Consider the following 71597-nt stretch of genomic DNA (forward strand, 5'->3'; position numbering starts at 1 on the left):
TTCTCAGCAGCTGGAGACTTAGAGACATCCCAACTCATCAGCCTCATGCGTTTGGGCATCAAATGTTCCTCTTCATCATTAACAGAAAAAGCAGTAGAATACCTGCGCTTTCTGCAGAGACCTACCTCTGCAGTGGGTGGAGGTCTCGGAGGCAGAGGAACATCGCTAGGACACATGAAAAACGTCACGTCATCATCCAGGGATGAACGATCGTTTTTCAAATCTGGATGCATGATCTTGTCTGTGTCCTTTGCATGGAAGCTGGCATCAGCAGGTGGAGGATTTGAAGAAACTGGTACATCAGAACTCATCAGCCTCATGCGTTTGGGCATCAAATGTTCCTCTTCATCATTAACAGAAAAAGCAGTAGAATATCTGCGCTTTCTGCAGAGACCTACCTCTGCAGTGGGTGGAGGCACTGGGATTTCAGGAGGCAGCAGAATGGTACACTGGTCAGTGTCATTATTATTGACCTGTGATGGTGGATGGCCTTGGAGGGAGCTGAGAGGTAACTCAGACCTCTTGTCTTCAGGACACATAAAGCAAACATACTCCTTCTCAGCAGCTGGAGACTTAGAGACATCCCAACTCATCAGCCTCATGCGTTTGGGCATCAAATGTTCCTCTTCATCCTCCACAGAAAAAGCAGTAGAATATCTGCGCTTTCTGCAGAGACCTACCTCTGCAGTGGGTGGAGGTCTCGGAGGCAGAGGAACATCAGTAGGACACATGAAAAACGTCACGTCATCATCCAGGGATGAACCATCGTTTTTCAAATCTGGATGCATGATCTTGTCTGTGTCCTTCGACTGAAAGCTGGCATCAGCAGGTGGTGGACTTAGGAGCTCACATGCAGGTGCGCTGATAGGTCGGAACATGAAAGCGGGAACTTCATTGTCCAGAGCACAACGGTCTGCACTGGGTGAGTGTGGGAGCTTCTCCTTTGCCTGTGGAGGAGGCAGACTTTGACTTTGTGTTGCAGAGGAACATTCAAGTCATCTGACGTTTTGCTCTGTTACATATTATTATTGTTGTTGTTGGATTTTTCTTTAAAAATTCACACGATTTAATGTTTAGAAACAGACACAGTGAAGGGTAACTTACCACAGCTCGAGCCATTTTAGGCGTCTGTCAAGGCAAAGACGCAGGATTTGGTTTCTCTGTGTAAGATTACAGGACAGTTGTCAGTTTCATTTTCAAGTCAGTTGGATAAATTCATATCAAACTTCTCAAACTGTATCATTAAAGCATTGTTTAGGTGGACAAATATGAAAGATATGAAGATAAAACAGTAACAGCTGGCAATCAAGGGAAAACAACCTTACGAAAAAGGTCTTAATCATTATTGTTTAAAAGTAAATCTTTCAGTCCTTACTTCAGTGATTGTTTGAAGTCTCTGTGCTTGTTGTCAGTCGCAGATTTGTGTAAAATATTTGCAGTTTGTTAATAAAGTTTGCAGGAGCTCCAAAGTTTGTCTGTTCAATACCAAAGTAATGAGGAGACTGAGTGCAGGTTTGGAATCCTCAGTGACAGAAGAATGCAGCAATGTTTGAATTTGAATTTGTTATTGTTTTATTAACAACAACTACCAGGATCATACCATAGCAACACAGTGATGCCCAATCAAATGTCAGGTACAAGGGATAGCCCACATACACATCCAACAGCACAGTAAAGCAATGGGCACCAATGCCACCAGTCAGGCCTTAAAAATACCTGAGTTATATAACAGCACACTGACAGTGTCTCATACAAAAATATAAAATGTATAAATACAGTTAATATCATTTTCATTTAAATTTTATTTAATTCTCTTCATATAGTGCCAAACAGATGTCTCAAGTCGTCACTGTTACAACATAGATAAACATGAACATGAAATCCATTATTTAATTCTCTTCCATTCACTCCAGTTCAATTCAATAGCTATATAGATGGATAGACAGATACTGTATTATATACTATATTGATTCCAAATGGAGAATTAATGTGTTATATCACCAGGATAATGAATTCAAGTAGTACAATCTCCAATAAACAGACAACACAGTTCAAGTTCAAAGTGCAATATGTGCAGGATCCAGGCTTTATATTGTAAGATGCAAAATGTTTATATATACATAATATTGTTGAAAAAATAAAGAAAGTTAAAAATCAAAATAAGTTTATTGTCACTGTGGCTGATGTGATTGCAATATGAACCCGGAAGCAGACAAGGGAGAGATGGAACTGAATCTTAACAAAAAAACAAAAACTTCCTTGGGGGGCTCAACCCGGGGTAGCGGTCATGTCCGGTTAGGGGCTCTGTTGGCTCTCAGGTGACTGTTTCCTCGCGGCTGCGTGCAGCGGGGCTAGGGGAGGGTCTGTGCTGACGGACGTGGGTTACTGACCTGGTAGCCTGGCTGCCCCTGGGTGGGTCCGGGATGGGCGTGAGGTTCTGGGGGCGCTCCGTCTCTGGGCTGGGACCCGGACCGGGCCTCGGGGGCTTGGGTCCTGGTTGGTGTGTTGCCGGGGTTGTGGGCGGGTGGGTGCGTTGAGCCACCTGGGGGGCTCTTCAACTGGTGGGGGAGATTGTCACATCTTGCAGGAGCTTTCCTCTCCTCAGGAGCTGCCTCTGCAGGAGGGGGAGATACAGGAGAGGTGGAGGAAGATCTCAGCCTGGGTGTTTATTGTCTTATGTAGTCTGGAAGATGAGTGGATGGTGGGGTGGGTGCAGTTTTCTCTGTGGTGGGGTTGGGTGGACTGTCCCGGGCTCTGTGGGGCCGGGCGGCGCTGCTGCACTGGGCCCGGTCTGGATGGGCCTGGGCCCCCTTTCCCTGGCGGGTCGCGGAGTATGGGGGTGCCTACTGGGGTCAGCGGGGGAGCTGGCCCCAGGGAGGGGTCACTTGCCCCTCCCTTCCTTCCCTCCCCATCTCCAGCTGCCTCCCTCTTCCCGCTCCACCACAACCACCCACACATGCAGGGCCTTGGAGTAGGGGTATGTCACCAGGGTGCAGAGGAGGCTACCCCCCCCTCTGTCCCCTTCTGGCTGCCTCTGCCTCAATTTTATCCCACAACTTAGACATTCACATTACTCACACTCTCATTACACATACATATAGGATCTTGGGGGTGGGCACGATACACGGAGTCCAAAGTACCATCAGGGTGTACACCCCACCCCTGGCATCGTTGCCCACCTCTCAATTTTAAATACACGTAGACATTGAGGGCTAGCAGGAGGGACCATGCGCTTACCTGCTGCTCTCTGGCAGGTAGCTCCATGCCCTCCTGGGTTTTAAATGCACCTTAGAACACACATGCATCAACATTACAATGAGCGGGTGGAGGGAGGTTCGGAGTCTTCTCTCACCCCCGTTCTCTGCGACCTGCTGGAGCAGGGGGGCTAGGAGGAGGAGTTGGACGTCCGACTGCGGTCTGGAGTGTGGAGCCTTCCTGCTGCTGCGGAGTCGGGGCGGTCTGCCTCCCCCCACCGCAGGGAAAAGGGTAACACCACCTGGGTCTGGGTGCAGTTCCCCCCTCCAGGGGCGGGGGCACCTAGACCCGGTTTGTAGAGTACGCTTGGGGAGTGTGATCGTGTGTACAGCGTCTCTTTATGTCTGTCTCCACGTTGGTTGAGTGTGGAGTAAGTGCATATGAGAGCATGAGGGTGGGAATGGATGTTTGTATCTGTGTGTGCCTGTATTTCTGTGTCTATATGTCAGGTTAGGTGTCAGGCGCCACCTCTCTGGGGACATCTCAGGCCCTCCAAGGTTTGGAGGCCTATCTCCCCCTACCACCACTTCCCCTGCCAGTGGCGGACCCCCTCAGACATCGGTGCGTTGGTGGTTCTTTGTGTCCGGGGATGGGCGTCCAGGTACACACCGGCTCACTCCTTGGCGGCCGCTTATCGGGGCCTGGAGCCTGGGGCTCGCTCGGGCCACTTCGGAGGTGGGGTGCCCCCGGCCTCTCGGCCTGGGGCTCGGTCACTCAGGCGCAGCTGGCTGCCGGCGGAGCTCACGGGCGCGTCACTGCAACTCCCCCTGGCTTCTGCTCCGCGGCTGCTGAGTGAGCCCTCATCTGGGACTCTCCTCAGCTCTTTCCGGGACAGTGGCGCGGCTGCCCCTCTGTTGGTCTTCCTTGGTCTCTTGTGTTCTGGGGGCCTCTGGATGTCTGGAGTTTTGATCTCCTCCACACCTGCTTCACGCCCTGGAGGACGGGGCTGTGGCCCCCCCACACCCTCTAGCAGATCATTACATGAAGGAACCTTTTAAAAAAACAAAAAACAAGCGCGTCCATGCTCACAGGTGTACACACGGGTGATCACACCCACAAACTACACCCTTTTTGGCTCCTACCTCAAAGCACACTGTGTTCTGTTGATCTTATGTGCTGCACAATAATGTTTAACATTTAGTATTTACTGTCATATTCCCATATATCATTGTGATGTTGTTTATTCTATTACTCTTGTTCTCTTCTGCTTGCTTTCTTTTTTCTTTCTCAGCAGGTGATCCAGGTGATTGATAGATGCATTTTTTTCTCTGCCCGTTCTGTTGGTTTTTGTCTTTTGCCCTTCTCCCCCGTCCCTCTTCTCAGCTCTTTCTCTTTCCCTCTTTCTTTCTCCCCTTCTTTCCCCCAGTCAAGTCTGTCCCGTATTCAGTAAGTGAAAATAAAATAAACAATAAAAGGTGAATCAAATGGACCATTACGGCAAGGCTGGGATGGTCAGTTTGGTAAAGTAAATCCATTGGGCATCTTTCTTTGCCTTTAGACAACAATTCTGATGGCAAAAGAGCCAAACGGGACAGGCCAAAAAAAAAAGAAAAAAAAGAAGAAAAAAAAACAAACAAACAAAAAAAACCATTTATTAGGTTGAAAGACACGAACACAAAACAAGGCCCAGCAAACAGGAGCGGAAACTAAAACTAAAACCTATCCTGGGAATAACTCGGTATGACTATGACAACTATGACAAGAAAAACATGAACATGAATCCGAGGAGGTGCATGCGAGAAACTCTGATGAAAAAACATGAACATGAACATGGACCTAAACAGAATCAGGAGATAACCTGAAACCCGGAATAACGTGAACGGAGGAAAACGCACCAACACTGCCCAGAGGAAGACAGCGGACTTAAATACACAGAAGAGAAAGGAGGGAAGTGGAAACACAGCTGACACAAATGAACCTGACACCACAGGGGAAGCAACATGAAACACACTGAACATGGAAACACAACCCTTTCATAATAAAAGACGAAACAAGGAGAGACGTGGACGTGTGATGGGCTGAGTTGCCAAATGGCTGGTAGGCTTTTAGCTAGGCTTTAGCTTCAGCCAAGTGGAAGCTAAATTGGCTAGTCATTCATATGTAAATTAGGTTGTTACCTGAGAATTCTGGAGGGGAGTGGGGGTGTGTGAATGATTGCTGATTTCTAACTGCCAACTGCCTCTTTGTTTGTCTGGGGGGGAGCTGCTAAAAGCGGTGAACTTCCTTTTGTGTTCGTCTTGATGCATTCTCAATCATCCAGGAAAATAAATCTCCAAAAGTCACCAACTTGGAGTGGTTAGTTTCCTGAGCCACAAGGAAACTTGTGTTTCAGTTTGCCATCTTAGGGAGAAGGAGGATCATCACAGTTTTGGTGGTTGTATAAACTAATAATTTGTTTTAATTAAAAAACTTTCCCTCTGTCATTTCCTGAGTGTTTCAAAATAAAAGTCCTCTCTTTCATGTTTTGAATGTGAGGCTGTTCCTGTGATGCCTTCAAACCTGTTTCAGTCTGCAGATTTTTACATTTCAGACCCAAAGTGACTCAAACATTTACTTAAAAGAGGTTTTTGTTCGTCTGGGTTTTCCTGCTCAGCAGCTCTAAACAGGCAAAAGCAGAAACACACAAACAGAAAGAAACAGGAAAATATGTGTTTCTGTGAACAATGCAGCAGCAAAATGAAAGACCAGGACTTATTTTTAATGATTGACCAGTGTTGGGTAAGTTACTTTAAATTAGTAACTTAGTTACATTACTAGTTACTTCTATCAAAAGTAACTCAGTTACTTCAAGTTACTCGTTACTTTCAAAGTAACTAGTTACTAGGGAAAGTAACTTTGGTTTTACTCAGAATTCTCTTGTTAATGTGTTGCTTCCATAACTTTGCCAGTCTTCTAGCTTGCTTACCTGCCACAAGTGCACTGTGCCACCTACCAATAGAAAGGAAAAGATAATGTGCATATTTCCACGAGAGAAATCCCACGCCTGGACCGCCGTTGACCGCCACCATGATTCTAGCCTACGTCACAGCATCATGTGCGCCTTTTACATCCAACACAAAAACTGCAGTCGTGGTGCTGTCGATTGTACTCAGAACTCGGAAATTCTGCCTTCTGAATAGGAAGATGTAGGTAACACCAGACTGCAGATGAGCTGCATACAGAGCTGGACTGGGACAAAAAAATCAGCCTGGGCATTGTGACTAGAGACCGGCCCACCATTATAGCAAAAATCATAAAGCCTTTGAATGAAAACAAACGCTGCTGTGACAGTGATGCTCACTGTCTTGATGGTATATATGTATCAATCTATCAATCGTTTGTTGTAAGATTCAGATAATTATTTTTTAAAAGCGAGACACTTTAAATGAGAATAAGATAGAAAAGTATTTCCTTGTGCCCCCCTCTCCCTGTTAATGCCCTACCTGGCCCCCCTGGCAAAACTTTGCTAGAGCTGCCCCTGCACAGTTACCAGCTGTCAGCTACCTAAAAAAGGATCCTGGTGTTATTTGTCTCTCAGAAACAGTTCACAACTTCCCTTCAACTCATTCATGTCACCTAAAAGGTAAACCTGTTTCTCCATCACAGCTCTGATGATTCAGTAAGGACATCTCCTGGTTTCATCTTCATGTTTCCCTCTCACCACATAACCAAACCGACATCATGACCAGCAGCTTTTTTGCAGCTGTGGCTCCAGCAAACATCAGCTGATACTAGAAATTAATATTAAATAAATTCTAACAACAGCTGATCAAGCTTAAACGTGCTGCTGTTGTTTAACGTGAACTCCGCTGGTTTCCTCTTTCTGATGCAAAGTGGGAGATAAACAAACAAGAGAGACGATCAGCTGATCATTGATCAGTTTTCATGATTGAAGTAGAAACAGGAGAGGGAGGGGGGAGAATGAAAGAAGAAGAGGCAGCTGTGCAGCAAAGACACAGAATAACTCCAGCTTTGTGCCTTTTTCATTGTAGCTGAATTACGGGACTAACTGTTCCTTTTCACCTCAATAAGAAATGCGTAATATTTTCTCTGAATACCAGATGAGACGGTTGGCAATTCTAATAACTTATGAACAAAATAAAGTTCAACATCATTAACTTCATAGCACCACCCAGCTGTATAGAAACTCTGTCATGCTAGCTAGTATGCAGTACGGAAAAAGTCAGAATAACGAAAATAAACTCCACCTAAACTTGGTTTATATCTGACCCAGAGAGACTGCAGGTCATAACTTCTTACCTGAAGTTCAGTTCACACTTGGACCGGCGGCCGCCTCGGGTCTCTTTTCCTTCTGCATCCCCCTTTCCCTCCTCCACCTGCTGGCTTCCACCACTTGCTAATGTTACTGAATCTGTGGAAGCTCCGCGATAGCCACCACACGAAGTAACGAATAACGAGCCCATCTAAATCCCAGTAACGACTAACGCGTTCCTGATTTTAGTATAATAACTAGTTACCGTGCTCGTTACCACAATAATAACGTAGTTACTGTAACACGTTACTTAATAACGCGTTAGTCCCAACACTGTGATTGACAAAAACATTAAATGATCATGTTTATTTTCACATAAATGTTCCATCGGTCCTTCTTTTAGAATAAGTTTAGAAATGAAAAATACTAATAACACACCAGGAAAAAGCCAACAGCACGAGTCCTGAAAGGCTTAAAGAGAAAATAAACGCACAAAGAATGAAACAAAAAGGCACAAAACCTCAAAACAAGAGTGAATTAAATCTGACCGACACACAAAGATGCTAAAAGCCCCAAACATGAACCTGTGAGGTCATTAATACCTGTGTGTGTGCATGTTTACATGTCTTTGTGGGGACCAAAATGCCCGTCCCCACAAGTTTGAAGACATTTTTGAGACTCAGAATGTGGTTTTAGTGTCAGGGACAGTCAGGTCAGGGTTAGGCATTCAGTCTTAATGGTTAGAGTAAAAGGCTGAGGAGAGCATGATGTCAAATAGATGTCCCCACAAGGATATGAAAACACAACCGTGTGTGTGTGTTACTGTGAATTTGTGAGACAAGTGAAGATTTCAGAATCAGTGAGAAATGTTTCACTTCCTGTTGGTGAAGAAGAGCAGACTCCTCTTCAGCCACAGAAATGAAGAAGCTTTTATTTTGTCAGCCTGTGAAGGATATAAAAAAAACAACAACAGCAATAGAATAATATTAAACACAAAGTGAACCCGTCTTCCTTCATTAAATAGGTTCTTTTAGATGTTAAGGAGGAATTGACTTAACCAGGCTGGCGGAGAATGAAGACAACCGGACACCTGCAGCAGATGGGGAATCAGTGAACTTTTATTGAGACAGAGACAACCTCTCAACACAGCTCACATCAGAAAATTCCTCATATTTGCTGTGAGGATGGGTATATATTCTCTAAAACTTACAGGAGGGGGTTGTGAGGAAAGTGCTGCATTAGCAGAAAAACAACTCCATAAAAGGAAAGCGGCCTTGGGTGTTCTAGCCTCTTCGCTTGCAGATATCTTCCACCTGCAGGATGAGGCGATCGCTTCTTATCGCTCTCAAGGCCAAAGTCGTGAGCACATTTTTATTACACAGTTGCACAGTAACTTTAAAGCTGAACAATATTTAAAGCTGAATAATGTTTGATCAGATTATATTTTCTTCAAATCCCCCTTTTGACCCATCTTAAATGGGTCAACACACAAAAATAAGTAACATTCAAAGGAACACAGAGACGTGTCGAAGCCTGGCTCGAAAAACTCCTCGGGTCTTATCATTTGTCTTTATCTGTCATTGCAGATGAGGAGAAAAGAGTCCAGGCACCACCCTGCCCAGGGGTCGGCTGCAAGCAGTCTCGGTTCCCGATGAAAGCAGTAACAGCTGTCCTGCACAGAAGGATACACGAGTCAGTGCAACCAGGGTAGTGACACAAAATTAACAGTTCCTGTAACCCAGCAACCAAAAAGCATAAGTAATGATAAAAATGTGGAGAGTACAGAGTATACTATAATAATGAGAGATATAAACGTGAAAACGTGAAAGAATAAATCAACCGTAAAATAAAGTCAGAACGGTAACTGCTAAGGACATTCAAAAGTGAATATGGTAAAACGTGAGGAAGGGGTGTGGAAAAAAAACAATTTATATCCAGTGGTGGGAGTGCACATTCGCTCAGGCTTAAGTCCGGAGACCCTGAGAACATCGCTTAACCCTCACAACCCGATCAGACACAGTTCAACCAGATATATCCTTCAAGAGGAAGTGGGTGAGGGAAACAATTAATAACAAACCTAATACAAAACACCACAGAGAAACAACCATTCTAGAAGAATTTAAACAAGAGAAAGACGATAATGGTCGTCACCCTCACGATCAGAGTTTTCATCATCCGTTGGCGAGGAGGTCAAGGCCAGATCCTTTAGGGTAAAAATTAAGCCTGAAAGATCCGGTTTTTTTGCTATTCTGAGCATATTTTGGTTTCTCCAGTGCAAAGCCTGACCCCTAGAGTGCTTGGACCAATCGAGGTCCGTTTCTGACACTAAACTGGACCACTTCCACTGATGCCAACCTCCCAGGGTTATATACCACACTGAGGAGGAGAGATGTACTGCAAGGTTAAAAAGATCCCCCCCTTGGTCTTTGGTGACGGGAGTGACTGGGAAGCTAGCGAAATCTATTTCAACTACCCAACTTTTATTGTTGGGGACACAGAGAGTAATCATTCTAGTCGTACTTGGGGTACAGGAGGTAACCGTGTCTCGTTTCTTTCTAAATCGATCGGGCGTGGGCAAAACTGGAGAGGAAGTGGTGGGCAAGACCCTAGGGGCTACATTTGTCAGATTGGGACTGTCAGAAAGGGGCGAAGCTTTTGAACTTGAAGGTGTCAGAAGTGTCGGGGGCCCTTCACAGATCAGGATTATGCCAATGGGAATGAGACCCAGGGCCAGGAAGCAAACAAAGACGCAACATCTTTGCCTGCCTGTCATTTCAGGGGGAAAGGGCCAAGACATGTTTACTTAGCTTGGGTGTCTTCTAATAGAGGATGATGGGGCAGAGAAAGGTGGTCCAGTTCCCCCCACCTCGCCAAGGGCGTGTTCTAGGAGTTAAAGAGCAACAAAAAGTATCAGTGACACAACTTTAAATGAGCTTTCAGCGGTTAAAACTATTGCAATGTAAAATGTAAATCTTAAAAACTCAAGCCAATATAAAAGCAAAGTCATAAAAGATGTTAAAAATAGAAAAATAAAAATGTTTAGTTCAGTATGAAGAACACCCCCTTTTGTAACCAGCCGGCTTGTAGGTTGAGTTTTGGCTCCCTCAAGTGGTTGGTGATGCTGTTGCAGCTCCTTCTGACAGGTCCTTCTGCACCTCTCTCAAGGTTCTTCCTGGTTCGGTGGCAGCAGCGCACTGTGTGTAATGAAACCAGGTGTCACCTTTCCCTTCGAGCCTGACAGCGTGGGAGGTCCGCTCTGTTATGCGGTAAGGGCCTGTCCAGCGAGGCTCAGCCCACTTTCTCTTTGTGACTTTCAGGAGGACGTAGTCCATTCCAGGTGTAGCCGCCTCTTTCAGCTCTTGCTGGTTTCTTTCAGCGACCTGTGAGGAATACTGGGCAACAAAACTGCGGAGCATGTTATAATATGTCCTCGGATCGAGGTCTGAATCAGCTTCATCCGACATTAACAGGCGAGAGGAGGGGCCAGGAAAAGGCCTGCCATGCTCCAACTCAAATGGAGTGTAACCAGAGGTTTGATTTACTGAGCATCTTATGGACATTAATGCAAGAGGCAATGCCTTAACCCAATCTAATTTGGTCTGTGCACAGATTTTAGCCAATTTAGTTTTTAGAGTTTGATTCATCCTTTCCACTTTCCCCTGGGACTGGGGGTGGTAAACCGAGCCAAACTTATGTTTCAAACCTAATGCGGCTTCAACCCTCTGCAGATCGTGGTTCCTGAAATGTGAACCATTGTCCGACCTTATGACCTCGGGAAACCCATGCTGTGGTATATAATGATTAATCAGACACTTCACCACAGTTCTACTGTTTTCACTTGCTGTCGGCCAGGCTTCTGGCCAACCTGAAAATGCATCCACAGCCACCAGCAGGTACCTGTAACTACCTACTCTGTCCACCATGTCTGTGTAATCAATGATTATTTCTTTCCCTGGGCAAAGTGGGATGGGGAAGTACCCTGCTATTGGCTTGAAGGCGGGCTTGATTCCAAATTGGTTGCACTCCTTACAGGTTTTAACCATGTATTTTGTCATGTCTTTTAGATAAGGGTGCCACCAGGCGGCTAAGTTCCTCATCATTTGCGCAGGTCCCACATGCCCCACTCCATGTGCCTCTTCCATTGCTGTCTGTCTGACCCCTGGCGGTAGAATGGGCCTTCCATCTGGGCCACGCCAAACATCTGTGTTTGTGGCCCCTTTTGTTACCCATAATGATTTTTCCTGGGGGCTGGCTTTGTCCTGTAACTCTCTGATTGTGGCTAGGCCTAGTTGTATGGGTGGTCTTTCTGGAGGGGGTGTGGCTTCTGGGTCCATTACCATAATCAGGGAGGGTAAGTAACCAGCTGTCTGCTTAGCTACTAAGTCGGCCTGTTTGTTACCTAATGCCACTAAGTCTAGTCCGGCACTGTGTCCTTTGCATTTTACCACTGCCACCTTAACAGGTAACAACAGTGCTTCCGCTAATTCCCTCATTTCTATCTCATGTTTAATAGGCTTTCCGCTGGCTGTCAAAAAACCAGCTCTTAGCCACTGCTTGAGCTCCACATGCACTGCTCCCACAGCATAAGCTGAATCACTGTATATATTCACTTTCTGTCCCTTTCCCATCCTTAAGGCTTCAATCACCGCTCTCAGTTCAGCTCTCTGTGCAGACTGTTGTCCTGTCAACTGCTCTGCTTTCACTGTTTTCCATCTCATGTCTGTCTGTTCCACTATTGCCCATGCAGCCTTCAACATTCCACTTTCAGTTCTGAAACAACATCCATCTGTGAACCAATCTTTTTCTGCATCCATTAGAGGTTCTGCCTGCAAATCTGGCCTGATTTTCTCCTGTACCTGCACAACCTCTTCACACATATGTGGTTCCCCCGATCCCATGTGATCAGCCATGTTTATGCCTTCATGTGAGTAGGTGATGTGTGGTGCTTCCAAAATGGTACTGAGGCGTCTCTGCCTGAGTGAAGTGAGTGTGAAGGCCTGTGAGGAGACGTAGGCCACCACACTGTGTGATGTCAAAATTTTTAGTGGGTGGTTCATCACTATGTGTGCTGTTTTCTGAATGATTTTTGCAAGTCCAGAAACGTGTTGTGTGCACGGTGGGTGGCGTTTTTCAGTGTTGTCAAGCATTACGCTTACATATGTCAACACTTTTCTCTCTCCCCCTTTTTTCTGGAACAGGATACCATTGATATGGGTTCCAGTTCCAGAAACATCAAGATGAAAAGGCAAAGCATAATCTGGCACAGCAAGGTCAGAGGCGACAGAAAGCTGTTGTTTTAACTTTATAAACGCCTGTTCTGTTTCTGTAGTCCATGAGATGGGAGCAGAGAGGTTTCTCATGCCTTGTTCATTTACCAAAGCGCGCAAAGGGGAAGTAAGGCCAACATAGTCTGGGACATAGGTCCTGCTGTAACCAGTCAGGCCTAAAAATGACAACATGTCTTTTACAGTTAGAGGTTTTGGATGGTGCAAAATGGAGTTCCTGTGTTCTGGGGACAAGGAAATACCGGACTGTGAGACCATGCGGCCTAGAAAAGAAACCTGTTTTCTTGCAATCTGTAGTTTGTTTTTGCTCACTTTAAAACCTGTGTTGGCCAGGTGGTGAAGTACCACTCTGGTGGCCTCCAAACAGATGTCAGCCGTGGGGGCAGACAGCAAAAGGTCATCCACATATTGTATTAACATACAGTCAGATGGTAGTGGGCTGGTTTGTAAAAGTTCTTTCAAACACTGATTAAACAGTCCTGGGGAGAGGGCAAATCCCTGTGGTAAGCGAGTGTAACGCCATTGTCGGCCTCTAAATGTAAATGAGAAAATGTCACGCAGTGACTCACGAAGTGGGAGGCAGAAAAAGGCATTAGCCAAGTCAATGCAGGTGAACCAGGCATGAGATGGTGGGAGGTTGGTCAAGGCAACATAAGGATTAGGCACAGGCAAAGTAGGAGTGCCAAGTAAGGCATTAATCCTTCTCAAATCATGTGCCATTCTGAACTTCCCCGTGCCTTTTTTCTCAACGGGTAGGATGGGCGTGTTCCACTTAGAGCAGGAGGGCTCCAGGACACCGGCAGTGACCAAACCAGAAATTGTTTCTGCAATCCCAGCCTCAGCCTCCGGTCTGTGTGGGTACTGAGGCTGCCACAAAGGGGTAGCAGATGACAGTTGAAAAGAGACTGGCTCCACATCAACTAAACCTACATCTGTGGGTCCATGGGACCACAAACAATCTGGAAGAGAGTCGAGTAAAGGCGCAGCATCACAGTGGTCTGTGTGTTCTCTGCCATGTGACCCGCTGACCACTCTATGTTGCAGTGTTGAGGAATTAAAGCAATCATTTAAAATTTGGTATGTGTTGGTAGATGGAGAAAACAAAACCTGTGGGAGTTTTGTAGGTGTCCAGTCAGTGGCCGCAAGGGAACGTTTAACCATTCCACCCAGCTCCTTAGCCTGGTGTCCAGGATGTAAGGCCAGTGACACATGGGGAGCTGCCTCATCAGACATCATGTACCACTGTAATTGATCTGTTGTAAAAGTAACCGCTGCTGCCACTCCCTCCGGTGCCGCAAAAATGCACGACATGTTCAGAGACCAAGCCCGCCCCTCACACTGCTCTTGGAACATGTGCTGGTACCAGGTGGTGTCATGCCTGTCATAAAACAGTGTAACATGAGGTGGGTCAGGGGGAGGGACATAAGGATGTAGGAGTGAGAGCCACGGCCGCCATTGCTGAAAAGCAGTACAAACTCCTGGTTCAGCAGGTGTTTCAACTTCCAATAATGCCCAGTAGATGTCAGCAGAGTCCGCTAAACAGGAGGAGGGTTGCAGCAGAAACTGACCACCTCCCTCTGGCCCATCAGAACAGGGAAGCACAACCCCAGTAGGGAGAGTCACAGTTAGGCCTTGTGAAGAGCAGAGTATCGTGGCTCCTAATTTAATCAACAAGTCTCTTCCCAGTAAATTCACAGGCGCCTGTTTTGAACAAACATAGGTGTGTAACAAGGTCTGATCTCCAACCGTTGTGGGGAGGGGCACGGTGTAAGGCAGAGTTTTAGGTTCCCCAGATATGCCCACCACTGTAATCACTCTGTCAGTAAGTCTTTCACGAGCAACATCCTTAATGGTGGAGTACGTAGCTCCAGTGTCCACTAAAAAGCTGCTTCTTCTTTTATCTACAGTTATGGACAGCATAGGGTCCGCCGTTGTCCCTTCACCGTCCTGGGCAGTCTGTGGGGTGTCCTATAGCTGGGGACCACCCTCGTAGTACTCCCACCCCATCACAGGCATCTGTGGGGCCGGGGGCACTTCAACTAAAGCACCACGAGGTCCACCTCTGTGGCCAGGATGCTGATAGGGCCCACCACGGGCTCCCCTGCCTCTTCCAGCAGCCGGGTTCAAAGGGCACGCTTTAGCCCAGTGTCCAGGTTGTCCACACCGGAAACAAACATACATCTGGCCTCCCCTACCACCTCCCATCTGACCCCTTCCCCTGAAACCACCTCTGTTTCCTCCAAATGGGGAACCTCTCTGCCCATAAGGGGCCGGGGAGTGATAAGCACCATACTGGGGGGGCTGTGGATCAGTTGGCCATGGGTTCGGATACAAATCAGGGGCAACTGGACCAGGAGGGGGAGCCGCAGCGGCCACAAGCTGCTTTTTAGGCTTGTCACCTTTTCCACCCAGGTCGTTTTTAGCTTTCTGCAGCTGAACCTTCAACAGTTGCAACTGTAAATCTTCGACGCTCTCCGCTTTATCATCAGACTTAATCTGCACTTTGTTAAGATTAAAAATCAAATGTTTCTTCCAGATTGCAAAGTCACAGTCCTGCAAATCAGGATTATCCTCCATTTTCTGGCTTACTGACTCCGGAATGCCCCTCAGCACCGCCCTTCTAAACCACATGCTCTGTGAACAAGTCCTACTGGGGTGATGACCTGTATGGTTCACCCAGTCTTCAACAGCCTGATTTAGATAATGGGTGGGATTTTGCTTTCCCTCCCATTTAAATTTCTGTAAGGTGCCTTGATTTTTGGGTGGGAATTGTTTGCGCAGGGCCGGTCCAATAAACCTCAAGGCCTGCATCAGTGGCACCTCGTTCTCATGCATGGTAGTACCCGCATTTTGTTCCAGGTCCGCTGCCTGAGATCGGGATGTGCACCTAGTTATAATAGCTCTAAAATCTCCCAGTGCGAGGTCCTGTCCAGCTGTGTATTTATCCAAACCAGCCAACCAGGCATTCCCTCCCTCCGTTATGTCAGGGAGTTTGTCCACTAGGGCCTGGACATCTCCGAATGAATAAGGTTGATACACTGGTGTACGTTGCGCTTTAGTCTGGACCAGGGGAAACATGCCTGGAGGCTGAGGCACAGGGCCCTTAGATCTAGTCTGATATCCTAAACTGGGAGAGGTAGAGAGGGGTGTATTGTTAAGGTCACTGAGTTCATCATCAGTATCCTCAGTTTTTCCCCCGCCTGGTGGGGTAGCAGTGTCAGCAAAAACGTGGGCTAAACTCATCTGTGTTTCCGGATCCTGACGGCCCACCAAAGACATGTTAACTGTGACATTTGGTGAAGTGCCAGGCTCAGTTTTTGCAGTAGCGGTCAGATCTCCTTTAACAGCGACAGGAGTATTGGCAAAGGGGTTGGACCGGGAAAGAGGGGCTGACGCAACACGATTATTCACCTGGACCACTGACCTATGTTCATTTAAGCAGCTGCGTAATGCTGCTTCTAGATCAGTTAATTGTTGTTCAGTGGGTTCCTGTCTGTTCATTCGAACCGCAAATGGTGCGCTCGCAAATGGGTCAGTTAGGCCCTCAGATCCGGTTCCAGAACAATGGGACATGGAAGAGGGGGCTCTACTACTAGCTGAGGATGTCGCCGACAGAGAGGAGCTTCCTGGGCAAAAATGCTTGGTATCTATGGGAGTTGGAGCTACGGGCGGTTCTTCTCCAATAGTCATTATTCCACCAGAGATATTAAGTACCGGATATATGCCTGCTGAGGGAGGAGTTGAGGCAGAATAGGGAGGTGGCTGAGACCTATTTTTCTTCATGTGTGGTTTTGCAGTTTCCCATAAACACACCCAGTGATTAAATTTAACTTTGCGGCCTGCGTGCTTATCTGCTTCCTTTCTGTGTCTCACCCCGCTCATCACACCTGCACCTGCTGCTGCTGAGTTGGCTTCTTCCTCTTTCTCTTTTGCCTGCATAGCCTTATTCTGCCAAATTATTCCCCAATTACCACTACTCCCCTCATCCTTTCCCTTTTCTTTCATTAACCTTTCAGCTGTTTTCCTCAATGACTCTTTCTGCTTTTTTGCTTCTTTAGGCTGGTGTGTGGAGTTGATGACTGTCTCAACACATGTTAATTGTTCTCCCAATGTGCTAAGAATAACACCGGGACCCCAACCATCATCATTAGTTTCTCGATCTAATTCTCCATCCATTTTACTGTCAATGGAGGAGTGTTCTTTTATTGATTTTAAAGGAGAATTTGGGCCAGCTGGGTTTCTGCCTCTGTTAGGCACTAACAGCTGGGGCGCTGCTTTAAAGGTGAGTCAGCACTGAAATATCCCTTCAGGTGTTACCAAGCTTCTACCAAACCGGAGTCTGGCGGGTAACCTTGCCTAGAGCTTCCTGATAGGGGTGCTAGTTGGTTGTCACCTTGTTCACACGTCTCATTCACACTTCATACATTACCTGCAGTCACTCATTACCCTCCTTATGTATGTAATAAATGTGTAAAAAAAATTCTATGTGTGGTGTATTATTTTAACCAAAAGAGGAACCTAGTTCCTTTAATTGTGTAATCTGTGAACAACGGAGAACCAACTGTCCTGCCCAGTGTTCCACAGCAAGCATTCAGCGTGTATTTATGTGTGTCCAATATCAAACAGAACATCAAAACATTTAAAACACTAAAATCATCGGGGTTTTAAGAAGAGATCCGTTTTCTCCTATTGATCAAAGGGACCCCTCCTTTGGACTCCAACCAGTACTTCTCCTTTTTAAGTTTTAGAGGATCTTTTCTAATAAAGTCCTCTGGGCCTTCCTAACCCTTCTGTAGTTTAGAGAATATTACTAAAAAATATTCTCAAGGCCTTTAACCTTTTAATTTGTTTAGAAAGGCGTTACTAATAAACCCTTTCAAGGTCCCAGACCTGCACTGAGGTATTTATCCGACACCGGAGAGCAACCCGTCGGCTGCAACCGTGGTCAGACCTCAGTTCACTCTTATCTTTATTCACTTATTCACTTATTTCTTATTCACTTATCTCTTATTCACTTGTCTGATTCTCAACAAGCCTTAAGTAAGCCAGACAATTTTGGTTATGAATTACTAGGAGTTTGGACACTAAGTATTTTTATAATGTTCAATATAGCAGAAATAAAAGGTCTGCTTACCTTGTTTTTGTGTGCACACAGCTTTTGTCCAAACTCCGTTCACTCAGACCACGGCCGATGTCCTCCCATCCGTTCCAGTTTGGCCTGGAGCGGATCCTGTTCGTGACGCCAATTGAAGGATATAAAAAAAACAACAACAGCAATAGAATAATATTAAACACAAAGTGAACCCGTCTTCCTTCATTAAATAGGTTCTTTTAGATGTTAAGGAGGAATTGACTTAACCAGGCTGGCGGAGAATGAAGACAACCGGACACCTGCAGCAGATGGGGAATCAGTGAACTTTTATTGAGACAGAGACAACCTCTCAACACAGCTCACATCAGAAAATTCCTCATATTTGCTGTGAGGATGGGTATATATTCTCTAAAACTTACAGGAGGGGGTTGTGAGGAAAGTGCTGCATTAGCAGAAAAACAACTCCATAAAAGGAAAGCGGCCTTGGGTGTTCTAGCCTCTTCGCTTGCAGATATCTTCCACCTGCAGGATGAGGCGATCGCTTCTTATCGCTCTCAAGGCCAAAGTCGTGAGCACATTTTTATTACACAGTTGCACAGTAACTTTAAAGCTGAACAATATTTAAAGCTGAATAATGTTTGATCAGATTATATTTTCTTCACCTGACAAACACGAGCTCAGCCACGAGCAGAGGCGACCCTGCAGAGGTGAAGGTCACAGTCAGAATCAGCGCCAGAGAACCGCACAAGGACGGCCTCATTGGTCACGGCTGAGTTCATTATGTGATGGTAACAAGCTGATTATTACAGAACAGGAAACACACGTCTGCTCATCAAACACCAGCTGCTGCTGCTTTTATCAGTCTGACAACAAAACCTCACAAGAAAGAAGTTTTTGTGAGTTTGCAGCGTTCCTCTAAACTGAAAACTAAAACAGCCTGAAAATGGGAACATGCACCCACACTCGAGAGTCAGGCAGCTTAAATGTGTTTGTCTTCATCTGTAGTTACGTTTCATTGGCTGGAAATGTGCTAACTGGAATCATTCACACTCTTAGAAAGGATGTGTTAAAAAATGACACAAAAAATGTGTTGTTACACTATTAACACATATTGTGTAAATTTTAACATAACATGTGTAAGAAAATGTGTAAACATTGAAAAAATGTGTAAAACGCTTAACACACTTGATGTGTTGCACAGTTTAACACATTTTGTGTGTTATTTTCAGAATCTAACAACAGGACCTAAAATTAGCAGCTCAGTAATTTGATACTAGCCCTGTGTTTAGTGAAATAAATTGTAGATTAACAATGTATTATAACTATATTAACTGAATAAATAAAATGTTTAGTTATTGTTTGTTTTCCTTAATCCTTTCCTCATTACTTTCAACAAATAAAACATTTTATAATGTAATGTGGACCAAGGTATGGTGTACTAAAATTCTGAAAGAGGATTAATTTTTTATTTCTCAATATGTATGGCATACCAATTAATGGCCATGGCTATACTATAAGCATAAGTATCCACAAAGAACAGGCTTAATTTTGACCGTAACATGTGAATACAATTGAAGCAAAAGTAGAAAATGAAATGAGTAAGAACACACATGCTTAAAATTGAAACAAATTCTGCCCAGCAACATGACATACCGGCGGCGGGAAGGGGGCGCTATCTTTCGCGCCAATGACACAAAGGAGACAAAGATGGAGGTTACGTCGCCTAGTATGTTGTCAGACCTTACAGTAAGTATCATTTACCAGTTTATCTTAATGTACTGAAAATATGCCGGGTTTCTGGAAGAATGTGAATTTATATAAAATATAGGAGTTTAGAGTTTAAGTTAATTACTGCTTAACTATACCTAGCTAACCTTAATGTAACAGTCTTGCTAACATATCCTACTCTTAATTTTATTATTAGTTCTTGGATTTCGTGCCATACTCCATTAGAGTTAATGTGTTTTGGTAGTATTTTTATGTATTACTTTATTCATGTATTTATCTATTTACTTTATTTATGTATTAGAGTATTCAGAAATTGCTCTTAGAACCAGTGTGGTAGTTGGCTAGCGGCTCCGACAGGCATTATGTTGTCTATGAGCAACGCCAGAGTCAGCACCTAACCGTAGCAGTGTTGAGTAAAATGACAATATTGTCGTTAGCTCTGAATATAGCAAATGTAGTTATCACCGCGACCATTCGTTTACTAGCAGAGAATAGGAATAAAGACTGAGTAACTTTAACATGAAATATACCTCATATTGACAGAGATAATTATTTTTTCAAGCAGTTAAAGCAGTTTTTGCATCTAGTATGATTAACTAAAGTATGTGCACATTCTTTTTTAAGGCTTATTGCTGGAAACATGCTCTGATATAGTTTCTTTTTTATGCAGAACTTCTGAGGAAGTAATAGTCAGTGTTATTTAAAAAACCAAACAACAGCAACTTGACCATGCAAATTATCTTACTTATTTAGCCATGTGTTTCATTTTTTCAGCACACATATGACAACTTAGAATCTGTCAAAGTCCTTGTAACCACTTTTATAGATGAGAAAGAAATTTGTAAAAAAAAAAAAATTCTTATTGTCAGCAGTGCCACAGACATCAGACATCACTATTAGTCAGGATCAGATTTATTCACCAAGTAGCAACTAGAAGATAAAATCAATTTATTTATTATTCAGAATTTCTTTTAGTCATTGCGTTATAATCACGTAGTTAAGAAACCGCCTTCTTCTGCTGCAGCTTTTTGAGTAAACTCGTGCTTTTATGCTCTGTGGAAATTTGCTGTCATGACTTTGAAGATTATTGCAGAGAGGTAAAGTGTCTGGTGTTGCCTTTACACAGTCTACCATTACCACAGAAGAACAAAGTCAACCCCTGAAGTCACTCAGGAAAGCCCCACAGATTCTTAAGGAGTATGAAACCTGTCGGTGCCATCGAGGAGGCTCCTTGTGAAGACTTGCATTGGGGATTTGGTGGAGAGGTGTGGTTAGTAAGTATCGCACTTTACTGTACTTTGTTAAAATTTGATGTAGCCAGATGGGCTACTCGCCTTCCGTTGTTTTTCTTCTCTCATTCTCTCTCTCTCTCTCGCTCGCTCTACCACCCTCGCTCTCTTTCCACTCCACTCGCTCCTTGTATCAGGTGATCGGGTTAATTGGGAACCCACCTGCACATTGATTGCAGGGTGGCGCTAGCCTGTATAAAGCTAAGCCGATGTCTTGTTGGATTAATTCCTCCCGAGCTTCTGGTACGATACAGCAGTAAATGCTGGCGTACTGCGACGGACTGATCAGCAAGAGCCGATTATACGACAGCTACAGGTATGCTCTCGCTTAACCTTGGATTCCCTCCGAATACTGGAATTGGTGTTAATATCCTTTTCCGGCCTGTTGTAGCGCAGCAGTCTGTTTAATTCTGCCATTGCGGAGAGAGGTGTTCGTGGTATCTCCACCAATGAGAGTATAGTGCCTCCGGTCCTGGGGTAAGCTGTTAGAACTACTTTTATTAGCATTCATAGCTATAAGAGTTTAAGGTTACACTTATCTGTTTCAGGGTTCACTGCTGTACTCACCTCTCCATGGTAAATTGTCCAACCTAAATTGGAAGAGTGGACTGCCTGCTCAGTTGCTGTTGTGAACTCCTCCTTGGTGGAGTCTGCTGTCTTGTCTTGTTTTGTCTTATCTTGTTTTTATTAAGTAGGCTTACCTTTTTTTGGGTTCGCCTGGTGTTCTATTTTACCCTGGACTGTTGCTCGTACCCACCCTTCTGTGATCGGGCTGAAGTGATTCTTTGCCCGAGTGTCGTGCTGGGACTCTAAATCGCCTGGGTGGCCGGTCTCAGCCGGTGGGGAGCCAGACCGGCCTACGCCTGGGAATAATTATTACCAGCACGAGTGGTAGTTTGACCCGTGGGGAATAAGCCTTTCCCGTGTGTGTGTGTGTGTGTGTGTGTGTGTGTGTGTGTGTGTGTGTGTGGTTTCTTTTATTAAAGTTATTAAAGTGTGTTTTAGTCTTTTTATGATTTGTAGCGAGCCTGACGCTCAGTGTCCTTTTATTCTTTTAACATACTTTGCTGTGTTTTATTTCAGTGAAGGAGGACGAGCCAGTGGCCCTGGGACCTCAGGTGGTGGGTCGTTTTCACACTTTCTTTTGTACAGCACTGGGTGGTCTGCAGTGATTCTTTTGGTGTGATTTTCTTTTGGTTCCACGGCTGCTGGTAAGTCCAAGTTCCACGATTGTTTATTTTTACTGTAGGACACTGTCAATAATGACGCTACATCTTGACTTTTAATATTTTATTTATAAAATATTATTTATAATATTTTATTTATTTCTATAAATAAAACTGTTTTAATATTGGAAGCCAACCTGCCTCAGTGTGCATCCTTGAATCTGTGCGGTCTTCTTTTATTCCTTTTATTTATTTTTCTTAAATATATTTCCTGGGGGTGTAATTCCCCTAGGTGGCGTTGTCAAGTTTATTTATTTTGTGCATAACCCCGCCGACCACTTGGTCACATACTTGGCGTTGTCGGCAGGATGCACGTTTGAGGTAGATGTTTGGTTTTGTAAATTGTTTTATTTTTTTGCAACGAGTCTAGTTCACCTGTTTGAAGGCTCTATTTGTTTTAGAGTGTGATTATAGACAAGACAGCAGTATCCAGGTAGAAGGAAGAGTAATAGGATTTTAGCACCTTGCTGATTTAATTTTCTCTTTTTTTGGGGTCAAAATTTATTATGGAGGAAGAATTGCAGCAACTTAGAGACTTGGTAGCGCAGTTAAGGGCAGATAATGAGCAATTGCGCCGGGATGGGGGCGCTGTGCTCGAGTCTGGTGGCGGGGCCGCGTCGTCCTCTTTCGTACCAGCTGGTTGCATACCAAATGTTGGTAGCCAGGCCGCCGTTACAGAGCGTCTGGTGGTGGTGCCTAGGGACCGTAAATGTCCCATGTTCAATGGTAGAACAGGCATCAATATAGCTGAATGGGTCGAAGAGGTTCAAGCATGCATGCGTGCCCGGCACCTGTCTGTTGCTGATCAAGCTTTCTTTATTTTTGACCATTTAGAGGGAGAAGCAAGGGAGGAGATCAAATTTCGCCCTAATTTAGAGCGAGGGGATCCTGCTCGGGTGTTGACCATTTTAAAGGAACTGTATGGCAATGCGCAGTCCTATGTCACTCTGCAGCAGGCTTTCTTTTCGAGGAGACAACGGGAGGAAGAGACTTTGCAGGAGTTTTCCTTAGCGCTAATGGCTCTGATGGAGCAAGTAAAACAAAGTGCACCTGATGGTATGCGTAACGCAGAGGTGCTGCTCCGAGACCAATTTGTAGAACATGTTGTTGATAGTGGTCTCCGCAGAGAGCTTAAACAATACGTTCGCCGTGTGCCCACTGCCACCTTGTTAGAGGTGCGCGGGGAAGCAATTAGATGGGAAAGAGAAGGGTTTTCAGGCGGTGTTCGCGACCGTGGCTATTCTCAACCATCGGCATATGGTTTTCAGTGTGGAGTGCACACTAGCCCCAGGTTCGCTCCTGTTGGTACACCCGAGTCCGAGTGGCGTGAGCTAAAGGAACTCCTAAAGCGCCAACAAGAGCAGTTAAATCAGCTCACTGAGACAGTGGCTTCTTTACAGAACCCCCGAAGAAGTGTTCGGCCTTCACGGGCTGGCTCCTTGTTTCATTCTCCTTCTGTGTCACAGGCACCGAGACCAGTTTTGGAGGCCTTACATCAGTGTCACCAGTCTGCAGCCCAAGCCCCAGAGGACCCTGTCGGTACCGTTAAGGTACAGGGCCCGCGGGCCGTGCGGATACCTGGTGGTGTTATGCAGCTGGTGGCCACTACTTGTTCTCAGCAGTTGTCAGGTCAGGCTGTGCTTTTTGAACCTTCTGAGTCCGGGTTGCCAGTTGGGTTGCTGGCCTCTCCATGTTTGGTTCAGGTGGATAAGGGCGTTGCCTACATCCCAGTCACCAATGTAGGGACAGCGGAAGCTGTTCTCCACCCGCGGACCCGTTTGGGAGTGATAAGCAAAGCTACTGTTGTTAGCCTCCCTGCCGGTGTTAGCGAGGAACACTCTTTTCCCGTTACCGTTTCCTCCCATACAACCAGCAGCCCTGCTCAAGAGATGGTGGATACGATTGACCTGTCTGCTCTCGCTGAGTCAGAGCAACACGAGGTACGGTTACTTTTGCGGAAGTACCGCTCTGTTTTCTCCACTTATGAGGGAGACTTGGGCTGCACAAACCTCATTTCGCACGACATACCGCTACTCGATGACGCACCTGTCCGGCAGAGGTACAGGCGAATTCCTCCTTCTGATTATGAGGCTGTCAGGGCTCATATCAACCAGCTACTGGAGGCCCAGGTAATTAGGGAAAGTAGCAGCCCTTATGCCTCTCCCATCGTGTTGGTCCGCAAGAAGGATGGAAGCCTCCGGCTGTGCGTTGACTATCGTTTGCTGAATAGCAAAACAAGGAAGGACGCCTTCCCCTTACCTCGCATCGAGGAAAGTCTGGATGCCCTAGCTGGCGCACGCTGGTTTTCTACCATCGACCTGGCCAGCGGGTACAACCAGGTGCCAGTTTCTGAGCAGGATAAGCCCAAGACCGCTTTTTGCACGCCGTTTGGCCTGTTCGAGTGGAATCGTATGCCATTCGGGCTGTGCAATGCTCCTGGTACCTTTCAGCGCCTAATGCAGAGGATGTTCGGGGATCAGCAGTGCCAGTCATTACTGCTGTACCTAGACGACATCATTGTGTTCTCCTCGTCTGTCTCTCAGCACCTGCAACGGCTAGAGATGGTGATGGCAAGGCTGCAGCAACAGGGGCTCAAGGCTAAGTTAGAAAAGTGTGCCTTTTTCCAGCAGAAGGTTAACTACTTGGGCCATGTAATCTCCTGTGAGGGTGTCTCGACCGATCCAGCCAAGGTTGACGCAGTAGCCAAATGGCAGTGTCCTCGTTCCGTGTCAGAGTTGCGATCCTTTTTGGGTTTCGCCAGCTATTACCGGCGCTTTGTGGAGGGGTTTGCCGCATTGGCGGCTCCCCTGCATCAAGTGGTGGCTAAATCGGCTGGCACAAAGAAGGGCTCGGGACAGAGTTTGAGTGCTATGTGGACCCCTCAGTGTGAGGAGAGCTTTGAGGCCCTGAAAGCAAAGCTTGTGTCTGCACCTGTGCTAGCATATGCTGACTTTACGCGCCCATTTATCTTGGAGATTGACGCCAGCCACAGTGGTTTAGGTGCAGTTCTCTCCCAAGATGTAGAAGGTGTCGTTAGGCCAGTGGCTTATGCTAGTCGAGGTCTTCGGCCACATGAGCGCAATATGGACAATTACAGCTCCATGAAGCTGGAGTTTCTTGCACTCAAGTGGGCCATGGCCGAGAAGTTCCGGGAGTACCTGCTGGGGCAGAAGTGTGTGGTTTACACCGATAACAATCCACTCAGTTACCTCTCTTCAGCTAAGCTGGGTGCCACCGAGCAGAGGTGGGCCTCCCAGCTGGCGGCATTCGATTTTGAGATCAAGTATCGCTCAGGCCGCAGTAACAGGAATGCTGATGCTCTCTCTCGACAGTATGAGACGAGCTCCAGCTTGGCCGAGGGTGTGTTGCCTGGGACTTGTGTCCCGACTTCACTTCGGCAGGCTCAGTGTCCAGCCGTTTTGCCCTCCGTTACTCAGTTGGAGATTGGGGCCTTTCCATCTCACTCCCTGGAGGATATTCGTGCTTTGCAGGAGGCTGACCCCCTCCTCAAGGATTTCTTGGTACACTGGAGGAGGCACACCCTGCCCTCTTCGGAGGAAAGGAATCAGCTCCCCAAACCAGTCATGGTTCTGCTGCGTCAGTGGGATCGTCTGGTGGAGAAGGATGGCATCCTTTATCGCCGTATTTTGCGTCCAGGTGGAGGTGAGGAAGCCCTCCAACTTGTTCTCCCAGAGGCTCTGAAGCCTGAGACCTTGAGGCAGCTGCACCAGGACCATGGGCACCAAGGTATTGAGCGCACCACTGAACTGGTCAGGCAGCGTTGCTATTGGCCCGGGATGTCCTCTGACATCAAGCAATGGGTTCAGCGTTGTGAACGCTGTCAGGTCGCAAAGGACTCAGGGTTGGGGCCTCATAGTTATATGGGTCACCTGTTGGCGTCTAGGCCAAATGAAATCCTGGCCATAGACTTCACGGTGTTGGAACCTTCCCGTAGTGGAGTTGAAAACGTTTTGGTTATGACTGACGTTTTTAGCAAATACACTGTTGCAGTCCCTACTCGGGACCAGCGGGCCTCTACTGTGGCCCAGGCCCTGTTAACAGAGTGGTTTTTTAAGTTTGGCGTTCCAAGCCGCCTCCACTCTGACCAGGGTAGAAATTTTGAGAGTTTGGTGATGCAACAGTTATGCGAATTGTATCGGGTAGCCAAGTCCCGTACAACCCCTTACCACCCAGCGGGTAATGGGCAGTGCGAACGGTTTAACCGAACCCTCCATAACCTCCTCCGGACTCTGCCATCATCTCAGAAACGCGACTGGGCTGCATGCTTACCGCATGTGCTCTTTTGCTATAATAGCACGCCACATCAGGGCACCGGAGAGTCACCGTTTCTCTTGATGTTTGGCAGGGATCCTAGGCTGCCTATTGATTTCCTTCTAGGCCGCGTTCAGGACCCAGTGCCTGGAGAGGTACAGGACTGGGTGGCCGAGCACCAAGCCAGGTTAATGGTGGCTTTTGAGGGAGCTCGGGCACGGTTGTCGCTGGCCGCTGACCGCCGTAAGGAACGGCATGACCAGAGAGTCCACCCTGTTCCTTTAAAGGTCGGTCAGCTGGTGTATCTTCGAGATCATAGCACCCGGGGCCGGCACAAGATCCAGGACCTTTGGAGCTCTGTGGTCTATCAGGTGTTGAGGGCACCCCAAGAGAACGGGGCTGTTTATACCATTGCCCCCGTGGGAGACTTGGAGAAGGTTCGACATGTCCATCGTGACATGTTAAAGGCACAGGTCAGCCTAGGGCCACCTACACCTGGTCCACCGGTTCCACCCCCACCTGTACCCGCTGACTCAGAGCAGACCTCTCTGAGTGACGACGAGTTGTGGCTCCTTGTCCCTGAGGTACCCTCACACCCTGTCGCACCTGTGGTGTCACTTCCCGATGCCTCTAGAGTTCCATCGGTGGAGCTCAGGTCTACTCCCAGTGTGATTGTAGCACCCTCGACCTCTGCTCCCCCAGGTTCTTCCTCAGGCTCTGTTGAACAGTCTGAGGTGAGTGGGCCACATTTGCGGAGAACAGCACGTTCAACAGCTGGTCATCACTCAAATGTTTATCACTTGCCACGTCCTGTTGAATCTGCGTCAGTTGCTAATGCTCAGCTTGCCATATTCAGGCCATGGTGTTAGGTTCCTTGAGTTATTGTCGGGGCGCCAATACAAAAAAGGGGGGTAGATGTAGCCAGATGGGCTACTCGCCTTCCGTTGTTTTTCTTCTCTCATTCTCTCTCTCTCTCTCGCTCGCTCTACCACCCTCGCTCTCTTTCCACTCCACTCGCTCCTTGTATCAGGTGATCGGGTTAATTGGGAACCCACCTGCACATTGATTGCAGGGTGGCGCTAGCCTGTATAAAGCTAAGCCGATGTCTTGTTGGATTAATTCCTCCCGAGCTTCTGGTACGATACAGCAGTAAATGCTGGCGTACTGCGACGGACTGATCAGCAAGAGCCGATTATACGACAGCTACAGGTATGCTCTCGCTTAACCTTGGATTCCCTCCGAATACTGGAATTGGTGTTAATATCCTTTTCCGGCCTGTTGTAGCGCAGCAGTCTGTTTAATTCTGCCATTGCGGAGAGAGGTGTTCGTGGTATCTCCACCAATGAGAGTATAGTGCCTCCGGTCCTGGGGTAAGCTGTTAGAACTACTTTTATTAGCATTCATAGCTATAAGAGTTTAAGGTTACACTTATCTGTTTCAGGGTTCACTGCTGTACTCACCTCTCCATGGTAAATTGTCCAACCTAAATTGGAAGAGTGGACTGCCTGCTCAGTTGCTGTTGTGAACTCCTCCTTGGTGGAGTCTGCTGTCTTGTCTTGTTTTGTCTTATCTTGTTTTTATTAAGTAGGCTTACCTTTTTTTGGGTTCGCCTGGTGTTCTATTTTACCCTGGACTGTTGCTCGTACCCACACTTCTGTGATCGGGCTGAAGTGATTCTTTGCCCGAGTGTCGTGCTGGGACTCTAAATCGCCTGGGTGGCCGGTCTCAGCCGGTGGGGAGCCAGACCGGCCTACGCCTGGGAATAATTATTACCAGCACGAGTGGTAGTTTGACCCGTGGGGAATAAGCCTTTCCCGTGTGTGTGTGTGTGTGTGTGTGTGTGTGTGTGTGTGTGTGGTTTCTTTTATTAAAGTTATTAAAGTGTGTTTTAGTCTTTTTATGATTTGTAGCGAGCCTGACGCTCAGTGTCCTTTTATTCTTTTAACATACTTTGCTGTGTTTTATTTCAGTGAAGGAGGACGAGCCAGTGGCCCTGGGACCTCAGGTGGTGGGTCGTTTTCACACTTTCTTTTGTACAGCACTGGGTGGTCTGCAGTGATTCTTTTGGTGTGATTTTCTTTTGGTTCCACGGCTGCTGGTAAGTCCAAGTTCCACGATTGTTTATTTTTACTGTAGGACACTGTCAATAATGACGCTACATCTTGACTTTTAATATTTTATTTATAAAATATTATTTATAATATTTTATTTATTTCTATAAATAAAACTGTTTTAATATTGGAAGCCAACCTGCCTCAGTGTGCATCCTTGAATCTGTGCGGTCTTCTTTTATTCCTTTTATTTATTTTTCTTAAATATATTTCCTGGGGGTGTAATTCCCCTAGGTGGCGTTGTCAAGTTTATTTATTTTGTGCATAACCCCGCCGACCACTTGGTCACATTTGCAATGAATGTTTTCCTTTAAAAATGTTGAAGTGCACAGAAGTAAAAAAGTTTACCTTTGTTTTCCAGTTACCCTCTTAGTGCAGAGAAGCTAACTGTAGCAAAAAGCATCCTCACCACTTTTCCACCCTTAAGTGGCAGGACAGGGGGAAGGATTTGTAAGTAAATTTAGCATTTTAATAATGTAAATTCCACTACATACTGTAAATTGCACTTGTTCCCACTTACTGTGTATCGTTTAACCTTTATCTAATTATTTATTAGAGCTTTTTTTCTCAGTTAAAATTGCTCAGCTGTTACCCATATACCTCTGTCCTTTCTTCCTCAGGAGCATTATTATGATCCAGTCTCTCATTGTGGATTCCTAGAGACTAAACTGCGCAACCTTAGACGGAATCTCGACCAGGGGCAGAGACATTATAAGAAGCGAAAAGTGACAGATGACTGTGGTGAAGACAAGAAGCTCAGGCGAGAGGATGGGAATACCAGCAGCACAGATGAGTGGGTCACCCAAGTTATTGCGGCCCTCAGCTGAGAACCTTCCAATTATCATGTCAGGCATGGAGGAAACATACACCAGTCTCAGAGCCTGGAATATTCGGAGAGTACCCACGGTTTTTGGACATGCCAAGTCTGGTAAGTTGCTTGGTTCTCTGGTAATGGTTTATGTACTCCTTCTCCACTCAGTTGTGTTTTGCATACAAAGTATGTAACAGGAGTCGATACATTTGGAGGTATGTTTATGAGCTCCTAGTGAATATTTTGAAAGTTTTATAACTTCAGAGTTTGATCATTACTCCCTGCGCACTGATTACAATGAGCATCACTTTTCACATGGTCCAAAATCTTAGTCGTACCACCAAATGACTATCTAATAGTAGGGACATCAAATGACAATGCAGAAAGTGCTGCTCGTGGAAGTGAAAACCCTACAAAAAAATCACCTAAACCTGTATGAAACTCTGCTTTCAGCAGCACTATTTTCAACAAAAAAGCTCTACAGGACAAACCGCAGATAGACAACATAAGAAATTGTCTGCTAGAAAGTTGAACATCAGCTAAAAAGTCCTAATTTTTTCTCAGGGTCTGATGGGACCCAAATCATAGCTAAAATTAAGGAATAATGGAGTTGTATTCAAATACCACTCCAAGTAAATTGTTGTTTAACTGTGTAGGTAAGCTAGATGTGGAATGGGTAACAGAAATGTGATACTGTAAAGTTTGATCTTAGCCATACAGCTACCAAATGGACAGAATGTACTTTTGATTTAATGTATTTAATGCTTCATTTTAAACTTAAACACTTCTTTTATTTCCGTAGGCTGGACTTGGAGTTTGGCAATTTTACAGGAGGAAAGGTGGATCTCTTTTTGCGAAAATGGGAAGCCAGTATCATTCCGAAGCTCAAATCAATAGCTGCCCTGGAAACAAGAACCCCCCCGCCATGTGTTAACACACCTACTCCCACCAGTTGGTGCCAGTCGTTGCAGCCTTTTTTGCACTGGTATGTATTCAGTAAAGTTCTCACGGTATTTACCTGAGGAAAGCATTTGTCTACACCTCACTGAATACTATCTTTATCTTCCCCCATCTCCAAGCCTGGAACAAGTATTGCATCGCTTTGCAGTGATCCTGAAGCATCATCCACAACACACCAACCCCAGCTGATATGCATCGGTGATCTAAAGAGGGCAACCAAGCAGTACATCATTGTTGCTAAGAATGACAGAGTAACCATTTCTCTGAATGATGGCCTGACGTGTGCTGTGGATAAGCTTTTCAAACTGTACTGGGTATGTAACTTGTCCTATCCAGCACCACTTGGCTCCGTCTTCACCTTCTTTGATTTTGTCTATGACCTGCCGCTGTCCACCCAAAGGAAAACCAAAGTACTGGAGCTGATTGCACAGATTAAAGGATGCAAGTAAAATGTTCACCTGTCCAAAATGTAGAGAGTCTCTGTTCACAGAGGTGAGAAACCTCATTTGGCATCTTTGTCAAATACACTGCTTATCAGGACTGACCATTTTTATGCCTATGCAGTGGAAAGGTCAGACAATATGAACTGATTGGCTGAAATTTTTGATTTTTGTATTTAAACCCAAGGTACAAAATTGTATAACCTGGATGCTATATTCGCCAAAATGTATGTTTTTCTGTTTGCATGCAACTGCACATTTGTTAAATGTTGACAATTTGTTGAAGATGACAATTGTTACCTTTAAAAATTTTAATTCATGTATTGTCTGGATTATATCAGAACATTATATATATACACTCAACAAAAATATAAACGCAACACCTTTGTTACTGCTCCCATTCCCCATGGGATGGACGTAGAGACCTAAAATTCATTCCAGATACACAATATAACCATCCCTCCCAAACAGTGGTCACAAATCAGTCCAAATGTGTGGGTAGTGGGCACATCTGCTATATTGAGATAATCCATCCCACCTCACAGGTGTGCCACATCAGGATGCTGATCTGACATCATGAGTAGTGCACAGGTGTACCTCAGACTGCCCACAACAAAAGGCCACCCTGGAATGTGCAGTTTTTTGCGCTATTGGAGGTCTGGGGACCCAGAACCGGTCAGTATCTGGTGTGACCACCATTTGCCTCATGCAGTGCAACACATCGTCGCATGGAGTCTATCAGATTGTCAATTGTGGCCTGTGGAATGTTGGTCCACTCCACTTCAATGGCTGTGCGAGGTTGTTGGATATTCGTGGGAACTGGTACACGCTGTCGTATACGCCGGTCAAGCACATCCCGAACATGCTCAATGGGTGACATGTCCGGTGAGTATGCTGGCCATGCAAGAACTGGGACATTCTCAGCTGCCATCTGCCCTGAACAATGTGAACCATGATTCATCCGTGAAGCGCACACCTCTCCAACGTGCCAGACGCCATCGAATGTGAGCATTTGCCCACACAAGTCTGTTACGGCGACGAGCTGGAGTCAGGTCAAGACCCCGATGAGGACGACGGGCATGCAGTTGAGCGTCCCTGAGACGGTTTCTGACAGTTTGTGCAGAAATTGTTTGGTTGTGCAAACCAATTGTTCCAGCAGCTGTCTGGGTGGCTGGTCTCAGACGATCTTGGAGGTGAACCTGCTGGATGTGGAAGTCCTGGGCTGGTGTGGTTACACGAGGTCTGCGGTTGTGAGGCCGGTTGGATGTGCTGCCATATTCTCTGAAACGCCTGTGGAGACGGCTTATGGTTGAGAAATGAACATTCAATGCACGGGCGACAGATCTGGTTGACATTCCTGCTGTCAGCATGCCAATTGCACGCTCCCTCATTGCTTGTGGCATCTGTGGCATTTTGCTGTAAGACAAAACTGCACATTCCAGGGTGGCCTTTTGTTGTGGGCAGTCTGAGGTACACCTGTGCACTACTCATGATGTCAGATCAGCATCCTGATGTGGCACACCTGTGAGGTGGGATGGATTATCTCAATATAGCAGATGTGCCCACTACCACACATTTGGACTGATTTGTGACCACTGTTTGGGAGGGATGGTTATATTGTGTATCTGGAATGAATTTTAGGTCTCTACGTCCATCCCATGGGGAATGGGAGCCGTAACAAAGGTGTTGCGTTTATATTTTTGTTGAGTGTATATTGAAAAAATTGAAAAATTGAAAAAAGGGCAATCATATATATGATTGCCCTTTTTTCAATTTTTTTTGACATTTTAATGATCTAGAGAGATAGAAAGCTAGTCAGATATGAATTTTGTTTGATTTTGTAAAGTAAAAATTGTGATATAGCTTTGGCTAAAATTGAATTTAAAACATTTTAATTGAAAAGATTCTGACAGTTGTTGTTCATTCAGTTTGTAATGATTTATAATATGCCAAATAAAAAATGGAATTCAATAAGTGTATAATATATACCCATCTTTTTTCTCCTTTTTTAAAAAAAATTGAAATGTACACATTTTAACACATCTTTGTGTCAAAATAACACATCTTTGTGTTTACATTTTTTAACACAGAAGATGTGTTAAAGGAGCAGACACATTAATTGTGTTAAAACTGACACATCATGTGTTGTCCCTAATCTGATGCAGCACATGTGTTAAAATTTAACACATGATGTGTCAATTTTAACACATCCCTTCTAAGAGTGCATGAGTCCAGATGAACAAAAACAAGTGTTTACTGCTCCACGCTGCACGAATCTGAATCAAAATCACTCAGACGCGCCCACGTAGGCATTCCACTAAAACCATGTGACCACCTTCACCTTTAAACCTGTCGTGAATATAAATTTAGACTTTTCACTTTATTTTGAAAGAACAGATTTGCAGGAAGTGCGGCTGCTGCAGAAACTCTTCACTTTTCACTGGCTTTAATCTTGAAGGTTTCTCCAGATGTGGAACATTCATGCTAAACATTCAACATCTGACGACCGTCTCCGTGTAAAACACTGACAAACTCAAACTTTATACGGTAACTGACAGATTTATTCCTCCATTTTCAGGCATTTCACAATGAACTTGGATTAGTTTGATGATTTTATTCACGTTGGTGAATAAAACCAGCCAAGAGGCTGATTCCTGCAGAGGAGGAGGCAGAGTGGAGGAATCTGCAGGTTCTGTCTCTAACACACAACCAGAGCTTCAATCATAACGAGCACATAATAAAACCATGATCCCCCCCTGATCGACTCTTTTAGCCTGTTTCCTCTGGATCGAACAGGATCTAACAAACCCCAGCTTCTGCTGGGACACTGGTCATCATGGGAGGAAAAAGATGGCTGCCGTGTTGCTGTTTCCTTTCTTACACCAGGGTTATACTTCCTGTATCTATGGGTCTGAGTTTTTAATCAGAGGATGAACTTAAAGCTTTCAGTCTGCTCTACAACCCACCACCTATCCACACGTCTGCTAAGTGGACTGGAAATCAGTAAAACTTCTACCAGACTTTAGTAAATATTGCATTAAGATGAGCAGACAGATTTTAATCTCAGCATCGTGCACACAGATGTTTCAGGACACTGGAAGAGTTCCTGCCGTGGATTTAGATGTTAGTGTTGTGTGGATGATCCCATTCTGTGATCTTTGTGTTACTAACACTGATGCTTTTACACTTTAGGACCCTCGAGACCTCTGCTGCTCAGCCGTCCTGATCGCTGCCTCCACTTTAACCAGAGGCTGTAACCTCTGATCATTTCACCTGCACCGGCAGTAAAACTCTTCTCCAGAACCAAATGTGCCATAAACCCATCACAGCTTCATCATCAGCTCAGTCTCAGCAACATGCAGACGACCGAGCAGCAGAAACTCTGCAGGGAACGTCTGAAGTCTGTTCTTCAGTTTTCCCAGCTCACTGTTTATTGAACATGAGACAGAAAAATAAATTCACCTTTAATGTGAAACGTTTATCGCCTGTGACATGTTTGCAGGAAGTTTTCATGCTGTGATTTAGTGTCACAGCCATAAATATCACACAAGGTAGTCTAAGGAGCTTGCAAAGAAAAGCGTCTGGACTTCTTTAAGTTGCTTGAAGACGTTTCACCTCTCATCCGAGAAGCTTCTTCAGTTCTAAGGTCAAATGGTGGAGAGTCCCAGATATAACCCTAGTGGGAGTATCCCCCCACAGAGGGACAAAAGGACCCCCTGATGATCCTCTAATCACCTGAGCCAAGGTGTGAAATTGGGTGTGGGACCCAATCAGCCAGAGTTTCGGGTGAGTTCATTGTGAAACCTGGCCCCACCTTGTCATGCGAAGTCCAGACGCTTTTCATTGCAAGCTCCTTTGACTACGATGACCTGGATGACTGAGAACCTTCACAGACATATCACACAAGGTAAAAACTACAAGTCCCAGCATCCTCTGTGTTTAGGGAGGAGCAGTGAAAGTGAAAGTGTTGATCCTCCGTTCAGAGCAGCAGGAGGAGGAAGGTGGAGCTGAGGCAGGCGAGTGTTAACATGAATATGTTTCTTCTTATGACATAAAATAATTCCACGCTGTTCGTGTCTGTGGGTGAAACGTGAGGCCGGTCGGCTGCTCTGAGCGCTGGTTTCCTGTAAGTAGAGAGGAAGTGAGTTTAGCTGAGAGAGCAGGAGGAGAGTGAGAGCTGTGCTGAGGCAGCTGAGTGTTAACACCGCTCTGACATTACTGTGTCTCTGTGGCGGGAACAACAGGCTCCGTCAGTGGAGGCAAAAATAATCAGACTTTGGTTTTTCAAAGGAAACTACTTTATGTTGGGAGAAGCCGCGCGCTCATTGGATAACGACTTGTCAATCTCAAGTTATTAGCCAATGAGCGCGCAGGTTCACAGTAAGACCCGCCCTTATCACGACGTCTTTAAAACTAAACGTCCAAATTCATCGGCTGCATCCTCCCGAGGACCCGGCCTTCGCGGTGTACGTGGGCTGGGTCCTCAGAAGGTTGGATATGCTGGAAGTAGTGAGGGCCAAATGAAGCTTTCCGAAGCACTGACGCTTGTATTGAAAAACTGTTCATTACTCGAAGCTTTTCAACACAGTCCTCTCCGGTGACATCTGGTGGTGAAAATTTTGAAGAGCAGCTTGAATCTGCAAAATAAAACGGACTGCTCAATCATCACTGCTCACTCAAGAGCAGGGACGTGCAGAGGGGGGGGGGGGGGGCTAGAGGGGCTTGAGCACCCGCCCCTTTCCTGATGAGTGCCCAAAGTGCCCTTTTGTTGAGGCAACTTTTAAATTTTTTTTTATTTATTTATTTATTTATTTATTTTATGTGTGTGTGCGTGCGGAGTCCTGTCTGTGCCCCTCAACAATAATATTTAACTATTAATCATAGTTTTGCTAAATAAAAGGATCTGGCTTGCATCAGTCACATGATCACATTTAATAGAAGTATTAGCTTATTACGTACACGTTGGTAAGCTGTCTTGTTGCAACTGACGAACTGAAACAAACGAGCGTGCTGTGTGTGCAACAGCGCGACAAACATTACCTGTCCTTTTATTAACTGCACAAGTAGTGCTGGTCACAGCTGCTGGCTACCTGTGTAAGGCTGTCATGGGTCTGTAGCTCTGTCACCGTTTTAGTGAACATATTTAGTTTTAAAGTAAGTTACAGAGCATTTCCTGCCTTTCTGAGGGGATTATATTTCACTAAAAAACGATCTAATATGCATGTCCACATAATAATTATTATAATTATAATATATTAAAAAAACACACGCTGTATTTTAAAGAACATACTTTAAGAAGCAGATTATATTAGATTTATATTTTTAATAAGACAAAATTTGGATTTTACAGCAGTAAAGTTATTGTATCTCTACAGTTTAAAAATGTAATAAGCTTTGCCCTGCACAGAGTGGATAGTGAAACAAATGGAATCATCATAAATACATTATTTCATATTTATTACTTCCCCCTCCTCATTGCTTTATTATTGTAGCTCTAGTAATGAATAATAATGTAAGGATTCTGGATCAGCACCATGATGCCCATAGTATATACAGTATTCTGAAGAAGGTCTAAAATGTCACTGTGTGTGCATGTGTGTGTTTTATTTAGCTGGATTTAAAAAAATTATTACTCATGATATAACATTGTGCAGACATGGCTGGTAAGGACATGAGGAGGAAACAGCAGGAGCTGTGTGAGGCTACTAAAGGCAGGGCTATAACATTTTTCTCTCATCATTTTATTATAGATTAAGTGCTGGAGTTGTTAGGTGTGGATAATTAGATTATAGTTTATTGCAATAGCAAGTTGTGCCTTGTTCTCAGATAGACAGCAAGTGGAGAGTGATATATGAAATGATGGGATGGAAGGAAGAAGAGAAGCAAAGAGTGATTCACAGGCAGAGCCGAGTTTATGTCACAGTTTTTTGTTGCCTTATGGTTCCAAGCGCTGTCACCAATCTTTGCATTTTGTTATTATCTCATGACACTTGTTTAATCAGCTACCATCTCTCCTGTGGACTTTTTAATGTCTACAGTCTCAGATCAACACAGCCCTGCCCTCCAGCACTATCAGCAGCAGGAGCAGCAGAAACACCTCAACAGCAACATTGTACCCATCAGGTAAAACATCGGCTACGTTTGCTTTGCCTTGTCGCCACCTCACAACAGTGATATAGTATGATGCAATCCCATATTAGATTGTTGATGAATGTGTGTTGTTGTTATTCAGCCTGGTTCAATGTGCACCTTTTTAACTTTGAGCACCCGCCCCTTTAAACGTCTCTGCACGGCCCTGGACTTATATATCACGTTTAACCTGAGTAGCGAAAGTCCGCGGTGATCTGAAAACGATGTGCCGGGAGTTGTGCCGTTCTCGGTGGCTTCAGTGACCCTCGAGCTCCCGGCTGGCTATAGTGCTGGTGGGTAGCAGACGTCTCCGAAAACGTCGAAGCACTTTTGCAAATATGCGGTATCTTGATAAACCGAGCAGATATTTGATGTTTACACAGCTACTTTCTTGCCTGAAAATATGTTAAAAGTTTATTTTGTGACACAGAAAGATTAGTATGAGTAATTTTAAAACTTAGTAGCGGCCGCCAAATTGAGGAACTGGATTTGGTGGTCATGAAAATGGCATTAAACAAGTCCCCAGGGACAGATGGACTCACTACTAATTTTTATCAATTCTTCTGGAAGGACCTAAGAACTTTATTGTTTGATGCATTAAAGGAATCGATAGAGAAAAAAGAACTGATGCCGAGCATGAAACAAGCGCTGATAACCCTGATCCCTAAATCGGGTAAGGATAAAAGAATTTTAGACAATTTAAGACCCATCACCTTACTAAACACTGACTATAAGATCCTGTCTGGAGCTGTAGCTGAGAGGCTAAAGAAAGGCATCTCAAACATTATCAGTGAAACACAATCAGGTTTTTTGAAAGGAAGACTAATTCATAACAATATTGGGCTGGTTTTGGACCTCCTTGAGTACAGTGAAATAATCCAAGATGTCACGGTCCTGAGTCTGTGGACTCAGTGTTTTTCTGTTTGTATTAGTTATCTTTGATTTCATGATGTGTTTTGATTCTCTTGGGTTTGATTTTTGTCGCTAGTATTCCTAACTCCCTAGGTCCTTGGCATTTCTTGTGTTCTCCTTCTTAGGTCGTGGTTCTGTGTTACTTCTGTTAGTATACAGTCATCTCTGTCAGTGTGTCTCTTGTTCTGTCACTGTATCCCCTAGTTTAGTCCACGTCTGTTCAGTTTCCTGTTTTACTTTGAAAGTCTGTGTACTATGTCAATGTGTTGAGTTTTGCCGCCCCTTGTCTTGTCATGTCTGATGAGTCCCAGCTGTGTTCTCCTCCTGTTTCACATTCCCTAATCACCTCAGTATGTATTTAAGCCCTGTGTTTTTCTCTGCCAGTTGTTGCGTCCTCCACGTTTGTTGTGTGTGTATTCGTTGTCGTCTACCTTCAGCATCTCCAGTCTAGTTAGTTTAAGTTGTTGTTTATGTATCGCCAAGGGTGACTCACCAGCAAATAAAGCTGTCGTTTAAGTTAATGTTTTGTCTCCGAGTCCTGCACGTGGGTCCAGCCACTGACAGCCACACAACTCATCGTGACACAAGAGAGAGGATACATCCTGTTCTTAGATTTTTACAAAGCATTTGACTCAGTTGAACATACGTTCATATTCAAAACTCTGCAGTCTTTTGGTTTTGGACAGGAATTTATCAATGTTATAGAGATGCTATATAATGACATTAACAGCTCTGTTTTGCACATATTCAACTCTGTATATTTTATATATTTTATTATTATTTTTTTTACTATTTAATTTGTAAAAATGTGTATACACACACACACACACACACACACACACGTAGGAAAATATTTAGTATACACATCCAGAAATGCATACACTATTATATATTGTACATATATTTATTAGTTTCAGGTTGGCCATTCTTGTATTTTGCTCGTTTGTGTTGTTGTGTTTGCACATCTCTGTTGCTTGTGGGGCTCGCCCACAAGAATTTCACTCGCATGTGCTGTGCCAGTGTGCCTGCACATGTGATGTGACAATAAAAGTGATTTGATTTGATTTGCTAGAACATGGTACATGTTCAAGGTTTGAGGTTAATAGAGGGATAAGGCAGGGATGTAGCAGCTCACCACTTCTGTTCATCATGGTTGCTGAGTTATCTATTTTGATTAAAAACAGTCACATTGAGGGGTTAACTGTGATGGGTGAACAGATAAGAATCAGTCAGCTCGCAGATGATACCACCCTGTTTCTAAAAAATGAGGACCAGATTCCTTTAGCCTTGCAGGTGATCAACCACTTCTCCAAAGCTTCTGGCCTACAGCTGAATATTAATGAATAAGAAATTCTAGCTCTGCATGAGTGTCCCCTGCAAGCAATAAATAATATACAGATAAAAAAAGAGGTGAAGTATCTGGGCATTGTAATTTGCAAGGATAAGACATCAACTGAAAATAAGAATATCTGTGCCAATATAGAAAAGTGTACGTCTATTTTAAACAGGTGGCTGCAAAGGGACATAACTCTGTTTGGGAGAATCTTGCTAACCAAAATGGACAGTCTGTCCAGACTAATCTATCCAGCCTTTTCTCTGCCCATATCTCCAAAACTAATTAAATCTATAAATAATCTTAATTTTAGGTTCATATGGAGGAACAAATGTCATTATATAAAGAAAAATGATATGATTAAGAATTATGAAGAGGGTGGGGCTAATGCCATTGACTTTGATGTTATGAATGGTGTACTAAAACTGAAATGGTTAAGATCTTTCATTAGGAACAAAAATTCCTTTTGGAACATTATTCCCAGTGTGATTTTTGGCAAAATGGGTGGAATAGACTTTTTGTTACGTTGTGACTTTGATTGCAGTTCGTTACCTGTTAAACTCTCAGCTTTCCATCAGCAGGTCCTTCTCTACTGGAAGATCTTAAGGGATTTGGGCTGTAGCTCATTTTATGGATGATAATGGGGTCTTATTAAAACATGAGACGTTTTGTGAGAAATTTGATGTAAGATGTACTGCTAAGAGATATAAATCCCTAGTGAAAGCCATCCCAGTCCCTTTGAGATCAATGATAAAAGAAGATATTGTGCAGTCTAAAATTTCTCCTGGACTGAGGCAGCTCTGCATAGCTGGAGTTGAATTTGGTGACAGCAGGTTTACAAACAAGGTGATCAGGAATATTTTGATCAACGACATTTGCCCTAATCCGGTTAAAAGAAATTATATCCTTAAAGAATTTGAGACCATGGAGGTTAAGGCGATAAGAAAAAAGTATATTTCACTTCCTCTTTCCCCTAAAGTAAAAGAGGTTCACTTTAAAATCATTAATGAGGTTTATCCAACCAATGAATTCTTAAGACGGAAATTTAACTTAGATGTGAACGCCTGCACATTTTGTGAAAATGATATTGAAAGTCTGGATCACTTGTTTTTCTACTGTGAATCAGTGCACTCCTTCTGGACTGACATGTGGAGCTGGCTACAGTCCAGGAGAATTCAGTTACCACATTTGACGGTGACAGTAATAAAATTTGGAATACTTGCTGAGAATGCAGATTTTGACCTGTTGATTAGGACGATTTTGTTAATGGGAAAAATTTTTCTTCACAAATGCAGATACTTTAAAGCTAAACCATGTATAAACAGAAGGCTGAATGACTTTAAACTCTGGGCTAAATCGCTGAAACTTGTGAATAACAAGAAAGCTCATAAACTTGTTGTTTTATTTAAAGAGTTTAACCTATGTTAAAAAAAAAAAAACTCCCTATTTTATAATCATGACTGCCATTTTTTGCTCATGGTATTTTTTGCCTTTGGTTCAAATCCTTCAAAATACATACAAAATCAGTATTGATACTGACGTAAATTAATAGAAATAGAGATGGACCGATACGTAATATCGCATCGGTCCATCTCTATTTCCCTTTCTGGATTAAGTAAGGTTGTAAAAGCAGCTCGATGTACAACCTGTTCTTTGGATCCTCTACCAGCCTGGGCTATAAAGGAACTGTGGTCAGCATTAGGACCCTACAACCTGTTTCTTTTAAATACTTCATTGAGTCTTTCCTGAATGTTTTAAATCAGCTGTGGTAGTACCAATCTTGAAAAAGCCTGGACTGGATGTTGACATGGTCGCAAATAGGGCAGGGTATCGTCACTGAATTCTAGAATCGATTTGATTCCGATTCACAAGGTCCTGAATCAATTCGATCCACGATTCGATTCAATTCGATTTGAATCTGGGAAATTTTGCCTCAGACAGTCAGAAATATTATAATTCAGATCAGTACATTTACATATTTTTGTATCTATAAAAAGGAAGCTGACACTCGCAAGACTTTATCAAAGGTGTGAGCATCACAGCAGAGGCCTTTGTGTCAAAGTAGCTGAAGATAAAACAGAAAAACATGAAGGTGGTTTTATAAAAATATTCTACAGTAGATCAAAAACGAAAGAAAACCATTAATCGACATATGAACAATACCTCTGAAGTTACAGCGGTTTTATGACAGACACAGTGTTTTGCAATTTGCATAATTTTAAAAAGTTTAAATTTGTTCAGAAGCCTGTTGAACGGCAGAAATTAGGTTTTCTTTTCGGAAGTAAGTAAAAGGAAAAAAACAGCGGCCGACAGCGCTGTAAACAACTGTAGACTTGTGCGTAACAAGCAAGCGAATAATGCAGAAAACAGATTTTTAGACAGGAAACTGTGTGTGAGGGAGAGAGAGAGAGAGAGCTGTGCATGACGTGTGATTTTATCCTGGTGGAAGCAAAACAGCAAAAGTCAGAGTGAGTTCATGACGATGTTTATGTGAAGCGTAGTTTGGATCTTCTTTTGCTGCTGGTTCAGTCAATATTGTTTGGAGAGAGATAAAACTAACAGCTTTAGAATCAGCGTAAAAAGGACGTAAACACAAAGCTCGGAGCCGCCGAAACATCAGAATCAGCGAGCTGTCGGCTTTCAGCCCCGACCGTGTCCGTGCCATCGGGTGAGAAAGGCGACATCTCACTGATTCTGATGTGTCGGCGGCTCTGAGCTTTGTGTTTACGTCTTTGTGCAGAATCCGTGTTCCTGCTCTCATTTACTGTTTCAGCTGTTTGGTGGTTGTTAAAGTTTTGTGAGGTTTAACCTGAGATTCTGGCGTTGGTGCAAAATGCAGCTGCTCGCATTTTAACAAGAACTGGGAAATTTGAGCACATTACCCCTGTTCTGAGATCTCTTCACTGGCTACCTTGTCAGGTTTGAGCAGATTTTAAGGTCCTGCTGCTCACCTACAAGGCTTTAAACGGATTGGCACCTTCATACCTCTCCGACCTTTTACACCTTTATGTTCCATCTCGTGCTCTCCGATCTCAGGACTCTGGTCTTCTAAAAGTTCTTAGAGCCAGAAAAAAGACAATTGGAGAGCTTTTTCTTTTCATGCCCCGTTTCTGTGGAACAACCTCCCACAAGATATTCGGCAGGCTGCTCTGTGGAGGTTTTTAAAACCAAGTTGAAGACACATTTGTTCACCCGATCCTACATGTCTTAATTCTATGGCTTTTAGTTTTTACATTTTTATTGTTTTTAACTTGTATTGTGTCTTTTACCTGTATTGCTATGTATCGCTTTTATTTAATTTATCTCTTTAGTTGTACAGCACTTTGTTTGAAAGCGCTTCATAAATAAAGTTATTATTATTATTACAAGGTCCACGTTTACGGGAACATCTGCTACAGATATGGGAGAATATTTGATTTCTATTGTAGACAGAAGCCACGGGTGTGTTCAGTCAAACGTTTAGAATAAACTTTGGTCTATAAATGTGTTTCATGATTTATTTTTAACTCCAACTGCTTATTTGTACTATGCTTTCATTTCAGAGTGCAATGAGAAATAAAAAGGATATTTTCAATAAAACTGTCACGATCCTGGGTCTGTGACTCAGTGTTTTCTGTTTTGTATTGTTAATCTTTGATTTCATGATGTATCTTTGTTTATTCTTACGTTTTGGTTCTGTGTTTTGTTGTACCTCTAAGTTCAGTCTTTCTATTTCCTGCTTTGTTGTGAAGGTCCGTGTCTCATGTCAGTGTGTTTAGTTTGCGTTTCCTCTGTCTCGTCTTGTCAATCACTCCCAGCTGTGTCTTCCTTCTGTGTCTCATTCCCTCGTTATCCCTCTGTGTATTTAAACCTTGTGTTTGCCTCTGTTAGTTGCTGGTTTGTCTGTGTATCTGTCAGGGTCCTGGGTCTCCTGAGCTAGTGGTTTCAGTTCTTTGTGATTTTTGTGTTATGTCAGTTTCGTTTGTGAGTTATTCTATGCTTCCTAGGTTTTGATTCCCTGTCCCCCTTGTTTCTCTGTGCACTCTGTTCTGTGTTTAGTCTTCTCTGTCCATTTGTTCTGCCCTGTGTTGTTGCCTTCTGTGTCTCCCTCTGTGTAACTGTCTATATAGTGATGTGTTGTGGTGCTTTGCTCCCACCCCTTGTGTTCCGTGTTTTCGTCTTCCCTTCGTGTACTTCTTCATATTCGTGTACTATTAGTTTTTAGGTTTTTGCTTAGTTTCCATGCTCACCTTCGCCATTTCTGTTTGTATCACCATGTGATGAATAAACTCACTTGCATCTGAGCTGCCTGCATAAAGGGTCCTTTGATAATTTACACACGGCTCGCAAACCGTGACGAAAACACTGGAAAAATTGGGCTGTTCTAAAACGTTTGACGGGTAGTGTATATATTTAGTTTATATATTTTCTTTATTTATAATAGTTTGTTTTATATTGTAGCAAAGTGTTACTTGGATACTTCTCTATGTGCTTCTTTATATGCAATTTTGTTGCATTCTGAGCCTAAGAAATTTATTGTGATGAACTGCTGTTAGAATCAAGTTAAATTATGATAAATCAGACAATTACCTCTCCAGCTGTTGTTACAGTCTTTGTTTATCGGGTCCTTACAGGGTAAAAGATGACGACACCTAAAGAAATCCTTCTGGGGACTTTGAAGGATTTGGGACGTGATGACTTTGAAGAATTTAAGTGGCATCTGAAGAACGGGTCTGTAGAAGGTTTACCAGCAATCCCAGTGAGTGAACTGGAGAATGCAGAGAGGACGGACATAGTGGATCTGATGTTTGATACCTACTCTATCAACACTTTTGAAGTCACTAAAAATCTTTTGGGGAGGATAAACAAGAATGATCTGTTGGAGAATTTAAATAAAACCATCCCAGAACCCACAGGTAAGTCAGGGAATGACTAAACAAAAAATACATAAACAATAAAAACATTAGTTAACATTACACAGGTGCCATTAAAATCCATATAAATAATAAATCCAAAACACTTGCCAACACTTTCAGGAGTGAGAGACTGCAGAAAGCCAACAGTTTGTGTTTTATGCATCTGCACAAATAACCTCCTGTGTACACACATGAATATCTGCTCTTTGGGTTGGTTTGATTAAAATGGGACCAGCAGCAGGTTTTCTGCCCATTTTACAGATTTATATTGTCAGATTGGTTTTAGAGCTGTTTTATCAACATAAATGAGGCGACAACAACAGTTTGGGACACGTCACAAATATGATCAAAGTGCTATTTCTTAAATCTATTTACCAGTTGAAGGTAAAGTTAAAAAAAATGGCTGCCATTTCTTTCTGCTGTTTGGAGACCCAAACAAAAAAATGCCCAGACAGTAAATGCTTTTTATTATGGTTGATAAACAGGACACTAAGGTGATTGGTCAAAGGTTGGAGGAAAGCCACAGTTCTCCTTATATGACTAAAATCCACCATTTCAGCTCATGTTTTTTCTTCTGCAGCTTTCTTGGAGATTCCACTTCAGCCTTCTGCTGGCAACGCTCCAGTTACCAAGCTTCCCTTAGGCAGCATCATTAGAAGACATAGCATACATTTACACTGCTATGCTGATGACACCCAGCTCCATCTGTCCATGAAGTCAGATAACACACACCAATTAAACTGCAGGAACGTCTTAAAGACACAAAGACCTGGATGGCCGCTAACTTTCTGCTTCTTAATACAGATAAAACTGAGGTTATTGTACTCGGCCCTGAAAATCTTAGAAATATGGTATCTAAGCAGATTCTTACTCTGGATGGCATTACCTTGGCCTCCAGTAACGCTGTGAGGAACCTTGGAGTCATTTTTGACCAGGACATGTCCTTCAACGCACATATTAAACAAACATGTAAGACTGCTTTCTTCCATTTGTGCAACTAAAGTTAGAAATATCCTGTCTCAGAGAGACTCTGAAAAACTAGTTCATGCATTTATTACCTCCAATTCATTATTATCAGGAAGTCCAAAAAATTCCCTGAAAAGCCTTCAGTTAATCCAAAATGCTGCAGCAAGAGTCCTGACAGGGACTAGAAAGAGAGAGCAGATTTCTCCTGTATCGGCTTCCCTTCATTGGCTTCCTGTTAAATCCAGAATTCAAAATCCTGCTCCTCACATACAAGGTCTTAAATAATCAGGCCCCATCTTATCTTAATAACCTTGTAGTACCATATCACCCTATTAGAGCACTTCGCTCTCGCTCTGCATGCCTACTTGTTGTTCACAGAGTATTTAAAAGTAGAATGGGAGGCAGAGCCTTCAGTTTTCAGGACCCAAAAAGATAGTTGGGTTTTTTTCTGTTGTATTATTGTAGGTTCTTTATCTTACAATATAAAGCACATTGGGGTGACTGTTGTTGTTATTTGGAGGAATTAAAAAAAACGTTTATACTTGAAATTCTTTCATTTATTCTACATATTTATTCATTACTGGCTCCATAGTGTTGTTTATGTAATATGTGAAATGTTGCTAGTATTGATTTGGTGCTGTATAAATAAACACAATTAAATCAAATGTGTCTCTATAAAACCTGCCCTCAGTTATAACTAGAGTTGGATGTCTCGAGACCGGTCTCGAGACCACTTTTACGTGGTCTTGGTCTCGTCTTGGTCTCGACGGACTTTTGTCTTGGTCTCGGTCTCGGTCTCGCTGTTTCGGTCTTGCGTTCTCAAATCGACATAGTGTTCGGGAGATTTGGAGTCAACCATCAGCGGAGCGGAGCGGGGGGGGGTGGCTTACTGGGCTTAAGCCCGGGTCATTTTTTCAGAAGCATGGGGTCTTTTGGAGTGTAATTTGTTAGTTAGATGCCTGACTGACAACTGTATAAAACAAAAACAACACACGAAGCACAGAGCGCACCGTCGTAAATTCCCCCTAATTTTGGTATGATCCGAGCTCAGGCACTAGGCGACTGAGCACAGCACCCATGTGAGCCAGGGGGGAGAAGCTGCTGGCTGCGAGTTTGCTGCAGACAGAGGACAGCTTAAGTTTGACCAGGTACCAAAGCAAATCATTCGTACTGAACTAATAATGTAAATATGACGGTGTATCACAAAAGATTGATATCAAACTGATCACTTGGTTGCGTTACTTGCTCTTCGAGTGAATCAACAAATGGCGAAATGAAAAGCCGAACAGCAACAATGCTGTTTCTTTAGAGATTTACATTTCATATTTTCAGTTGTTACCCTCCACGGCTAAACAAACTCTCTAAATCGGTTTCAATTGTGTACTGATGTACACAATCTTAATGTACAACCTTAAACCTGCTGCTGGTCCCATTTTAATCAAACCAACCCAAAGAGCAGATATTCATGTGTACACAGGAGGTTATTTGAAACCAGATATTTACATACACTTTATGGAGAAAACATAAAAACTTTTTTTTACTGTTAAACATCAATTTAGAGTAAACTTTTGTTTTAGATAAATAAATGTTGAAATATCTTTTGAATTAGTTAAATGTCAGAATAAAAAGAGGGAGCTGTCTATTTTAATCACTTTCATCAAATTTAGGAGTACATGTACACTAAGTTTATTGTTAATTAATAAGAAACTCCAGACGATTCGATTCTGAGCTGAAGAAGCTTCTGATAGGTTAGTAGAGTCCATGTGAGTAAACTGGTGGCACAGCTGTGGATGCATATAAGGCAAAACACAGAGCCTGTTTCTTTGACATGGGAAAATCAAGAGATATCAACCAAAACACCAGGAAAAGAACTGTGGAGCTCCATAAGTGTGGCTCAATCTGAATACAATTTGGTGCCATTTGCTATTAAGAAATACAGATAGTTTCTCTCTTTACTCTTAAAGTTAACAAATATGTTTTTTATATTTATCAATCTAAAAAAATAAACATTTAGTCTGATTTGATGTTACAATTAAAAAGTGTTTGTGTTTTTATCTGAAGAGTACATAAATATGTGGTTTCAACTGTATAGTTGATGATGTTGGTGTTTGGCTTGATTGTCAGCACAAAGAGGGAGAGAGAGGGAGAGAGGGAGAGAGAGAGAGAGAGAGAGGAGCAGAGAGGGAGAGAGAGAATGAGGACAGAACAGAGATGAACAAGAGCAGGTGAGACACACATGTTAGTCAAATGGTTGTTTGCCAAAACTCATCAGAACATGTATCTAGTACCTAGTGTTTCTTTTTAGATACCATTTGTTACTTTTCAAATTCTATATTTATTACGTTTGCACAACAAGGCTACATAATTATATAAACTTTTCTCAATCTAAATATTGTACTTTGGTAGAATTAAAAAATAAGTGTAGTGCAGGTCTATGATGATTTTTTAGTGCTACTATCATCTAGTTCTGATTCTGGTTCTGTCTTGGTTACTGTTGTAGTCCTGTTTTAATTCCAGATCAGTTCTGGGTCTGGTTGAATTGGGGTTTAGTCCCTGTGTCTTGATACAGGCCCGACTTTGTTCTGCCTTGTTGCTTAATTAAAAAACTAGTTTAAGGTGTCCTGCATATGTATATAGAATAGCATCTGGCTGCAGTTTAAAGACTTTTTTTGTCTCGGTCTTGGTCTTGGTCTCGTCTCGTCTCGGTCTTGGTCTCGTCTCAACTTGGTCTTGGTCTTGTCTTGGTCTCGATACCCTCTGGTCTTGGTCTTGTCTTGGTCTCGGATTAGGCGGTCTTGACTACAAGTCTAGTTATAACCCAAGTGTCAGGGCTCAATGGCTCATGAAAAGGAATGGAGTCAAGCACAGAACCAAAAAACGGAGGCTGAGTGACTTTTAACAGAAATGTATTTTACTAGATTTCTTGACGGAGAAAGCTGAATCACGGCTAAATTCAACAGCAAGCGAGGTATTATGAGAAGTGCAGAGCTGAGGCCAGAACATAAGCTGAGGCAGGTCAAAGGAACAACAGGGGCAGAATCGGGCGAATAGAAACTATCCAGGATCACTGGAACAAAGGAGATAATAATCAGAGTGGTCCACAGTGTAGTGAATGAGTCCAAGATTTAAAAACTAAGAGGTGTTACGTGGCTGCAGGTGGAGATCAGCTGGAGGAGGAGATGAATTAAATCTGGGTACAGAGTGAGATGTGGGTGCACAGGGAGGCAGGCAGGTGAGGATGGCAGTTTGCAAGAGTGAGTTTTCCCAGCAGTGGCAGGCCAGAATCCTGAGGCGTGACTTATGGCGAGAGTTGGAAGATGTATCCAGGTGCCGACTAGGGAACAGGAAAAGAGGGTTACGCGAAACAAGCTGAGGAGCACAAGACAAAATGTGAGGCAGAGAACTGACTGTGCTAAGCACACAATCTGGAGAAGGTTCATTGTGAGTGCTGCTCATAAATACTGCCGGAGTAATTGGCAACAGGTGAGGAGCAGGGAGGAGTGAGGAGGGCTCCACCCAGGGGAGGAGAGCTGATGCTGTGGAAAGTTACTCAGACTCACTCGGATCATGACACCAAGAGTCCAGTGAACTGAACACATAACCACAGTAACCAGAATGCAGTTTTCTCATTTGTGTCATTTGCTGTTTATTCATGCAGAGATTCTCACTGAGTGTCAGCTCAAACTCAAGTCAGACCTGAAGCAGAAGTTCCAGTGTGTGCTCGAGGGGATTTCTACAACAGAAAACCCGACCCTCCTGAGTCAGATCTACACAGAGCTCTACATCACAGGGGGAGGGACTGCAGAGGTTAATGATGAACATGAGGTCAGACAGATTGAAACAGCATCCAGGAAACCAGACAGACCAGAAACAACCATCAGACAAGAAGACATCTTTAAACTCCCACCTGGAAGAGATAAACCAATCAGAACAGTGCTGACAATGGGAGTGGCTGGCATTGGGAAAACAGTCCTAACACAGAAGTTCACTCTGGACTGGGCTGAAGACAAAGCCAACCAGGACATCCAGTTCATGTTTCCATTCACTTTCAGAGAGCTGAATCTGCTGAAAGAGGAAAAGTTCAGCTTGGTGGAACTTGTTCATCACATCTTTACTGAAACCAAAAAAGCAGGAATCTGCAGCTTTGAAGACTTCCAGGTTGTGTTCATCTTTGATGGTCTGGATGAGTGTCGACCTCCTCTGGACTTCCACAAAACTGCAATCCTGACTGACCCTAGAAAGTCCACCTCAGTGGATGTGCTGCTGATAAACCTCATCAGGGGGAAACTGCTTCCCTCTGCTCGCCTCTGGATAACCACACGACCTGCAGCAGCCAATAAGATCCTTTGTGACATTGTTGACATGGTGACAGAAGTCAGAGGGTTCACTGACCCACAGAAGGAGGAGTACTTCAGGAAGAGATTCGGAGATTCGGAGCAGGCCAGCAGCATCATCTCCCACATCAAGACATCACGAAGCCTCCACATCATGTGCCACATCCCAGTCTTCTGCTGGATCACTGCTACAGTTCTGGAGTTTGTCATGAAGAACAAAGAGAGCAAAGATCTGCCTAAGACTCTCACAGAGCTCTACCTACGCCTTGTGCTATTTCACCTAAAAACGAAGGACATCAAGTATGATGGAGGAGCTGAGACAGATTCATGCAGGAAGATCATTGAGTGTCTGGGAAAACTGGCCTTTGATCAGCTGCAGAAAGGAAACCTGATCTTCTATAAATCAGACCTGACAAAGTGTGGCATCGATATCAGAGCAGCCGCAGTGTACTCAGGAGTGTTCACACAGATCTTTAAAGCTGATGAGTGTCACATGTTCACCGGTGTCGTTTACTGTTTCGTCCATCTGAGCATTCAGGAGTTCTTTGCTGCTCTTCATGTCTATCTGACCTTCATCAACTCTGGAGTCAACCTGCTTAAGAAACAATCTCCTCGCTTTAAAATCTTCCAGAAAACACTTACTGTAAAAGACTTCTACCAGAGTGCTGTGGACAAAGCCTTAGAGAGTCCAAATGGACACCTGGACTTGTTCCTCCGCTTCCTCCTGGGTCTTTCACTGCAGACCAATCAGGATCTTCTATGCATGCTGACAGAGACAGGAAGTAGCTCACAGACCAATCAGGAAACAGTCCAGTACATCAAGAAGAAGCTCAGTGGGAAACTGTCTGCAGAGAAAAGCATCAACCTGTTCCACTGTCTGAATGAACTGGATGATCGTTCTCTAGTGGAGGAGATCCAACAGTCCCTGAGATCAGGACGTCTCTCCACAGATCAACTGTCTCCTGCTCAGTGGTCGGCTCTGGTCTTCATCTTACTGTCATCAGATCTGGATGAGTTCGACCTGAAGAAATACTCCCGTTCAGAGGAGGCATTGTTGAAGCTGCTGCCAGTGGTCAAAGCCTCCAAGAAAGTGCTGTAAGTGAATCTATGAACAAATATGTTTAATAATGCAAGATGAATAAAAGAATATGTCTCCATTGTTATTCTTCCTCAGGCTGAGAGATTGTGAACTCTCAAAAAGAAGCTTTGAAGCTTTGTCTGAAATTCTCAGCTCCCCATCCAATCATCTGAGAGAGCTGGACCTGAGCTCGAACTACCTGCAGGATTCAGGATTGGATTTGCTGTGTGTTGGACTAAAGAGTCCTGACTGTAAACTTGAAACTCTCAGGTAAGGATACAGACGTTTTGACACTTTTTGACTCTTAAATCTGTAAGTTTATCTTGATGCGGACGTTCAAAGTCAGCACAATTTTCCTTTTAAGTTCCTGAGTTTATATTTTTGACTGTCAGGTTGTCTGGACAGATGTTTTTATTTTATTTTGTTTTTTTTACTTGTCCCTAAAGTCAGAACTAAACCCACATGTAGATGACTTTCTGTTACTGGAGCAGCCTTCCTGAAGACAGCAGTGTGTTTTCATGCTTTTAAAGCCAAACTCACCTTTCAGACCTGGCTTTCATTTATTATCTATTTTTGTTTGTTTATTATATATTTATTTCTACTGTTTAACTACTGCTCACATCTTTTATCCTCCTTTTTAATTGTTCCTTTCTTTTTACCCAGTGTTTCTATATTGCACTTTGTATTTGTCTATATTTATCATGCACTACTTTGCTCATTTATTGTTTGGTTTTAATGTTATTAAATTTCGGTTCTTTTGGTATTCGTTATGGCCAAAAAGACACGGCTCAAAAGTGGTCTTTTTACTTTTTAAGTTATTAAATTTGTAACTGTAGTGATTTGTGTGTGTGACAGAGAGGCACTGCCAGGGATTTTTGACACAAGTTGTTCTTGTAAAATCAGTCTGTGAAGGTTCTCAGACATCCAGGTCATCGTAGTCTAAGAAGCTTGGAAAGAAAAGCGTCTGGACTTCTTTAAGTTTCCTTGAAGATGTTTCACCTCTTATGAGAGAAGCGTCTTCAGTTCTAAGAGTCAAATGGTGGAGTGGGGCAGTCAGTGAAAGGGCAATGGTGGTGGCTCAGGGTTTGGGGGGTTCAGAGGGAAAAGATGAATGCAGGTCTGGAGTTGGTGTGTGAGAGCAGGGAGTGAATCTGATCAAACATGAGTGTCATGAAGCCTGTTTGCAGTTATTTGCACTGTTTTCCACTCTGGATGTTGTTTCTGTTCAGCTGTGAGTATAAAAGGCTCCATTCTACAACCTGTTTGTGTTAGTTGTTCAATAGAAACATTATTTGGTGCTGATGTTGCACTTCTTTTATTCACAACCAGAGTTTTTGAAGTCTGCATCAGACTGATTTAAATGACTTTTGAATATTACTTTAAATACTTTAGATTTAAAGTTCTGATAAAAGTTTAAATACAAAGATCAATATTGTCTAATGTTTTGGCTGCAGTGTGTTTTTGCAGACAGGTATAACAGAACAGCTTTAGTGTTTAGATTGTTTAAACTTGAGTATGAATTTATACAAAATGCAGCAAGAGATTAAAAAAACGTTTGATTATAAAATCGACTATATTGGATTCATATCGATATCGGACATAAAACGTGGCATCGTTCCATCTCTGCTTTGATTAGAGACACAGCTCTAATCAAAGAGATGGTCCGCTTGCCTCCGCCCCAGAGAGAAGGGTTACATCTCAGAGCTGCTCAGTCCTAGATCCTGCAGTTTCCTGTCCAGCTTCGAGGGAACGATGGTATTGAATGCTGAGCTGTAATCTACAAACAGCATTCTCACATACGTGTCTCTCTTCTCCAGGTGTGACAGGGCAGGCCGGGTCCTCAGGAGGATGCAGCCTATGAAAGTACTCACTGGCTGTATCACAATTCAGGGTCTGAAGCCTTAACGGTCCTCAAGGGCCGCGTACTCAAAGACCGCAAAGGACGGAAGTGCGAGGCTTTTGAAATGGGACGGCAGGAGCAGGAACATGAATAATGACAGTAGATGTTTGTGTGAAAGTGCTGGAAGCAAATGAGTGTGTGATGTTCTTTCAGTGTTGCACTTTGTAGACGCTCCCTGAGCACTGGTCTCACAGCCAGCTGCACATAGAGACCAGTGTTGTTAGTCCAGGTCAGAAGATGACTTGTTGGAATGAAAATGAGCTTGTAGTTTGTCTGCTTTAATAATGTGACTGGAAAAAGGTGTTGGACTTCAAATATGTCCATTTCTGTCACACTTCACCTTTAAAAGTGAAGCCATGTGGTTCCTGGAAGGAAAAACACGACTTTTTCAAGTCTTTGTCCTGTTTTTATGAGAAATGTACGACTTTAATGTGAAACATTCAGAGTTTTTTCTCTTGTTGTGTTTGTTTGAAGCTGCTTCCTGTTGGCTTCAGCTGTTTGGAGTTTCCATTTTCTAAACTTCTACATTCTGAACCTTCTTCAGCTCTGAACAGATGATGAAACACTGAATGATTTCAAGCACTTTGTCTAATAAACTTACATCTTTCATTCTTTATACAGTGTCTGTGGTTTGTCAGATATTGGCCTTGATTATCTGGCAGCAGCGCTGAAGTCCAACCCCTCGTATCCCACAGAGGTGGACCTGAGTGGAACCTACAGCAACCTGCAGGATTCAGGAGTGAAGCATCTGTGTGGTTTCCTGGAGAGTCCAGGATGTAAACTTGAAACTCTGAGGTCAGTCAGCATGTTTTAGTTGTGCTGAGATGAATATGATGTGAAAGTTGTGCTGACACTAAACTGCAGACATCAGGCTGATATTATACTGATCCACACTGAGGATCTTCATGGTAAAGTCTGTTTTCTTCTTCTCTGGTTTAGTCCATTGACTGCAGCAGAACAATGTTCACATTTCAAACAGTGATACTCAACGTATGGCCCGCGGCCCACACGCGGCCTGCCCACCTTTCCTGATTCAGAGAGAGGGGACCCTGATTAACTGTGTAGCTTCTTCCTCACAGTTCTAAGTATCAGACACAACAATGAATAATCCACAGCTGACTGTCTTTAGCAGGTCAAAGGTCACGGCACACAGCAGACAGTCAGAAATATTCTAACTCTGATCATTTATCAGTTGTGACACTGTGAGACTTGATCAGAGGTGTGATCATCACAGCAGAGGCCTTTGTGTCAAAGTCACTGAGGATCAAACAGAAACACATGAAGCAGATTTTCCTCTTCTGGCTTTTTATAGCAGATAACCTTCAAAATATTCTGCAGTCGATCAAAAACTGAAGCAAACCATGAAGCAACATGTGAACATGAGCTGATGCTGCTGAAGTGAAGCAAAGTTACAGAGGTTTGATTACAGACACAGCTGAGAGTTTGTAATCTGTCATCATTTTAAAAAGTTTCCATGGAACAGCAGAAATGAGGCTTTACTGTCAGAGGCCGACAGCACTGAACACAACAGCAGACTGGTGGCTAATAAACAGTGAATGATGCAGAAACAGATGTTTGAAGCTGTTCTTGGAGTACACTGAGAGAGAGAGAGCTGTGCAGGCAGGAACAGCCAAAGTCAGAGAGAATTCATGAGCATATTGATCAAACGTGAAGCAGAGTTTGGATCTTCTTTTGCTGCTGCTTCACTCAGTTTTGGTTGGAGACAGATGAAACCTGCAGCTTCAGGATCTGTGAGCTGTCCACTTTCAGCCCCGACGGCGTGTCCGTGTACGTGCCGTCGAGTGAACGATCCACGCTCTGTGTTTCCATCTTTGTGTGTTTAGCTGCTCTCATTTACTGTTTTAGCTGTTTGCTGCTTGTTGAAATAGTTTGTGAGCTTTAACCTGAGATTCTGGCAAAATACATTTATATGAAACATCGATTCAGGATTGAATGAATCAACATCGTTTTATTCAAATTAAAACCATTTAAATGGGAACATGAATTTTTTACAGCCGCCTCTAATGCTGGGTAATGTCAGCTGGTCCATGTGCAGCTGGCTGTGAGGCTCAGGGAGCGTCTACAAAGTGCAACACTGAAAGAACATCATCCATAAATATTGAGTAAGAACTGGACTCTCATACAGCGAGACTCAAATGCCTTTAAACATCAGCTTATCCTGCTGATCCAAGTCCAACACTGAGTTTGTAAAAACATGTTTGTCAATCATTTTGTTTGGTTTCTGAGGAAAATGATTCAATAACTTGCTGCTAATACACAACATTTCATCATATTTCCTCATAACCCTCTTTTGTCTGACCATTTGATCCCATTTGAATTTGCAATAAAGGATCCACAGAGTTTGGTGACAATAATGACAGTAGATGTTTGTGTGAAAGTGCTGGAAGCAAATGAGTGTGTGATGTTCTTTCAGTGTTGCACTTTGTAGACGCTCCCTGAGCACTGGTCTCACAGCCAGCTGCACATAGAGACCAGTTTTGTTAGTCCAGGTCAGAAGATGACTTGTTGGAATGAAAATGAGCTTGTAGTTTGTCTGCTTTAATAATGTGACTGGAAAAAGGTGTTGGACTTCAAATATCTCCATTTCTGTCACACTTTACCTTTAAAAGTGAAGCCATGTGGTTCCTGGAAGGAAAAACACGACTTTTTCAAGTCTTTGTCCTGTTTTTATGAGAAATGTACGACTTTAATGTGAAACATTCAGAGTTTTTTCTCTTGTTGTGTTTGTTTGAAGCTGCTTCCTGTTGGCTTCAGCTGTTTGGAGTTTCCATTTTCTAAACTTCTACATTCTGAACCTTCTTCAGCTCTGAACAGATGATGAAACACTGAATGATTTCAAGCTCTTTGTCTAATAAACTTACATCTTTCATTCTTTATACAGATTGTGGGACTGTGGTTTGTCAAAGATCAGCTGTGATTATCTGGCAGCAGCACTGAAGTCCAACCCCTCCCATCTGAGACAGCTGGAGCTGTATGGAAACAACGTGAAGGATCCAGATGTGAAGCAGCTGTCTGATCTTCAGCAGAGTCCAGACTACAGACTGGAGACTCTGTGGTCAGTAGAGTGATGGAGTGAGTGGGTGGTGCTGTCAGCAGTATTGTACTAAACACAGTCAGTATGAAACAAAGATCCAGTGTTTCCTGTAAAGCTGCAGCTTCTCAGTGAAGCTGTGAGAGGAGAACGGTGACAGGCTTCAGGATTGGACACAAACACTTCCTGTTTCTCACCTTTATGGTCACCATAGTAACGGCTGACACGCTCTGATCAAACACTGTCAACAGCCAATCAGCTCTCTGAACAAAGCAGCACGCAGACCAATGACTGCATTGATTTCCAAGTTTAAAGCAGTGAAGAACACAGTCTGTAGGTGAGGAAGAATTTAGTGAGAGCAGATGTTTGGATGGAATTCCTCCAGTTAACAGCTGGAACCGTCCATCTGGATTGTTGGGCTTGTTGTTGGGGTTCCTACAGAGCTCAGAGTGGACACACCAAGGTTCTTCTAATGAATGAAAGTCCAAACTCAAACTAGGAGGGAAAAACATTTTCAGCAACTTCAATAAAAATCCAAAGATTAGAAAAAGTGAAGCAACAATGAGTCCTAGTACAGTCCCAGCACTGACGTCCCTGCTGCTCTTTATACTGGATGTGCTGCATCACTGACTGACAGCTGATGAAGAGTCTCTGGAAACACTCGTTTATCTCCTCTGCTCTTCCTCCTTCTCTCTGCAGGTGGAGGTGATGATGGTAAACAGGACGGTGTGTGTGCTGAGAGAGGAGCAGCTGTGTCCTGATGATCCAGAGAGGTTGAAGCAGCAGCAGCTTGTGTGTAGAGACTCTCTGACTGGGCCATGTTACTGGGAGGTGGAGAGGAGAGCTTCATCCAGCAGTGACTGACAGAGGAATGAAGTGCAGATGACTGTCAGTGCTGCAGAGTGAACTGCTCTGAGAACAGCTCCACTGTCAGACACAATGTAGAGTCCAGCATCAGCCCTGTGTGTCCCTCTGGATCTGACAGAGGATCATCAGTGTATCTGGACTGCTCTGCTGCTGCTCTGTCCTTCTACAGTCTCTGCACAGTCTCTGTCTCACTCTGGAAAGATTTTACAACTTGTTGTAATTACAGAACGTTAATATAATATTCAAACATGTGATCTTCTCTTTATTTCTGAATCTTTACCAAATAAAGAAAAACCAAACTAACAAACAGAAGCTGTCGTGTCCTTTTTCACCACATCTGTGAATCTTTTCTGTGTTTTTCCTCTTTTCCTCCTTCCTGCAGCTCCATCTTCATCATTCTGTGTCCAGTATATGTGAACACGTCCAAAGCATCTGAGCCTCATGTTACCCGTTTGTGTGAGTTACGCCTGTCGTTGTGTTGTGGTGTATAAATAAGGGGCAGGAGACAGCGCTGGATCTCCGACTTCTTTACTGTCAATTTCTGCAACATCTGCAATATCTAGAAATGCAAACCTGTGAGCTGTGTGTGTTGTGCGTCTGCTCGGCCACCTCTCCTCCGGCCATGCTGGAAGCAGCTGTGCGTTTGACAGTTTTATCGACTCGACAATAATCGAACAAATTAAATGTTCAAAAATTTCAACTTAAGCACTTCAAAGTCAACAAAAAGCTTAAAACAATGAAATAATATTTCACTGACAAAACAACAGCTCATAAGAACGATACACAAAATAATACAGAAACAAACAAATAAAAGTTATTAACCAGGATCCATGTTTTTGTCACAAACACTGAATCAGCTGATTCACTCTTTATGTTTCTGAGTTTGTTTTGTGATTATAGTTCTGGGGCCCGTTCTTCGTACCGCGCTAAGTGAGTTAGCTGGATTAGATTGTTGACGATTTCGCGTGATCCTGGATCGTTCGGTTCCCCGAAACTCATCCGGGACTTGCTGTCATAGCAACAGAGCCGTAAGCGTAAACCTGCTGGGGAGCAGGTTCACTTTATGTAAACAGGATTAGATCGCGGCCACGCAGGTATGTCCGCTTCATTTATACGAAAGCAACAGCGATATTCCACCACTGTTTCACCATAAATAAATAACATCAATGTAACTAAAGATAATGCAGCACCTGATCCATTCATTGATTTCACACAGGTCATTTCCTAAAAAAGGGAAATGTACTATTAACATTCTATTACATGTATGTGATTATTACAGATGTAATTCATATTTCAGAGTAGTAATTGTAAATTACTTCGTGTAATCAAGATGAGAGACCACGGCTATAAAAGCGAAGGTGGATTTGGGAAGTCTGTCGCAGTCATGTCCTGTCTTTTTACGCGAGAAACCCATTGCGGAAGGTGCAAGATTGATAAGGAGAGTCCTCAGAATCCAGCGTATATTGCGGGACAGACAGGATCCTTTAGCTCAGCGCGACAGTGTGCTCATTGAGAGATATCGATATTCCCGTGAGGGTATTATTTACTTAACCAACTTGTTGACGAGGGGGTGCAGGACCACCACCTGTCTTTTTTTTGCTCTGCCCTTTTCTTGGTTGCTGTTATGAACAAACAAACAGATTATTCCAGGGTCTCTTTCCAAGAGACTAAAAGCAATATAAGTGATAAATATTACCATTCTGTAGAATATTCTTATATTTCACTTTTACTTGTTCCCATGTTCTAGTGGGTCCTGTCGTGGCTCTAATGTGTAAGGGGATATAATGTAATATAATATTGGATAATATAGTGTAATATAATAAATCTATGAATAAATAATAAAGTGACTGAATAGTGGTATTGTCATGCGCTTTGGGTGCCTTGAAAAGCGCTATATCAATCCGCTCCGTCTACATTTTCGCCGACCAATCAGAGGGTTGCCGATCAATGTTTCTACTATCGATGCGTAGCCCCTTTTACGACACCCAGTGATGTCACATTACTGCGTCCAGCTGTACTAATCGTCAACAGCAGGTGTGTTCGGGGAACCGGATTAGCGAGCTCACGGTTAGCGCGATGGTTTGATCTTGGATGTAGTAACCGACGTACGAAGAACGGGCCCCTGGTTTCTGTTTCTGTGTCTTCACTGTGTCCCACGTCTCCTTACTTTGGACTCTGTGTTATATTTCCTGTTTTACTTTGACAGTCCTGTGTTGCTGTTTCCTGTCTCGTGTGTGTAATTGGTCCCAGCTGTGTTTCCCTCCTCTCCCGTTCCCTGATTACTAAACTGCGTCCACGCCGCCGCCGCTCCTCTCCACAGCTGGATTCCAGGATTTCAGAGCATCCAGCTGTGGTGAGTGATGGAGACACTTTCTCTGCTCCCTCAGTAATCAGGACAGTTTATTGAACATCAGAGGACATAAAGGACTGTTTTTCACCTGCCCGTTCTGAACCTGGACATTAAAGACTGCTGGCTTCAAGGACATTAATCCCAGTGTCAGCCAGCCAATAACAGCCTGTGTTTTTCAGCTCTTTAGGAGTCAGAAATGAGAAAGACACAGACTGCTAACCGCTCCCTGCAGGAAATAAGCTCCGCCTCTTCCTGTCCTGTATATGAGTGATTCTGACATGAGACACAATGAGTTTCCTGTTTATTGTGACTTAAAGCGAGCAGCAAAGACACTAAACTGTGTGTTTCCAGCTGAAGCTGCTTTTTGTGTTGCTCCCACAATCCTGTCTAAAACAGTCAGTGAGGAAAACTCAGTTTATGCTTCCAAGCTCATTGTGAGAGGGCACATTGTGTTCCTGCAAGTGCTGATTTTGTCTGCATCCCTGAGTTTAGTGAGCTGCCTCCAAGGACTTGTGAAGCCCAGTGTGTTAAGGCTGCATCTCCCAGATGTTTCCACCTTTCCAGCAGAGACGATAAATGTTCCCACAAAGGCTCAAAGACTGTTTGATTTTCTGAGTGTTGGCCTCAAGAGATTGCTCAGTGAGCACCTGAGTGTTTCTGGGACATCGGACACTAACTGGAACTTCAAGTCTGGTTCTGAAGCTGCACATGCAAAGACTGTTTCTGGTTGTAGAGACCTGGCTGTTCCAGGGATTGTAGCCTCCCCAGAGGCTGAGCTGCTGACCTCAGCTGACTCTGGAGCCTTGAAGGTAATTAAGTTTGCACCGCTCGGGTGAGCCATCTCAGCTGCAACAGCCTCCACAGAGAGCTCACGCAAGCTTACCCAGCCTGCTGAGGATTTTATGCTGCTGCAGCCCAAAAGGCATCCTGAGCTGGCTGACAGCCACCCACAGCTTCAGCTGCCTCAGCCAGGGGTCTCCACACCTGCTGGCCCTGCATCTGCTCTGACTGGGGGCTCCGGAGAGCCGCGCCAGCCATCCATCTCTGCTGGGGCTCCTGTTTGAGAATGTAGGAGTGTAAACTTCAAATATCTGCTCGGTTTGTCAAGATATCACATATTTGCAAAAGTGCTCTGACGTTTTTGGAGACGTCTGTTACCCACCATCTGGATAGCTAACCGGGAGGTCGAGGGTCATTAGAGCCGGCGAGAACAGCGGACTCCCGGCACATCGTTTTTGGACCCCCACGGCCTTTGGCTGTTCAGGTTTAAACATGATATATAAGTCACTTAGATCACGTAAAAATGTTATCGTTTGGCTTTTTTCAGTGTTGTTTGTTTGGTTTGGCTGAAGTTACAGTTTTCACACAGCTGAATAAACGTCAAACAGAAAAGTGATTAAACAGAAGTGTGAGACGGTCGAGAGTTTACTCCTGTGTCCTGTTAGATTTTAGACAGCAAGGAGCAGACGGCTGAGTTTATTAAACTCCACCGAGACAGCGGTGACGCGGATCTGAAGGCCAGACCGTCACAGCCGCTCACTTCCCGCCTACCCGACCTTTGGAGGACCCGGCCCACGTAGACCTTGAAGGCCGGGTCCGAGGGAGGATGCAGCCTGTGAGTTTGGACACGCCATGACACATGATGTTCTACAGCTGATGTGTTTAAATGAGCTCTACAGGTGATCAGACTTATTAACGTTACCAGCATAATAAACTGTCCTGTCACTGAAGGTGTCTGCCCAACAAGGACGTGGTGCTGAATGCATCCAGACCCCTGCTGACTGTCTTTGCAGCTTCGGTCAAAGGTACAGTGTCCACTGTGACCCTGAGAGCAGGACACAGCCAGAGGTGAGTCAGCAGTTACAAACTAAATGCTGCTGACATGAATCAAACTGCTGGATAACCCACTGCTCATGAAAATGGCACCTTTCTGTTGCTTTTTGACATTGCTGAGAATATTTGAATTGTGACTCAGATGGCAGATCCAGGCTCTCAGCCTCCAGCTGAAACTTCCAGTCCTCCCCCAGCCAGAAGCTCTGATGCTGGGCTGAGAGACTTTGATCCTTCCCTGGATCCAGAAATCCAGGAGGGAGAAGGAGAACAGGACCTCCTTCCTGATCTGGAGAGGCCTGAGGGAAAGAAAGATGGAGCAGACAGAGCTTTGAACAAATCCAAACCTCCTGAGCTTCACCTCCACAAAGGTGCAACGTTTTTGTTTTCTTGCGCTTAAAATAACCTGATCAGCGTTCTGCGGACGGTTTGTTTACATTTCTCACATCTGTGATTGTTCACACGGGTTGGACACGAGCAGAGAGGGCTTTCAAGATGAAAAAGCCAACGTGAAACTTTAACGGACGACAATTGCAAGTTTTTCAATCAAATCTCCGTCACACCCTTCCTTGACCTCATCACGTTATCCACCTTAGTCAAGGAACAGTGGTTCGGGAAAATATGCATTTGTTTTTTGGGACTACTTTAAAACGTATCTCAACTAGTGATGTGCGGATCGATACTGAAATATCGATTCCTCCGATACCCGTCATTGTGTCCGGCCCCTTGGCGTGCACACTCACAACAATGGCTGAGCATAAACAGAGTCATGTGCAGACGTATTTTACCTCCACGAACAGCTGAGACGTGGTTTGCCATACATGTGGCAAGAATGTGAGGTGTTGTGGTAACACCGCTGACCTGGGCCCTATTTCAGGAAGCCGGTTTAGAAAACCCAGAGTGAAAAACGATACTCAGGGTTGAGTAACCCCGAACTGTCCAACTCGGAATATTCGGTTTCAGAAAGGCTGATAACAAGTAGTTCAATCAACGCGGAGTTGCTTTAACCCCAAGTGAAGCGCGCGCACGAGGATACATAAAGCCCTGATTAGTGGAGCACAGATTAAGCGAGTCACCATGGAGACGGAGGGAAAGAAGGCGCGGTCAATGTATTTTACAGCGCTTGACGCCGAAATTCTGATGGCAGCATATGCCGATAACATGCAAATTTTGCAGAAAAAAAGTAACACAGCCTCAGCTGCAAAAGAAAGGGAGCATGCACGGCAAAACATAGCCGACAGAGTCAATGCGTGAGTGTTAATTTAAACATTGATCTAGGGATTTCCACCCATTTAACACGTTATTTTATTATATTTAATTTTTTATTTTATACATTTGATTTTGTGATGATGTGAGCACAAGTGCAACCCAACAGGCCCCAAACGTGCCTGGCAGCAAGTAAAAATGAAATATAAAAATATAGTCCAAACAGGTAAGGTGTAATTGTATTATGAGCCATAGTGCTTGGTCTGTTTGTCCCATGTAAATCAATTGCAGTTAGAGGCTACATTAATTTTCTTTCTGTAAGCACTTATTGAAATTATCTGAGCACATTACAAGTACATATTTGCTTACTCTGTATGCTCAAATGTGGCCCGTTATAGCCAACAGAAAAAAAGCGGAGGCCCGAAAAACAGGTGGGGGTCCTCCACCACCACCACTCACAGAGGCTGAGCAGTTGGCCCTCAGCCAAAACAGTGGGCGCCCTGTGGCCGAAGGCATCTCTGCGGGGACATCCTCTGAGTCAATAACCCCGCAAGACACAAGTGCCTACATAGGGGGTAAATTCAAAATAATACATGATGTGCATACATCCTTTCTTCACAGTCACCTTTGCAGTGCTGCTCATTCATTTGATAAACTCTTTACCATAATGGATTATTTTGTAGTGAAGTTATTTTCCTACTGATTTTGCCTTCCCTCAGCCTTGGTTGTCTTTGAGAGCATAATGACAATGAAGTGTAAGGTGATTGGTATGTTTGTTAATTGCCATTTGGTCCCTTGTAAGTTATAAGTGACCTGTATAAACCTCATATGCTATCAGTTGATGGTGGTGGTGTACTGCATCTGGTGCAGCCTCCTGTTGAGCCAGACCAACATGCAGTTGTGAGTAATACTCCACAGATTATATGAGTTTACAGTAGAACAGCAATGTTGTTTATTTCTTTACTACAGGAAAATAATGAAGAAACATTGACAGCTGTTACAGAGGAGGAAGCAACAGAGACACTTTATGAGGTTTACATCTTTTAATACTTTGTGTACAGGAAACACAGGCGACCAATAAAGCCAGTTGAACAAAAAATCTGTTTATTCTTCTTTCAACATGTTGAGGTGATGGGTCAAAAGAAATGATTGTGACATATGGTGTCTCTGACTGCTCTTCCATCTTGTATGTCCGTGGGAGGGTCAGGATGTTCATGGTTTGGATCACTGCTGATGTTTGGTTCAGAAGGACAGTGTTCTCCTCTAATTGTGGCAATGTTGTGAAGAATCACACATGCCACAATAATGTCACATGCCCTTTCTGGGGTGACCCTGAGTCTTTGCAGGCACTGGAACCGGGCCTTAAGCATTCCGATAGTCATTTCAATTCTGTCTCTTGTCCTGCAATTAGCCAGATTATATCGCTGCTGTGGGCCCGGTTCAGGGTCAGAGTAAGGGGTAAGCAAATAGGGTAAACATGGATACCCCCTATCACCAAGCAAGTAGCCAGTGAAGTCTCCTAAGACAGAAGGATACACTTCAGTTCAAATGTCCCTGAAGCAATTGGTCTTTATATATTTTAAAGTATTCTCAACTCACCATGTCCAAATTTTGTGCTCAGTGTACATTCACGGAATATTTGTGAGTCATGGACAGAGCCTGGCCACTTGGCTTCCACATTTGTGATAATGTTGGCAGCATCATATATGATCTTCACAGTGCAGAGAACACAAATTAGCATCCATTACTATAATGAAATGATTTGTTAGTTTGAAATGCTACAGGGAACTATGTACCTGTACATTAATGCTGTGGAAAGACTTCCTGTTCACATAGTCTCCTTCATTTACTGAAGGAGCAATGATTGGAATGTGAGTGCCATCTATACAGCCAATCACGCCTGGGAACCCTGAAAATAAATGTAAAATTTAAGTAGTAGTCCAAGTATCACCACATCATAAATTAAGTTTTGGTCATCCTGATACCTGCAATTTTGTGGCATCCCTCTTTGATAAATCTTGTGGGTCCATGACCGGGGAACACCACAGACGAGTACAGGAGACGTTTCAGTGCAACTGTAACATTCCTGACTGCCCGACAGACGGTAGCCTTGGAAACGTGCTCAGCGTCACCAATATTATACAGAAAGCTCCCGTTTGCAAAAAACCGAAGTGCAATACAAATAATATGCAATGAACTGAGAGCATGTCCGCGATGTGTCACATGCGTAATATATGGCCTGAGGATGTTATCCAAATAAATTATAGATTGTGCTGAGAAACGGTAACGTTCGCACAGAAAATCATCAGGAAATGATAAAATGTCCAAACGCGCTCTGATCACTCTCTCCCGGCGGAGAGCTCTGCGGAGAATTTGGGCTTCAACATCTACTGGCTCTTCAAGGAAGGAGCACGCCATGTCCGACACTTCCTACAGTCAGGTTTCCGACAAAGGGGCGGAGACAGTCAGGGTTAGTTGTAGTAAACCTGCTAGGGGGCAGGTTAGCTTCACGGCGTGTGTCGTCATAGTGACTCACTGAGGCTTCATCTGAACTCGCTTTGTGAAACCGAAAACCCAGAGTTTTCGTTAACTCAGGGTATACTTACTCAGTTTTTCCACTAAACTGGCTTCCTGAAACAGGGCCCTGGTCAAACACCTCAGAGTGAATCATATCACAGAATATGACGAGCGTATGTTGAGGCGAACTGAAGAGGAGGAGAGGGAGAGGTGCTGCCAGGGCGAGACAGATGTCTCTCACGGAGTCCTTTAATGCTGCAGGCAGGCAACAAATAGCCACAACTTCAGGTTTTTCATTTCTATATGATAATTCTGCATCATTAAGTGATAAGAACAAGTAATCTGATGTCCTGTGATCATTACGACGCTATAATTTGAGATAAAATAAAAGATAGAGTAAAAAAATAAGTTTTTGTTCAGAGTATCGGTATCAGATCAGTATCGTCGATACCAGCCTGAATTTTACTTGGTATCGGATCGGAAAGGAAATCAGTGGAAATCAAATCCTGCTTCTACAGGTGTCCAGTTCATTCACTCTGACCCCTCCAGATAAGCGTTGCCAGTTCTCACTGTGCTGTAGATCACATTTTCTTGTGTTTGGGGTTATAACGGTTACTTTTGAGGTCTGTGTTATAAAGCAAGTTAATCCTGAATTTAACTGGAGAAGACAAATTCCCACTGCGTGGTGTAGTGCACAGCCAGGCATTCTTTACATTAGTTCGTTTGACAAAACCAAAAAGCCGAAAGTATTTACTTGGAGTTTGGTTTGATGAAATAAGTGCCAGAATCAGTGAATACAAATGATTCCAATGACATGAAAACTGGTCGAAGGACAAATCCCTCAAGAAAAGCACGACTAGCACATTAAGTTTGTTTGTAATCATCATCATCTCTAACACCATGCGCACAACAGTGATTTTGTTACAGAACACTAAGATAGTAAAATCTGGGAAATGATGATATTTCTTTCCAAAACTTCCTGTCTGGAAGACATTAAAGCTGCTGTGCCACCTGCAGCTTCTTTCAATCTATGTTATGTGAATATATCTTTTTTTTTGGGTTTGAACATCCATTCAAACTCACTCTCTGCCTAGCAAGTGTCATTCCCTCATTTCCTTGGGGTCCAGCTTCACATACGTGGCACTGAGCCTTTTCCTTTGTCACCTCTTTCTGCTACATGCCTAGCCTCCCAGTTTCTTGGTCTATTTTCTTCATTTCGCTAACTACACTTCTTTTTCTTTGTAAATCTCTTCCTTCAAATACTTTCAAAATCACTTTTCTTTTTTCCCTTTCTTCTGTGCAGAGAAGACGTCAAACCCCTTCTTGGCAGTTTATCTCAATAAAGCTGTACTATCCCAGCCATCTGGTAAGTCTTCCCTACTACCCAGAGCCTGTTTATACTCCTGCATGTCTCTGCCTTCACTCACTTCCTCTTCTTGATGTCCAAACTCATCCTTCAAACTACCATTTGATGCTGCATAGCTGCATTCTCCCTGACACCTCCTTGTCTCCTGTCTTTTTGATTTCACCTTCTGCATAATATTTAGTTGCCCTGTGTGCAGCTTCCTCCACTTTCATATATTTCTACAAGTTCCTCCCTGTTCTTGAAGTATGTGTGCACCACGGCCATTTCCACTTGGAAAATCTGCCCCACATCTGTCTTTCTAGATTTCTCTCCTAAACACCACACCTACCCAACACCTCATAACCTCTGTTCCCTTCACCTAAATGTCCATTGAAGTCTGTGTCAATCACCACTGTAGTATGTGGTCTCTTGCACACAAAATGTGTCTACCCTCCACCTCCATAATATGAGTCCGCCAGCCCTCCCATTGCCAGTCATAGTCCATAACAAGTCAAAAACATAAACAGCTCGAACGTATTATTTATTTAAAAGAGAGAGAGAGAGTAAGAGAGAGAGAGAGAGAGAGAGAGAGAGAGAGCTCAGTTGTCCTTGCTCTAGCATCAAGAGTCAGTGACTGGCTGTTCACTGCAGGCTCAGCAGTCCAATGGCCGATCAGCAACAAAACAAATAAAAAAATAAGACACGTCCTTGATTATGACAACAAACCACATCCAAAAAAATATGACAGCAACACTTTAAGTTTTGTGTGCATTCATCATGTGCAACTCTGCAGAAAGTCTCATGTCAAGGATGTGTGGACAGGGGGGCTATTAAAAAGTTCCAGTATACAGAATAGAAAACCATCAAATGAATGAAATAAAATCTGTTGTCACAGTGGTTTTTGAAGGAACAATTACTTCACAGATGGACAGCCTCATTATATTTTAGTTAAACCTGATGATACACACTTCACGTCACCCTAGTTACATGTTTTTATTTGCCATGTGTATGTTATCCAAGGGAGGAAGAAAATGAAAAAGAAAACTTTTGATGTGTCCAGACATTTCTTCACATCAGCTGCCAGCAACCAGTTTCAGCATGTACAACTGTTGCAGTAAGTGTGCTCATGCAGACCAACTATGCTGGTCCACTGTTCTTAATGGTGCTGCATGTTGAGAAAGAAGTGAAACAAATGTTTTGTTTAACAAGTCCACTAGTGTTAGAATAACTTGGCATTTCCAATCTGTTTCTGCTGTAGTTCAATGAAAGGTTTCAGTTACTTAAGTTTGAGAAAAACCAAAAAAACCGTTGGCCAGCTTCCCTCAGGGTCACTCCACGGTTGATGACATGGTCCACTATTGTAGCTCTGATGTCATCAGCAATTCTATTTCTTACTCTTCTTACCCGTCCTCTCCCCCCTCCTCGTCCTCCTCTTGCTCCTCCTTGTCCTTGTCGTCCTCTTCATCCTACTTCTTCACCTCCACGTCCTCTTCCTCGGCCTCCTCTCACTCTTCCTGCTCCCTCCATTGTACTCCACACACAGAGCTTACCTGTATCATAGTGCTTAGGCTGATTGCAAAGTGAACTAATTATCTAAAAAAGCTTTCACATGTGGCAGTGTGCCAGACAGTTGACAAAATAGTGTAAATAATGGCCATAAATGTGTATAGTTTTGCTAGGAGTGCGTTGATCATTTGGAAATTGAGTGCAAAGCAGTGAGTTGTGTTTACAGTTCTGCAAAAAGAGTGCTGTGCAGTGGATTGTAGCTACAGGTTTGCAAAGTGTGTGTTACAAAATGGCAAACTGAGTGCAAAGCAGTGTTTGTGCTTTTAGTTTTGCACACTCAGTGAGTGGTTTTGCTATAAGTATCAATAGTTTTAGGAATTGTGCTGTAAGAATCACAGTTAGGGTTTAAGCATTCAGAAAAACCTGTAATAAACGCACACGCATGCGTCTTCAGCATTACTGGGTTTCTGCAGCTCCTGGTTTCCTGTTTAATACATTCACACAAGCAATCAAACGCTATGAATCGTTCCACAATGTTTGCAGTCACTTTTCTTATCCCTCCTGACTCAAGAGCATAAAGCGATCTACGTTAGCTCTGGGAATTCTGACGGTCGTTCAGTAAATCTTTGTTTAATCTCTTTATTTGCTTTTTGGAGAAGTGAAGGTACAAAAACCTCGTCAATCAAATTTGCTTCGGTGGACAGAAAACAGCCGTTGTAGACTGTTTGGGGTTACCTTTTATAAGTATTGAATTTTCAAAAGTGAAGTCAGTTCTTCTGACCAGGTTCAGACCAGGATGAACACAAGTATGATACTGGACCCACTAGAGAACTGGTCCCAGCTGTGGGTTCACCTCCTCCTGCTGAACTCATAGGACAGACTCTAATGTAGCATCACGTTCATCGGTCACTCCTGACCTCCTGTGAAGCATGACGGATGTGTAATTAATGACTTCAGTATTTGGGGCATTATTGCTCTAAAAATCATATTAATAGTATTATTATTATTGTGCTTTAGGCTGCACTGATAACGCAGAGGTCTCTTCTTCCTCTGGGCTGTTTAAAGGGCCAGTTTGTCCAAAGCTGTGTATATACCAGCTGCTGTCAGGCTTCAGATGTCTGCATTAGTCCACAGTCCACTGTTTGTAAGCCATTGCTTTACTGCAAAAGTTCCCATCTACTGTAAAGAAATGGAGATAAGCAGGCACATAATATGAAAAGGCATGCTGTAGCTGACTTTGTCTTTTCTGATCCATCGGTTTGTGTGGCTCTTTCCACAGGAGGGACCTAACCCACACTTTATTTACTTATATGATAAGTTTAGTGGAGTGTAGTGCAAAATACACAGTGTTTACTTTTAATTTAACAACATGAAGCTGCATCAAGTTTCCATGGTGACTGCTCAAGAAATTCTGCATTCATAAATAAACATCAGACTGTCAAAAGAGCTCATCTGTGCGAGACCACCGAGCTGAGAGCATTTTCAGGTCCAGATCCCCCGTACGCCATCGTTGGAGAGCAGTTGACGTTTTTCTTCCTGACTTTGATTTGAACACGTTTAAATGGAAAAGAGTCAAGGAATCTATAAGCCTATCAGGGTATGTGACGCTTTTGCTTTTACTGCATTTCAGTAATTTGAAGAATTTGATGTCGTTTTAAAAGTTGACAAACTGAGAATCATTTTAAGTAACAATGACTAAATTGCTATTTCTTTGACAGGTGTTGTTCAACACACCGATTTATGAAACAGCTGTAAAGATCTGCTGGTATCTTCCGGGCTACAAGGCTCAGGTTAGACCCAGATTCATGCAAACCAAAGCTGACAGAAAATATCAGGTCATTTCTGAGGACCTGAGAGTGGTGGTGATTAAATGTCTCCTTTACTTTTAGGTTGCGATAATGACGGAGTTTCTCAGACTTCAGCAGGAAGATCTAATTCCACCGAACCTCACTGCTGAAGATCTGAGAGATCTTTTGGTGGAGAAGAGCAGGGAGACGCTCAGAGAGCAGTGAGTTACTGTCACGCCTGAAAGTCTGTTTGTGATGACGTGTAAGTGCTGAGAGAAAACCTCTGCTTTGCTTTCTTTTGAAGGCTGTGGGAGTTTGAGTTAGAGGATTTTGACGAAGAGGAAGCCAAACCTCTTCTAAGGCTGGTAAGACGAGAAAACCCACAAGACTTTTTTTTCATTATGTGCACATAACCTTTACACATAAGCGCACTGTAAATGTGTTTTCTGTTTCAGGTGTGGGCGGTGAACGTCAGCAATAAAATGAGGGACGTTGAATTTGAAGCCAGGTTGCTTCTTCAGTTCCCAGAGGCCGTACCTCCTAAATTTCAGTGAGTCACATGTAACATACAGTTATTAACCCTGTAAGACCCAACCCATCAAAAAACAGCCAGAAAATTCAGATTCTTTGGAACTGAGATGTTTATCAACCCTTTAAACAAAAGCCACACATGAGTTCTTTGCTATGTCATGTTGTGTATGATTTACTTTTATTGTGTATTTATTTTTTGTATCACATTTGATACACTGGGTGTTTTTGGCAACTTTTTGTTAACGACAATGTTAACTTTAGACTAAAAAAGAGTTTTGTCCACAACATTTAGAAATTATAGCAAGTATTGATCATGTTGATGAGATCGAGGTCTCAGAAACTCATGTATGATACAAAGGTGGTTACAGGGTTAACAGTCCAGCTACAGTGTTTCAATATTTAAATGATGCTTTGAATATGTTTAACAGATAACTCTTATCATGTTTTTCTACAGAGCACCTAAACTCCTCAGTGCGGTGAAGGATTACGTTGAAATCCTGAAAAAGAAGCAGCAGGAACAGCCTAACAGCAAACTGCTCACCGCGCAGGAGGTAGTGGTCGAGGTAGTTCCCCGCGTTCTCCAGGGCTTCTGGGAGCTTCCTCCTCGTCCCCTCCTAAACATGGCCTCCCAGAGTCTAAGTATCCTCTCCACCAGTGTCACCAAGGCCACTTTAGATCGTGTCTCCAAGAGCCTCACGGCGATGGAAACACAGGCCGTCTTCACCCGCTCTATCCGAGACGATCTGGTCGACAGCATCCTGACGGAGATTAGACAGAAATTTCCTGAAGAAATTCTGTCTATCCAAGTTGCAAACTTTGCACCCCTGTTGCTGAAGACCATTGCTGATGTAGCAAGGATCCGGATATGTGAAATCTTTGAGCCCCCTTCAAGTCCTGATGTGAAGAGCACAAATGGTGAGCGCTCCTCTGACGGCCTTTCAGTGGCAAATGTTCCACCAGCCGAAGAAGCTCTGTCAGAAAGTGTTGCAGAGCCCGACGCTCCCTGTGAGGAACTTCTTTCTGAAAGGGCATCCAGTCTGAGTACTCGAGACCTTATGATCGAAGGAGCTCTGTCAGAAAGTGTTGCAGAGCCCGACGTTCCCTGTGAGGAACTTCTTTCTGAAAGGGCATCCAGTCTGAGTACTCGAGACCTTACGATCGAAGGAGCTCTGTCAGAAAGTGTTGCAGAGCCCGACGCTCCCTGTGAGGAACTTCTTTCTGAAAGGGCATCCAGTCTGAGTACTCGAGACCTTACGATCGAAGGAGCTCTGTCAGAAAGTGTTGCAGAGCCCGACGCTCCCTGTGAGGAACTTCTTTCTGAAAGGGCATCCAGTCTGAGTACTCGAGACCTTACGATCGAAGGAGCTCTGTCAGAAAGTGTTGCAGAGCCCGACGCTCCCTGTGAGGAACTTCTTTCTGAAAGGGCATCCAGTCTGAGTACTCGAGACCTTACGATCGAAGGAGCTCTGTCAGAAAGTGTTGCAGAGCCCGACGCTCCCTGTGAGGAACTTCTTTCTGAAAGGGCATCCAGTCTGAGTACTCGAGACCTTACGATCGAAGGAGCTCTGTCAGAAAGTGTTGCAGAGCCCGACGCTCCCTGTGAGGAACCCTATGGCGAGTCCAAATCCTGTGTTGAAGGTGAAGATCATATGATCAACGGATCTTGTTCTGAAATTGGGCCGGTTCCTGATGTTCCTGATGAACCTTTTCCAGAACCTGAAGCCAGAATGAAGTCCGAAGACCGTCAGATCAAGAAGAAGAAAAAGGGCTTCTTCAAAAGACTGAGAAGTCTGTTCTGCTGCTGTTGCAGACCAAAAGTCACCGACTGACACTGAAGCTGTGACCCAGTGTTGGTGTTGCAGTAACTCTAAATATGTAAATATGTTCCTTAATGATTGTTCTTCATGTTTTTGGGGGTTTCTTTAGTTTTCAGTGGGCTGGGTGTTTTTTCTCCTCCGTGTTCTTTACTTGATTCTTGTTCATAGTTCCTGATTTGTTTTCCTAGTTCTTGTTTCTTAGTTTGTAGTTTCTTGAGTCCACCTGAGTTTCCAGCAATAAAAGCTGCCGATTCAAGTTTCATTCCACGTAAGAGTCCTGTGTTTGGGTCCTACTACCTGCCTGTCACAGCACACCATGACAGAAACTTTATAAACTCATTCATATTTCTACACGAGTCTCCAGCTATGTTAAAGATTTTTTTTCTTTCAAACATTTGTAAGAATCTCTTATGGTTCTCAAAATACTTCCACAAGTCCAGTAAGTGTAGTGCAGTAACATATTGATGGTATTATTTTTAATAATTATTTATTATTTTTAATGCACTTTGAACTGAAACTGGTATATAAAATGTACTTCCTGTAGAAAATGCAGTGTGAATGCTAATAGCTGAATAGCTTGA

General features: G+C 43.7%; 3 protein-coding genes and 1 pseudogene across 3 annotated transcripts; 3 read left to right on the forward strand and 1 right to left on the reverse strand.

The window, feature by feature from the left end:
• Positions 1 to 14684: 14684 nt before the first annotated feature.
• LOC146608834 (uncharacterized) lies at positions 14685 to 17205 on the reverse strand. The gene has a single exon (XM_085348893.1). The coding sequence runs from the start codon at positions 16906 to 16908 to the stop codon at positions 14701 to 14703; it is 2208 nt and encodes a 735-aa protein (XP_085205019.1). The 5' UTR covers positions 16909 to 17205; the 3' UTR covers positions 14685 to 14700.
• A 2263-nt stretch (positions 17206 to 19468) lies between these two features.
• LOC146608835 (uncharacterized) lies at positions 19469 to 30670 on the forward strand (annotated as a pseudogene).
• Positions 30671 to 43656: 12986 nt separating this feature from the next.
• Positions 43657 to 50329, forward strand: LOC146608836 (NLR family CARD domain-containing protein 3-like). The gene is made up of 2 exons (XM_085348894.1): positions 43657 to 43930; positions 48555 to 50329. The coding sequence occupies exons 1-2, from the start codon at positions 43657 to 43659 to the stop codon at positions 50327 to 50329; spliced, it is 2049 nt and encodes a 682-aa protein (XP_085205020.1).
• Positions 50330 to 68442: 18113 nt separating this feature from the next.
• On the forward strand, positions 68443 to 71028 carry LOC146608837 (uncharacterized). Its single transcript, XM_085348696.1, has 6 exons — positions 68443 to 68478; positions 68600 to 68671; positions 68771 to 68889; positions 68973 to 69033; positions 69124 to 69218; positions 69654 to 71028. Exons 1-6 carry the CDS (start codon positions 68443 to 68445, stop codon positions 71026 to 71028), a joined length of 1758 nt encoding a protein of 585 aa, XP_085204822.1.
• Positions 71029 to 71597: the final 569 nt, after the last annotated feature.

The sequence above is a fragment of the Diplotaxodon limnothrissa genome, linkage group LG23 (genome assembly GCF_057381915.1).
Source record: "Diplotaxodon limnothrissa isolate DT_005_m linkage group LG23, D_limnothrissa_male_GT1.1, whole genome shotgun sequence".
In the NCBI taxonomy this organism is placed as follows: domain Eukaryota; kingdom Metazoa; phylum Chordata; class Actinopteri; order Cichliformes; family Cichlidae; genus Diplotaxodon; species Diplotaxodon limnothrissa.

Excerpts from the sequence above, each read along its gene's own strand:
- LOC146608834 (XM_085348893.1), bottom strand. The coding sequence starts at position 16,908 with ATGGATGGAGAATTAGATCGAGAAACTAATGATGATGGTTGGGGTCCC.
- LOC146608836 (XM_085348894.1), top strand. The coding sequence starts at position 43,657 with ATGACGACACCTAAAGAAATCCTTCTGGGGACTTTGAAGGATTTGGGA. Across the intron at positions 43,931-48,554 it reads AACCATCCCAGAACCCACAG|AGATTCTCACTGAGTGTCAG; the intron begins GTAAGTCAGGGA and ends TTATTCATGCAG.
- LOC146608837 (XM_085348696.1), top strand. The coding sequence starts at position 68,443 with ATGGAAAAGAGTCAAGGAATCTATAAGCCTATCAGG. Across the intron at positions 68,890-68,972 it reads AGGGAGACGCTCAGAGAGCA|GCTGTGGGAGTTTGAGTTAG; the intron begins GTGAGTTACTGT and ends TTTCTTTTGAAG. Across the intron at positions 69,034-69,123 it reads CCAAACCTCTTCTAAGGCTG|GTGTGGGCGGTGAACGTCAG; the intron begins GTAAGACGAGAA and ends TTTCTGTTTCAG.